The following is a 55,348-nucleotide window of genomic DNA, read 5'->3' on the forward strand; positions in this document are numbered from 1 at the left end:
CTACAAAGACCAATTCATTGTCTTTTTGTTTCTTAGAAGGCTGGTAGTAATTCTTGAACTGAGGCCTTTTCAACCCCGTCGATGCCGCGGGGTGTGCTTGCGCATAAAGTTTGAAGGCGTAGTCTGTGTTTTCGAAGTTCTTATCCGCCTGCATCTTGTCTTGGTAGTTCTTGTCCAACCAATCCCTGTAAGCTTGTCTTTTTTCATTCCAAGCCGCCACGTCTCGCTGATATTTCTCCAGCGCTAAGTCGTGTCTCTTTCTTTCGGCGGCTAAATCTCCGCTGCGATCACCTCTAACTAATCTATCCAAATATTGACCGCCATAATTAGCTCCAGTGAATGCTAAAGCTGCAATAACTCCACCTGCGACCACGCTAGCCATATATATTACACCGTAGGGAGGTACTTTTCCTTCCGTAGGTAATCCTTTACCATGATAGTCCCGCCTACGGCAGCGGTCATCTTAGCAAAATTAGCGAAGCTCTTGCTTGGGTCTTCAGTAAAGTCTTCTTTGAGCACTTTCTTACCTACCCAACCAATACCCGCAACGATGGAAGTAATAATAGCTGCTTCTTCAACAGTTTTCAATAACGCGGTTGACATTATATTACAAAGCGAGAAGGTTATTACTCCATTTCAGGGATCTTACTTTTTCTAACAGCCGGTTCCACAGGTGCGTGCACGGGCGCGTGATATGTTGGTGGTCCTACCTTTTTCGTTGCCCGCCATTGTAAGTAAAGGCTGCCTGCTGCTATAGCAACTCCTAACGCGCCAATGACGTACCCAGGATTAATAAAGGATTCCTCTTCTTTCTCTTCCACCTTTTCGTCTTTTTTTGCCTTGTTCTTCCTGTTCATCTCCGCGAGCTTCTTCCCCGCGGCAACTCTGCCTGGAGATTTAGCCTTGGTAATCTTGGTATCTTCTACGTGAGCCTTTTCTGGTTGTTCTTCGGTGCCACTCATCTTATATTAAGGGACTTGAAGGACTTGACAAGTAACTTGGTTACGACTTGAGAACGGCTTAATAATGACCTGACTAAGTACTTACGAATGACTTGACTAAGTACTTACGGTGACTTGACTAAGTACTTACGAATGACCTGACTATGTACTTAGGGATGACTTAACTAAGTACTTGAGGCGACTTGATCAGGTACCTCAGCAAGTGCCGCCTGGAAGACCTTTTCAACGTCCCTGTCCTTCTTGAAGTCCTTCCAAGACACCAGTACCTCCTTCAAGTCGACGTGCTGAGCTACGTGAAGTGCCGCAGAGGCGACTGCCATTAACTTACCACACTTCAAAGACAACCACCCACAGGTTATCTTAAGTTCTTGGGCGATGACATAGTCCTCGCTTATGTCCTTCCGTAGTTGCTCCACGTCGTCTATGGGCAGCGCAAGTCCGAGAAGCTTGGTGGCAAGTCGGATAGCGGAGTCTGCTACGGCGTCCGTGGTCTTACTTGCAAGTGCGGCCTCGTACCTCTTATGGAACTTTTTAACTTCCTCTTCTGGCAACTTGTTAACTTGCTCATGGGTAAGTTCCTTACCTATCATTTCTTTACACTTCCCCGAAGACACAAGGATGTTAAGTTGTTCCTTAAGGTTACTTTCGTCTAACTGTGTGGGGACTTCATCTAAGAGCTGCTCAATGTCCATATATCTTTATGGAATACGGAAACCTCAAAGAGAAGATCATCTTGGAATGTTGGTGCGTTTTTAAATGCCGCATGTATTCGTGTAACTGTTCCTTGGATATCTCACCGCCGTAGTCGCTTAAGATGGTTTCCAGGTCAGACTTGCTCGGAGTATAAAATACGACAAGCGATCCTATGTTTTCCCTAAAAGGCTTAGAGACGCTGGTAAGCTGCTGCGAGAGCAACCAAACGCTGATATTGTCGTGTCTGCCGCTAAAGGCGAGCTTCACCAACTCTGACGTGCGTCTTTTTACGTCGTCCCCGCAGGCGATGTCATCCAGTATGAGCAAGGTTTGCGTATTCTTGGGGAATTGTTTGTGCCAAAACTTAAGATGGCTGGATAACTCGTTAGGGTCCAAGATATCTACGAAGAAGTCGTCGTCTTTCACTCCTATGCCCGTCCAGGTGCGGTTATTCACGTAGGTGGGGCAAAGCAGCACTATGTAGTCGAAGCGGTATCTAAAGGGTCCTAATAGCTGCTCTACCACGAACTGGGTCTTTCCGCAGCCGGTGGGTCCTACTATCAGAGCGTTACAAGGCATGTGATCTGGGTTCATTTATATCCCTTCTTTCGAAGGGAACTTGTTCCCTGATATATATGGAGCCAGTGGAAGCAGTGCAAAGAATTGTCGCCGACGCAAAAGATAAAAGAGACACCATAGAAATGCAAAGGGAGGAGATAGACCGGTTAAAAGAGCGCGTGCAGGAGTTGTACGATGAAATGTGCGGTCTGAAGCGTGCAGAACGGTTTGGCGCGCTGATAGCGATGGCAACGTGGGCTAAGGAGTCCGTTAAGGACTTCATGCGATATCCCCCGTAGAATGTTGACAATAAGGTTAAATCTTTGTTAAGTATATGTGGAAACTATTTAAAAAGTGTCTCAGAATGTTGACAATAAGGTTAAATCTTTGTTAAGTATATGTGGAAACTATTTAAAAAGTGTCTCAGAATGTTGACAATAAGGTTAAATCTTTGTTAAGGATGTTAAATGGAGGCTAAGATACTGTTAAGTATATATGGACTGTTTGATGTGTAAAAAGGTGTTCAGCACCAAACAAAGACTGCAATACCATGTTCGGCATGGAGTTTGCATGAAGAAACCAATTAGTAAGGTTTGTAAGGATTGCGGTAAGGAATTCAGCACCGTTCAAAAGATGCAACAACATCAGGATAAACGCATTTGTGGGCTTTGTAAGGACTGTAATAAGGAATTCCACAACCCCTTCGAAATGCAGCAGCATCTGAAAAGGGGCGTCTGTAATCGAACCAGACAGTGTAGTTTCTGTAATAAGATACTTAGTAGTCGTCAACGTTTACAGACGCACCGGAGAACGCATGAAGTGAATTATAGGTTTCTCTCCCGCGCTTACGACTTGGAAGGCGTGGATTGCTACCAATGTGCGGATTTGATGTGTCGCTGCCCGCATAAAGAGGATTACTTAAGGAATCGCATAGATTACCATAAGAAGATAGTCCGTACTTTCCCCTCTTTTGAACGCGCCGAAGGCGTTCCGTGGACTAAAAGGGAGTATTGGAGGCAGGAGTGCGATCGTTGTGGTTGTGTTAGAGAAGAGGAACATATCTTCAACTGTCTTAACAAAGATTTAACCTAAACGTCAACATTCTGAGACACTCTTTGAAATAGTTTCCAGGCATCCTTAACAAAGATTTAACCTTATTGTCAACATTCTGAGACACTCTTTGAAATAGTTTCCGGGGTGTCTTAACAAAGATTTAACCTAAACGTCAACATTCTGAAACACTCTTTGAAATAGTTTCTGGGGGCCTTTAATAGTAAAGCAGGGTTTGTGCAAAGAGTCTCGAATCCTGATCTTATTTTTATTGTTGTTTGTTAGGGATCAACATTTAACAAAACAACAATAAAAATAAGAGCCCCTTTTAAAGGTATATGCTAGCCTACGCAGCTGCCTTTCTGGGAGGCATTCTAATTACCCTTTCAATATATGGACTGTATTACTTGCGAACTACCTGCCGACTGCATTACCCCTCGTAAGCCACCGATACCCAAACCGCGTAAAAAATACACCTGCCTTCATTGCGACAGGGTATTCTCCGAAGGATCCTTTGTGGGGCATTGGTGCTCCGCGGATCCTAAAGCGCAGCGGACTTTAGCAGACGCGCTTAACTACAAAGAGGAGATGGAGTGACTCTTCTTTCAATGTCAAACTTCCATCGGCCATTTACCTTGCCATAGCTGCGTAAGTGGGTGAATTCCTCGCCCTGAATTACGTACCGCACGCAATCCGGCGCCCAAAGGGAATATTCCTTGCCTTCCAAGTCTTTGAGGACTAACCGTAAACGGTCGATGTCTTCGAAGACGACGTAATTTTTTATTTCGTATGCTTTACCGCAAATCAGGTCACGCCAGTGTATTTGGTTGACGATCATTATATCTATGAAATATTCTTAAATGCGTTGCCCTTGCCTCCGTAGTCTTGAAGCGTTTGCAGCACCACCGACAGGGAATACGGATGCCTTCCGCGTAGTTGCTAAGGGCACGACAGATGACGTCATAATCGTTGCTAACGATGGTCAGGTAACCATTCGCGTCATACTGCGAAATTATCTTGCGTTGGTCTGCGGAGAGTATGCCATTTCTTTTCGGCGTCTTTAATTCGATGCAAAGCCCTTCATACCTTAAATGCGCGTTCAGTATTAAGAGGTCGGGTTGACCCCTTTGATAACCCTTCTGCCAGCATTTTATGCGTTTGCTGTCAGAATCCTGCAATTCCCCTAAGCCGGGCGCTATGAGCATCTGTGGGTAGAAGCGGCGTATGTAGTCCACGACTTTCTTATGCAGGTCAAACTCATTTTCCATTTTGAAGACTAACTTGTTAGGACTATCGAACCGCCTTTCTATTTCATACTTACCTGTCTTTCTCAATGCGGGAAGAACGTCCTCGAGGACCCAATCCTGGAATGTCTCTGCCGTTGGCATCTTAGAGCTAAATATTAGTTGATACAACCCAGATTCGGTTACGTACAGGGAATTAGGCTGTGAATACGAGGGGAGGCGATTCACCTCCACTCTAAGTTCGCTAAGCTTTACCTTATACTTTTCACGAACATGCACCTTAATTGCATCTTTTGGGCGTTCGTAACCCAACGCAGCCGCCACTTCCTTTGCTTTGAAGTATAGTTTATCGCCTTGCACTATGCATTGCAGTTTGGTTTCGTTGTTTTCGAATACGCGAAGCATTATATACCAACGATATTTTTTTATCAAAAGGATGAGCGAGTGGATCAATAGGCAACGCTCTTTAGCTGATTCATTTCTACGCTCAGTTGCGCGTCAGACACGACGAAGACGTAGCAGTTTATTTTATCACCGTCGCCCGCGGAGGCATTCTTGGTGCGTTTGATCTCCAATGTTATACCATCCTGCGTATTTACTAGACGTAAACCCTGGCCATGTAGGTCTTCGTCGTTAATGGTGCGCATATCAATCCACAGCGCATATTTATCCTTAAAGAATTCCTCGGGACTTACCTGGTCGCCAAACTTACGCTTTGCTTCCCTGTAGATGTCTTCGCGCTTTATTCCCTGCGAGTAGACCTTGTTTGGAACGCCGTTTATGTTCACGCCGACGTTAGTAATGTTGGGGTTATGAAAGGCTTCGGAGTCGCGCTTACCGGCTTCGTAGGGTTTGGCAAACACCAGCATCAACCCCGTGAGACTTCTTCGTGGGAGGTTAATGCTTTGGTTGATAACCTCATCCGTCTTATCCAAGAAGCTAAATGTCTTATACATCACTACGTGGTCGTAAAGGAATGCCTTGCCGGCACTGTATTCCATGCCGGCGCTACGGGCCAGCTCTTCGCTGTACACGGTCTCATACTGCGGCTCTAAGTTGGTGATAGAATAGGGATCCACGGCTCCACTGATTGCGCTGTCCATGCCTCCTATGACATTCGTAGTGTCCGCCAAGGTTACTTCAAACTGTAACTCGGATAACTGCCTGGGGTAGTACACGCCATGACTCGTAATCACTTCGAAATCCAAAGGGATAACGTACTTGCTACCATAGGCGGTCTTTACCCTCGTTGCGTCTGCTACTGCGGTTGCTCCGCTGGAGTCCGTAGGCGCGGGGTTAGTATCGCTGCGAAGCTTACGAAGGATAACGCTTCCAATTCCCTGCTCTATCTTTTGTGCACGGTCGAAGGCTGTTAGCCACAGATCCTTATACGTGGTGTACAAATCGTACCTATTCAAATCCAAGAGGGATTCCCCTGCGAACTTGATTCTCATCTTAGAGACGAGGTTCCTACCCACATTATTGACGGTATAGCGCTTGTCCTTGGTGCTTGGTTGTATTGCTAGGTCAAACCTTAAAGCCAAGGTACCAGGAACCAATACTAGGTTATCCGTTAGGCGGGGCACGCCTACGTACAGCGTCTCCCCCGGGTTTGCGCTAGAAGGTGTGAATGTGACCCGATGAAAGGTGCGTTCTGCTTTCAGTCCGCCAACCTGCTTAGGTAATACGTTGGGGTTTAACTTTGAGCTTATCATATATAATGGAAGTAGAAGGAACGGATCCAGACTTTGACCCCACCACTGAGGAAGGTCAGGCTCTCAGCATCATTAAGGCATGGCTCTCAGATGAAAAACTGATTAGCTATATCATAGCCAGTTTTCTACGAATCTTCCCCAAACTTGGCAAGTTAATGTCTTTTGTGAAAAGAAGGAACCTTAGAGCCTTGGTTACCATGGAAACTAAGTCACGTGACCACAAGGCCGCCATCTTGGATTTTTAAACAAGCCGTTTGTAAACGTACCGAAACATCTTTAAAAGTCATGAAAATGCAGATTACTATTCATATTTACAATGCCTATATGGATCTAATTGGATATCTTGGAAATTATTTTAAGTTTAATTTTTAGAATATTTTCTATTTTTTCCAAAAAATTAAAAATATTCTAAAAATTAAACTTAATATAATTTCCAAGATATCCAATTAGATCCATATAGGTATTGCAAATATCAAAAAGAATATGGATTTTCAGGAGCTTTGAAGTAGTTTCAATACGACCACAAACGATTTTTTAAAAAAAATCCAAGATGGCGGCCTTGTGGTCACGTGACCTGGTTTCCATGGTAACAGATATGCGGTAATTGCTTGCCTTGAAGAATTACTACTACGAGCCAAATTTGGGAAAGATTCATAGTAAACTGTCAAAGATATGAATAAATAACTGATTTTGCATCACTTCCTCAAAAGAACCATGCCTTAATGGTGCTGAGCTGACATTAACGACGGTGACGAAGAACCGCTGCTTCCCACCCAACAACCTGACGATTCCCTAAGGAATAGAATTGCAAAGGCCCTAAGACATCCCAAAGCACGCGAGTACACGTTTCCGCGTGAGCACATAGAGCTTCAAAACATGGGCGAGCCGGAAGCAGCCGCACGGGAAACCATAGAGTGGGCGACGCAAGAGCTAACGCAGCGCTATTCCCACTTTGACGTTGACGACGTAAGGCTCACAGAACGCGAAAACAAAGTCCTCATAAGCGTCCAAGACCTAAGATTTCCTGACAAAGACCGCTGGACGAAACCACAACCCCTCTTTGATGAGAATGGTGACGTTAGGGGTGACGTCTCAAGATTAAAAGGCTTCCAGCGTGCCACTAGAAGCATGTTAGAAGGCTTGGAAGCATTGAACGAAAGGATTGCGCTAGAAAAACGCGCTATCGAACTGCAAAAAACGTTAAAAGAAAGGGAGGAAGAATACGCAAAGCAAACTCAGCTAATTGTCGATGCTGAAAAAAAGTTCGGTAACGAAAGAATGGTAGAAATGAGGAACAAGTTGGATAAAGCTTTGCGCGAAAGGGATAAAGCACAAAGGGACCTGGAGGAGGCCAAAGGCTCAGGCGCCTCAGCGGAAGCGCTGCGGGAAACGTTGGAAGAAAGGGAGGAGGAATACATGAAGCAAAACCAACGGCTTGCCGACGCGCATAGGAGGGAGGTCGAATTTAAAAATCAAGAAATAGCTGAGTTGGTAGACCAAAGAACCCGAATTCGACGTGAAAGAAATCAGGCTCAAAGGGCTCTTAACCTCGCCCTGCAAGAGTTAGACTTAATTAGAGACGATACCGAAAACCTACAAACCACCATAGCTGGCTCTTTTGGTGGAAAGGCGGCGGTTAATGGCTGAAATCAATACTAAGGAGGAACAAATCCGGCAAAGAGATCAGGCCATCGAAGACCTGGAGGAGCAAATAGAGCGGCAGCAAGAAGTAGTTGCGGACCAAACTCGTACCGAAGAGGAAAGGGAGGCTGCCCAAAGGGAAACAGAAGATCTAGAGGTGCGCCTTGCGGAATTACGGGCGCAAAAGGAAAACCTGGAAAAGGAGCTGGGGCTTACCACCAAGGAAAAGGTAAAAAGAGCCCTTTTGAAGTATGGCGTTCCGCTGGCGTTTGCGGTTGCTATTAGCACCGTAGTAGGAGTTATCCTATCCGCGCTTAAGGCTACAGGCGCGGGCGTAAGCAAGTTAGGTAAGGGACTAACGGACTTGGGAAAAAAGATGGCAGCCGGTCTTCCTGGGCTGCTGGGTAGTGTTCTTGGCCTGGCACTTAGGGCCGGCGGCGAACTGTTAAAGTTCGTGGGGAATAACATTTGGATATTAGTCGTAGCTATTGGGGTGGTACTCTGAAGAAGATGAAGGGTTGATCTTATCCTTGTGTATTACTGGTGGCTTATCGTCGTCAGGCGCCCGAGGCGTCCTCGACTGGGGATAAGTAAAGATAGTATTCGCACCGCCTTGATAATTTGGTATCAAGGGTATGGCAGTCATGGTGCTAATGGTCTTATGATTCCAGGTAGCATCCACCACGCTGCCCTTTGACGTCGTGGCATTAAATACGACAAAGCCTTTATAGCTGGTGCCTGGGATGACGTCGCCGGGACGAAGTTGAAGCTTCGCATATTGACAATTGACTATCATATGAAAAGTCACCGGCGACTGGTTTTCCGCACTCGATGTCGAAGGCTCATACGTGAAGTGTGATGGGTGCCTGCTATTTACCTTTTTCCTATATGGTAAAAGTGGGGCGTTGGCCTCATCTACAATCCTAAACCCAAGATTACAGCTATTCCGTAGGTTAATGTTAAGGGTACACATAACCAATCCTAAACCCCCAACCTTTACCCAAATTCCGGTATCGTGCCACTCATCCCCCTGGTAGTAAATCTCCCCTAAGTAATAATGGAAGTCTTCTTCCTTTACGTGCGGGTTCATATATTTCAGCAAATAAATTTGCTTCTAGAGACTAAGCACCGTAAGAGTGCTAATGGTCTTGTGATTATAAGCCGTATCTCTCTGATTTTCTATACTATTTATGCAAACGCTCCCGGTGTCATCTACTCTCATTTGCAACTTTACCTTCCCATGGCAATCAGCAACCATATGAAGAGTCCAAGTCGTAAGATTCTCAGCGCTATTCGTTGGCGGCTCTAGGGAGAAATGCGCAGGCTCCCTGTTGTTTGTCTTATTTCTCATAGGCTGCAGTACGCCATTCTCATCCAGGAACCTAAAGCCCACGTTGGCGTGACTACTCGTACCAATGCAAATACTGCATATTATCAGCTTCTTTCCTGAGTAGTTCAAGTCTACAGACATGCCCGTGACATCAACCCAAGATGCCTGGCTGTATTTTTTCTCGCCTGTGTAAGTCGTATAGACACAATCTACTCCAGCTACGTAGGGGTTGTTCATCGCCATATATAATAGCTCAGACCAATGCTTGCAGCTGCTAAGCCGGCCTTTAGTAAGTTATGGTCATATTCCTCAGGTATCGCAGGCAGGACCTTCTTTGATGGTTTCTTAACTACGGGTAGCTTCGTTTCGTGTGACTTTTTTGGCTTCTCTACGAAGTGAGGAATGTTCCTAAGAGTGTCAGAGTTCACGTCATTCACCCCAAACTTCATATCCTTAGTAGCTCGTTGAAGTTTGTTGTTGTATCCTACTACAGAGCCAGTATTTATAGATAAATTACTAGGCATTAAACAACAACTCGGGGCTACTGCATAGTCCAACCTTGCCTTAGAATTTTGTATAGCTAGTTGGTAACGCTGTACGCCCTTGCTAATGTCGCCCTCCAAGATCGAACTTTCGAATAAGATCAAGGCTTCGGCTCGCGTCTCTTCTGCGGCGCCGGTATTTCCGATTATGCTGGATCGGGTATTTACTTGGGCTCCAAGGATAGAATACACGTAAGCTTCTATGCTGCGGTTCAAACGGGCAAGGCCGGCTTTGGTTAACCCTTTACCTTCTGGGGGTATGAAATTAAAGTATTGCTTCGTTTGCTCGTCGTTGGTAATCTTAATAATCAGCGGGTTAGCCCCTGCATACTTACCGCCCTCGTCTTTGAACAGAGGTCCGTCTCTGACTTCCTTAGTGGTCTTAGCGTTTGGTTCAAAGAAGGTGCTACTGTCGTGAGTTTCCTTATGATATCCCGTGTTCCATCGCAACTGCAGCGCATGAACTTCCCCGTTGCTTAGCTCGTGCCCACCAATCCCCCAATAAGCCCAAATGTGCCCCAAACCATTGTTAGCACCCGCGGTACACCTGAAATCCTTCCCTACAACACCGAACTCCTTACAAAGTCTATCATAAGCCGGCACGCTGTATTTATTATCCCTTGGATAGAACGCAGCATCTCCCGGTAATGCAGTAACGCCCATCTCATGCAGTATTCTTCTAACCGTGAAGTGAAAGTGAAACATAAATATTGAATTCTTCATCAAGTTTGCACTTACACCACAGCCACTAGTGGCACACCAAACCGCAAAGTTCAGCTGCTGCGGCCAATAACGCATGTTAGGACCACTTAACCATTCATGAGATTCCTTAGCGGTGGTATGAACAATGGGAACGTTTTTGAAGATATCTCGCACCTTTAACGGAAAGGAATGCTTGTTAGAGATCCGCATGTTCAGCGTTAGGTCCAAGCTTGGGTGTTTATCAAATGAAACTGCAGGTATCGGATAAGTACTGGTACCCAGCAATAATTCCTTTGACCAACCTTGCACGGGCTTATGTTCGATATAACCAGAATTCTGCAGTTGAGAGTCTATCTGATCGACCAGCGTAGGTTTCAAATCCTCATTGCTGTACATTCTGGAGCCGTTAAAGTAAATCCCATCGGGTCTTCTTTCGAACTTACTAGGGTCTGCATGTGGAAACATCTTCCTAAATGCTCTCCAATTCCAGTAATCCCGGTTGTCATGATGTGGCTGCTCCTCAATATCATTCCCAAAAGCGTCGTACATTAGTATATATAATGGATGTTATACCATCAGCACCTCAGTTGTACCCAGATGTTCCCAATTATCACGCTACCACTAAGGATACAGGTCCTAACGAATTAAACGCGGAGAATTTCAGGCTTAATAAAGCGAACTTAATCCTGGCTTACTTGGAAGGGCAGACAAAACACTACGAAAAAGTCCGAAAAAAGTACGTCAGAGCCCGGAGTACGCTACATAAGATTGCGATAACTTCAGGATCCATTTCTGTTGTGTTAACGGGCTCCGGCGTTGCTACTTCGCTTACTGGGCCGGGAATAATCGTTGGAGTTCCTTTGGCCGGCGTTGGGGCAACCTGTGGTATTATTTCTGCTGTTGCTACGGGTATTATGAAAAAGCTATCCACGAAAATATCCAAGCATGACACGACAATAGCTCTGTCTAGGGCTAAAGTAAATACTATTACCGACCTTGTCTCAAAGGCTTTGCGTGACAGAAAGATAGACGACGTAGAATTCTCGCTTATCTTAGCCGAAGAAGACAAATACGAGAAACTAAAGACGGACATAAGAAATAAAAAAACAGTCGTAAAAGATCTTTCCGAGGAATCTCGCAAAAAGATCTATCAAGATGCGAAAGAAGAGCTTCAAAGAAAGCTTGCTCAGTAAACATCTGCTTCGAAAAGAGCGTGACGGGATTCTATTTACATATCGAACGTCAGTCTACAAATTATGCAGATTAAATATAATATTTTTCACATACATAAGCGTCCAGATGTGTCTGGCGTTCGCTTGTGATCGTGGGACTTTGGAGCTGGGGAGGCCTAAAGTCCCGAGTTCAAGCCTCGCTGTAGACGCATTTGGACCGGTTGCTGTGAGTGAAAAAAAAGCCTCCCCCACTCACAGCAACCGTGGGGGGAGGGGTGGAAAAGATAGAAAGTGCGATTCAACCCCGCGATGGGGGGTTTCGTGAGGAAAAGTTGGAAAAGTCAGGGGGTGTCTCGGGACGCTGTCCGGAGTTCACCCTCTGGTGGGTCGTAAGAAAGATATATGTGTATGTACTAGAGGGCCTCTGGCGCGGGATGAAATAAGCCCCGTAAGCCCAAAATGCTAAAAACCCCACTGGGGATAGCTTGGTGTTCTGCGCGATGCATTCCCCAGTGGGGTTTCTGGCAAAATAAACGCCAGTTTTGCATTTTTATTTTCTCGGAATCCATCCTAACAGGGGGTGGTTGGGGTCTATTTTGTAAAATATTTCGTAGATTACGTCAGGATAATAAGGAATATCCTTATCCAGCCGACAAAACATCCACTCGGCTCTGCTCATATCAGAAACCTCGGGAATAGACTTACCGGTAATTTCAGACAAAAGATAGGGAATAGCTTTGTAATATTTCCCTAGTTTTAATTTTTTCAGCGTTTTCCGTAGACTTTGCGGGGTTGGCTCTTCTAAGTGGTCTATGATTTTCTTCTTTACTTTGTTGTCTAAATATACCGGTCGATAACCTTGGATATGACTCATCCAGTCCCTAAAGTATTTTATTCTCTTATAAGGTGTTTTCTTACGACCTCCATTAGCGTAATATTGATCTCTGGTAGCATTTGGTACGGCATTACGAATATTCTTACCACACTCGTAACACTGCGCTGACGTGTCGTCTTCTATTTGCATTTTCTTACCACAACACCAGAAACCCTTGGGCTTGGGTATGTTAACTTTGGATCTTAGGCAAATTATACAGAAGTCATTGGTGAACTTTTTACATTCATGCATATATAAGACAAATATTCCCAACATAGCAGCAACAAATAACGAGACACGGGTATTTCCCGCTGCCGGCGCCTTCCTTAAACCGCCTGTAAAACCCGTAAATCTTTGACATTGACCGCGAGTCCCCCTTACTGCTGCTGATGGTGAAATATTAATTTATTTGAATACTGCATCTTTGAGTTATAAAGGTAATATCCTCCAATATGTTAATGACTGTGAAGGATCATCAATGCTATCATTAAATAGACAAATTTTGAATGGTTCACACAGTATTTAAAAAGCATCATTATACCCAAGGCTTCCACAATATTTACCGTAGATTTCATGTCTCTTTATGGCTAGCGTTTAGTATTAAAAAATATATACAAATACACTCAAAAGCCTGTGGTGACGTCACAGTCAGTAACATATTGGAAGTGTAAACCTTCATAACTTAATTAAGGACGTTCATAGGCATTGTTTGCGCGCATCCTTTCTACGCATGAATTAAGTGAGCGAGCGCTCATCGTGATGGTGTCCAATGTTTTGTTAAGCAAAATTTAATAAAAACGGCTTTTAATCTCTTGAAGCTATAAAATGAAATGAGGCAGGAAAATGGGGGTGGCTTACTAAAGAGAATAGTAAGGAATTAGAACAAAATGGGGTGGGTAGTCACCCCCTTCACCAACTGTGGATCTCTGCATCCACTCCTGAATGATGGATATTCAGTTAAAAATTATAATGGAGTATCTATCTTAGGCGCCTGTATAACAAAAGTTGTAACTTGCAAAAAAAAAAAAAAAAAAAAAAAAAACCAACAAAAAAACAAAAAAAAAACAAACAAAAAAATTGGCTAGCTACTAAATAATGGGAAACAACTTGGGCTGGTTTTTATGGGATGACTGTGTATGCTCCTGGCAGATAAATCAAAAGGATACTCTGCCGGCTGGGAAATGAATGTGCTGCTGAAATCACCAAACTTTGACCATCTCTTAAACCAGAAAATATTGAAATTACTTTACATACACTTTCCATTTAAGCATTACAATGAAATAGGCAATCAAACAGCGGATCTGGCTACTTTGAAATAGGATTTAGTAAAAGCAGTTAATAGAGTTAAACTTTTTGCATTTAAGGAATAAGTCCAGCTAGTTTTTGAGTTAGGATACTGAGTCAGCATCCTGAGTTTAGGATCCAGAGATCGGATCCTGAGTTAGGATCCCAAGTTAGGATCCCAAGTTAGGACACCCATTTTGGATCCCCACGTATATTGATCTCGATTGGATGGTTTTCCAATTTCTGCAATTTTGAATCTTCACTTTTCTTAAATTCAAGATTTATTAATTAATCAAATGCATTGGGTTTCCTGTATGATGTAATAATTGCAGAAAATTCATATGAGGGAGTGTGTTTTGCCCGCTTGCAGTGCCTTGTTTTACCATGTGGTGTCCAGATTATTGGCTGAATAATATCAATTTACTGTCAACGATTACCAAGATGGTAGCAGTCTTAGCAGAAGCAGTCTTCAAATTACTTTACTTTAGTAGCCATAAAAATGGACAACCGTGTCTAAGACTAAACCAGAAAACAGCAAATAACGCTTTTCTATCGTAAAAAATTATGTTAATATTTTCCCAGTTGAACGAAGTTGAGGTTATTATTCCCGATATACGCTAAGCCTGAGGTGAATAACCGTTTTAGCATAAATTCACAGGTGTTTCTTTCAAAAAAAGAAAAAAAGATAAAAGACATTTTTTTTGGTAACAGCAACAAAGCAGCTGGCCACCATTTTGGATTATTGCTGGAGGTGATTATTGTGTGATAATCTGAGTTTCTCGACCAATCAGCCAATCAGGGCAAGAGATTTTCAATAATCACCTGTGTATTTATACTAATAAGTAATAACACGACTTCTCTTTTCAATTTGGGATTAATTTGCACTCGTGTGTTTTTCAAAGAGCTGAAATTGCACTTGACCTTAGGTCTCGTGCAATTTCAACTCTTCGAAAAACACACTCGTGTAAATTAATCCCAAATTTAACTTGAAACCATGTTATTACCTATACTAATAACATGGTTTTGAGTTAAATTTGGAGTTGAAATTGCCTGAGAGCGTAGATCGAGTGCAATTCCAGCTCTTTGAAAAAGACATGAGTTCAAATTATCCCAAATTGAATGAGTAATTGTATGATTACTTAGTAATAATATACATGAAAACCATTACAAAAGGAAGAGACAAAAAGTAAAATATAAAACACATACATAATATTTTATATTTTATGAAATTCTTTCATTGACAACTAACTATATTCAAAGCATTTTTGGTTTTAAATACTTGTATTAATTCAAAGAGTTTTTTTTACCCATTATAAAACAAAATATGGCAATTATAGGTCTATTGTAAAATGTGGAAAGTAAAGATGTGTTGTTGGCATTCCATCCCCCTCCAGCAACCATGATCCCTAGCATTTAACAATATTTTGGTTCGATGTGACGTCATCTATGTTGACCTTTGCGATATCAACAAATATTCTGTGTGGTAATGATCTTGTGATTTGCTGAGATTGGCTCAAACCCTGTGCAATGCTCACTTTGAACAAGATACCATAATAATTGTTTCCTTTCTGCCTTCTGGTTAAATAAGAGAGGAGATCTTACTCTTTTAACAGCAACAATGATTCAGCGTCTGTAATCAATTTGTCAACCATACAAGCTGAAGTTAAAACATCAGAGGTTTGAATTTCTAAGACCAACTCTAATTGGCTTAAAAGATTATTGCAAACAGTTCTAGAAATATACACCCTGAAAGTTGATTGGTTGGAGTTATTGAAAGGAATGTTTCAATGCAAGCACTGCATGACAATACTAATAATGGCTTAGGGGGAGACTAGGGCAATGTCATCCTACGCAAAGTCTAATGATGGGTTTGAGCCCAGTGTGCACTTGTCTAACGTGAGTGTAGAGTTTGTTTAATGTTTTGTTCTCTCCTGTACCACTGGGGTTTTTCTCTAGGTTCTCTGGATTTTCTCCTTCTGTGAAAATCAACATATGACTTGAGAGTCGTATGCAAAGAACATAAATTTTAATGTAGTGGTAGTATGCATATGACCTATTCCTTGAGAAAATCAGTATCGTTTTTGCACATATTGACTTTCTGAATTTGAAATTAATTTCAAATGCCAAACCCCAGATAACCACTGATAAAAGTCAAATTTCCACCCTATTACACATGCTTATTGTATTTTTCGGCTTATTCAATATGGCAGCCACATCGAATTCCCTACTGTTGTCGGGGCATTGAATAATGTCAATTCCCCTGGGTTTGCCCCCTTAATCCCAGAGGCTTTATATTGATAGGTGCATTATAAAAGGGAAGTACAGGTGATGTAGTGTTCAGCTCACTTGCCTCTCACTAATGCGACTCAGGTTCTTGGTGTTGTATCTGATTAGAGTCTTTTGTTGGTTCTCTGCTGAGCTTCAAGGTTTTTTTTCGCAGGTTCTCTGGTTTTCCTCCCTCCACGAAAATTAACTTTCAAATTCAAATTGTTTGCTATATATGTAATATGGTCCTAGACCTGTAAGTATTTCTGTCCACCTCACAGTGGTAAAGTTGAATAAATAAATAAAGAGTACAGATAAGGATGACGTTATCAAAGATAAAAGTGCATAAGAGTTTATATGGACAATAATCTCACATAGGATAATTATACCCCTGAAATTTGTCACATTGTCCTCAACTTTAATACATGTGGGCCTTTTTAGGCTAACTATGTCTTGAACAAACCTTGCTTAAAGGTCCTTGCTTATGGCCGGCTGTTACATGTAATCATATGGTTGCTCAATTCGACCAAAAGTTTATAATAATGAATATTGCCTCAGTTTTTGAAACTGATTACAGGTATCCTAAGCTCAATTTTAGTGTCGTTCGAATTACGGTAAATGTATGGAGTTCGTAAAAGATAAATTAATATAAGCTAAGAAATATATTTGTAAAGATTGTTTTAAAACTAACTTTTTTTGTATTGATCCTTTGTGGGTCTGGGATTTGGGGTGGCTTTTTTCACCTGATTGTGCAGCATCTTTTCACCTTCATTCGTCTAGCAAAAAAGATTAAATTGTGGCTTCATATTAGTCCCGGTCTCCCCCACATCTAGTCTTATCCACAGGCCATTGCTCACAAACTTGACGAAATCGTTGATAAAGTTTAGGAGTCAGATCTACTTCTGGAAGCCATGTTTACTATACTAGTAGTACAAATTTCGCCTAACCCAGGGAGGGCGTGTAAAATTATGGTAATTATAGACCTTGAAATCATTGGAGAAATTATGGGTAATTAAAGTAAAATTGGAATACCATTGAGCATTGAAACAAGAAAAATGAAAAAGAAAATGAAGAAAATAAAGAAAATAAATGCTTAACTAGAGCCTCCGCAGGCAAGACCCAGCTCACTCCCTCCCCTTCCCCCACTACGTTCAAATGTTTGCACATCGCGTTGGGGTTCCTGTGTACGCATGCGCAGTGTTCAGTGTTCGGTGTTCACGTCGTGTTGGAACGTGTTTGCATTCAAGAGTCAAGTGTGTCGAGACAACTTCAAGGTAAAACCTTGGTTATTTTAGATTATATCCAATGACATCAAAACTAAAAAGAAAAATTTTGAATTCTATAATTCAGTTTTAGCCTTGTTTTAGTTATATCTTACGAAAACGGTGACCTTTTTTCCTGCTCCTCCTGCATCGTGAGTCCGTGTATCGCTCGTCCATTTTGTTTTACAGTCAAACAAGCTCAAGCGTCGACCCCTAGATTTGATTAATGAAATCATTAGGCAATTATTCCTTTTACACGTACGAACCGGAATAATGCAATATTGCAATATTCAAATGAAAATTCAGTTCATTATTCGACTCGTGATGAAGAAGCTAAACCATCTAAATTACAGATACCTTCGAGCAGAAGTCACTCTCTTATTTCATAATCATACACACTAGGTTTTGTAATTTCCATGCCTCAATTACTTGGAGGATATCATCAATAAATTGTAGGGAACGCTCCCGCCTTGAGCGAAATGGAGATACAGTTCCATGTCGTCGATAATGTTGAAGTATTTTCTGGACTCCCCAACTAGAAATTTTCAGTTGTCGCGAAATTGCTTTATTGGACAATCCGCTATTGCTGAGATGAACAAATATTTCCTGTCGAATAATATCAGGTAAAGGCTTTCCCGGCACATAAACACGGCCAAAACTATTTCTGGCCGCCATGTTTTCTTGGCCTTCCTGTGTTAGCACTGATTAACCAATCAAAGTGTCGTATGTTGAATTTAAAGTTGATTGGAATTTTCATATCTTCGTTATCGACGTTGTCAATTTTCGAAATTCGAAAATTCAAATCATTAATGGACTCTAGGGGTCAACGCGTGAGCGTTTTTGCCTGTAATTTGGGCCTGGCAATGAAATATTCAATGTACGTTTGGCTTTATCAAATATTGATGACTTTGTTTTGAAACTAAAATTAAATTTTGCCTATCACAGCTACAATTTTATTTTTTGTTTATCATTTGATAAATAGAAAAGAATAACTACCACATGAACGCTATTCCACTATTTTACCAAATTCATTTGTAATGTGTGTACCTTATGGCCATTCGTCTTTTTAATATAATTGAATTATCTATTTATTGAATTTGGCCCCAATTTTCGATTTTTTTTATCAATTAAAGTTAAACTTTGAATTCCATATTTTCAATTTTAGAGTTTTCGTTTAAATAGTTGAAAAAATTGACAGATACAGAGAGCAAAATCCTACACCTTATGGCCATTTAAGGTTTTAGCAAATTAAATTATCTTTTTAGTTTTTTAGAACTTGACTCTCCAGTTCGTTTGTTTCGGCGTCAGCATTTGCGACAAAAAGTTTAACCTCCTTCAAGATGTCCGTAACTTGTCTTTCAAAGGCTTCATTCTTTTGATCTCCAGCTGGTCCTGGCAAATCCTTGTATTCCTCAACACTGGAATGCATTCCAGATTCGGAGGCTTCTTCCCTATTCCTTGCCTTAGATCTTGTTTCCATGAGCTAGCACTTAATACTGTACCTGACGCTTCCAGAATCTCAAACCTCGCTCTGCTACCAAAAATGTACCGTCGGCCCAAAACCAACAACGAAGTCCTCAAGTATTAACTGCTGCTCACTTTATTTTACATTTACATTTCTTATATAGAGCTGGTGATGTAATCCCAATTTTCACGTGCATATATATTTAATCCCTTATTCTTAAAGTCCTTGCTCAACAGCGTGCTTTTTATCCATTTTATCCCTTATTCTTTATGCTTAACCACGTAACAGATGATTAAGTTTTAGCTAATGTCATTCATTACCCGAACTTTGCTTAAAGTGCCTATAACCTTTATAGGATTATGATTAATTTTGATTTTCTGTGTGTTGGAGATGAATAGACAAAAAAAAATTTTTCGATTGACTAAATATACTCGGAGATATAACACCCCAAAGTACGCAGTTTTGTCACGCCTTATCTATTTGGATGAGATCGCGAGGTCTGGTACCTAGTTGGGGTGGAATGACGTCACAGCTAGAAAGACTTGGCTTCCAATAAGTAAAACAAAGTAGAGCTTGGCTGTTCCTTCCAGTGTTTTTACCTGTTTTGGTCGCTTTATTTGCATCTTTGTATCTTTGAAATTAACCAGTTATCAAAGAAAGGCTGTAAGATGGAATCCATTGATAATGCTGATGAATACTTTGATTCAAGCAACGAGAATGAGAGTATTTACGACCTCGAGGACGAAGAATTAGATGAAGCCGTTCATGGATATCCTGAACAGGAATATTCTAATGTAGAAGTTTATGACACTTGGGTTTTATCCTGTCAAATAGTTCCATGCTAGTTTCTTTCATTGTTTATAGCTGGCCCAAGTTTTATAGTTACTTAAAAATAGAACTTACTGAATCAACACCCATCCTCCAAACAAAAAACGAAAAAACAACCACAAAGTAGAAGTGTTTTGTAAATTTGGGTTATAAAGTTTGACTTTATTATCATTCTATGTTGTAGATATTATGAAAGATGCATGCAATAATAAAACCAGTCAATATTTTGCTCAATAATACCTTTTACTGACACAATTTCAGTACAACAAATAAAGTATATGTTATGTTTCTCCTATAAGTTTAAACTAGACGCCACCTGTGGCGTTAACTCGGGCTTCTTTAGATTAGCGTTGCTAAGTTTTTTCTACAGTTTGATATACTTCTTACTAGCATGCCCAAGTGTTTTGTTGAATCTTCTATTTGTTAATTGAGCTTGGTATGAATGCGCGCAAATAGTCTAAACTTCTCAATAAATATGAATTAAACTGTATGTTTAATAGTGAAGTGGTTGAACATTTTGGAGTGCAAACAGTAGAGTGCAAACAGTATATCTGTGAAACACAAAATAGTATTTAGTACAAAATAGTACTACTTGAACAATGGAAAACAAAGGATTTTGTACGAATTAGTACAATTTTGTTTTAGTAAAGTTTCACAGTTATACTGTTTGCACTCTATTGTTTAATTAGCACTATTTTGTACAAAATAGTAATTAGTGTTTCATGGATTAGAGTGCATTCAGTTAATCCGTGAAACACTAATTTCTAAATAGTACAAAATAGTGCTAGTTAAACAATAGAAAATAATAGAATTTACATAAAATTGTACTATTTAGTATTAGTAAAGTTTCACATACTAACTGAATGCACTCTAGAGTGCAAACAGTATATCCGTGAAAAATTAGTTTTACTAAATAGTACAATTTTATACAAATTTTAATGTTTTCTATTGTTTAATTAGCATTATTTTGTACTATTTAGTAAATTGTGTTTCACAGATATATTGCTTGCACTCTGTTTGCTCTCTAATGTCTTTTCCCAGGTCTTTCCTTACTTTCTGTAAGTAAGCATCTGTGCTGCACATTTTTTATTTGCATTTAACTTGATTTTCATTTTTGGATTATTATAAAATCTATATATGATATTAGAAATTTCTGCTAAGCAAAATAATAAGATATTAAATTCTAATCATACAGTTTCTTTCAATAAATGTTTTTATTATACAAACTCCAATGAAATATCAGGTGATCTCTCGCGCGAAAAATTGATATGTTCACACGTGAAAATAACATGTTATTTCACATGTGAAAATAACACGTTACCATGGATACTCCATGCAAACACACGCTTTGAATGTGCTCGCTTGTTGAAAATGCCTGAAGCAAACGAACCACACTGGAACTTTGATATCTTGAATGAAAACCCCGAAAATACTAAATCAAGATTAGCTACAGTATCTCGGGAAGATGTCGACAATCTCATAGCTAAAGAAGAGAACGAAAATACAAAGAAAAAAACCGCCTATGACCTGAACATCGTTTTGAAGTTTCTGCTAGAGGAGCGAAACGAAAGCCGAGATTTGGAGAAAATCCTGCCAGAGCAGCTGAATGTGTACCTTAGCGAATTTATTATTGCTGCAAGGACAAAGAAAGGCAACGACTACGAACCATGATCTCTCAGAGGAATATTATCAAGTATTGACAGATACCTGACTCAAAAAGAATACGGCAAAAGGCTATTTTTTGACCCGGAGTTTTCGAGGTTGAGGAACGCTCTGAAAGCCAAGCAAAAGAAGCTAAAAAAGCAAGGTCGAGGAAGCAAACCCAACGCAACAACTGCTTTAACAGACGAGGAGATTAATATTCTTTTTCAAAAGAATGTTTTGGGATCCAGTTCTCCACAAGCGTTGTTGAATTCAGTCTGGCTGAATAACATGATTCACTTCGGTCTCAGGGGTTGTACAGAACAGAGGAGCTTGTGTTGGGGCGACGTTGCTTTAGAGACTGATAGTCAGGGGAAAAAATATCTTGTCCTTTCAGAGAGACAAACAAAAACAAGACAAGATGATGATCCTAGGAATGTCAGGACAGTAAAACCAAGAATGTATGAAAACAAACAAGTCACAGCCGAGCGAGATCCAGTGAACATATACAAACTTTACCGAGACAAGCGGCCAGAAATAATGTTGAAACCTGATGCTCCATTTTATCTTTCTTGCAACTACTTCGAAACATCTATTCAAGGCAAAAATAGTGAAAGCAATTGGTTTAAAGCACAGCCTGTGGGAGTAAATAAATTGAACAGCATGTTGAAAGACATGTGCGACGCTGGTGGAATTCCCCGCAAAACAAACCATGTTGGACGAAAGACGCTAGTGCAAAATTACAGGATAGTAATGTCCCCCCAAACCAGATCATTCAAATAACTGGACACCGAAACTTGCAGTCAGTAAATAATTACAGCAGTCTCCGAGAGCGACAAATAGGAAAATATATCAAACATTCTGAGTTCAAGTACAACAAACAGCGAGTGTTCAGTCGCACAACGATCAGAGTTTCACACAGCCGAAGCACAACATTTCTATCAAGCAAGCTCATCAACCTCCTCAGTCCAAGAAAACCAACTTCAAACAATGTTTTATGGAAATACAATATCTGGAGGAATTTTCAACATAAATATGGCACCATATAGCAGCCCTCCAGTTGAACCGAGAAAGAAGTTTCGACGAGTACTTCGTATTGAGTCATCGGATAGCGGCAGCAGCCAGGAAAATTAACTTAGCTTAACTTATAAACTTTACATTCAAGTTTAACCTGGAACAGTTTGCAATATTTCGCGATTTATTATAATTTTATCTTTATTTATAGTCAGAATTATCATATTTCTTGTCTTATTGATATTGTCTTATTGACAATTTTATCCTCAATAGTTTAGGATAGACAGTAAGAAATTGACATTGAATTGCTTATGTTTTAACGCATCTATTTTAAAATATTCAGATTTGTTTGACATGCATTTAAGAATAAAATGTTTGCTTTTTCATTGGAGTTTATATAATAAACAGAACATTACATGGGCGCTTGTAGATACGGATTTTATCTTCTCGTGTTCAATCGATATCTCACTCGTTCGCTGCGCTCACTCGTGAGATATCAAATTGAACACTCAAAGATAAAATCCGTATCTACGCGCGCCCATGTAATATCCTCTATTTATTCAACAATTTAACATACCAAACCTACAAAGTTCTTTCAAAAGTAATTATAAACATTTTCTTTAAGACTGTTGTCCAGTGTTCTTTGGTATTTTACAGTCTAAATATCAAGGGATGATTACATTCTTACATTTCTTATTGATAATGATATAAAACCTTTCAAACAATTAATACAATTAGTAAATATCAAGGGATGATTACGTTCTTACATTTCTTAATGATAATGATATGAAACTCTTCAAACGTTAATTACAGCTAAATGAACATTTAAAACAGCTGTTGGTTTTGCTTGAATTGAAACGAATTGAATTTGTCTAAATTTTTTCAACGGTCGAACTATTAAAGAACTATTTTAAACGTTTAGCTAAACAATACCTCTATCAATCTTAGTTAATATTTAGCCTATTCAAATGTAAGGTGTTCAACTTTGTCATTTTTGATTTTGAGTTTCATATTGTGCGACAGTAAAATGATTTCACTAAGTTTGTCTTCCATGTTATTTATATCGAAAACTTCACCGCCATATTCCAGCTGGTGTTGTTTAAGAATAGCTTCTAGGGTATCTTGAAATAGTGAATAATAAACTGTATCACTATTGTTTGGCAATACTGCTGACACACGAGCAGTAATGGTTTTGGTACTATTCTTTATGAGGCAATAATTTTGACAATTTTTGCATCTCAAAACGACTGAATCTTGCCTAAATGGAAGTCGTTTGGCGCAGTTCAAACAATTATAATATGTGATAATATCTACACTACGGAAATTAGAGCATCTTACTTCAGTATTTCTAAGCTGGTCTCCTGCTTCTTGGACTACGTCGGGGGATAATTTAGGCAGGTTTTCAGTGACTTTTTGGAAATTTGATGAAGTGGTAGATGACAGGAACTTTTGGCCAAAATACTGCTTCACAACCATATTTTGGATCTTGTAGAATTCTCCGTCTTGAACAAGTTGAATATGTTCATTCCAAATGGTTATGGGGATGCTGCCAGTTTCATCAATGAGACAGCCTTCTAACTTTGTGAGATTTTTCTTATTTGGGATTGGCTGCGGTTTGTTATCCCCAAACATCACGAGCCCTGTCGCGCAAACTGTTTCGAAAACTTTGATGGCGTTAACATCTTTAGTTGTGACGACTGGTGGTGCTTGATCTGTATTAACTTGATCTTGAGAGAAATCTACCATCGTCTCGGGTGCCTCGTCAACATTGGTATGATAGTTTATCCATACGACGTTATCTTCTTTGGGATCGCGGTTGAATTTAGTAATCTTACGAGGTGTGCCGCTTTCCACCTTTTTCGCTATATCGGACTTGTGCTTTTTTGGCGAAAAGCACAGGGCTTTCGTCTTAGTTTGCTTTTCTTGTATCGTGAAGGAAAAGTACTCTGAACCTTTGGCTGAATATTTTGTTGGGCCGATATTTTTCACGTAGCCAAGAATGGTTGGTTGAACTGACGAGACAGAGGACGCGGACGGCGTAAATGAAGATTGGAATGAATAGGCACCTGAGTTAAAAGTAAAAACAATAACCTCAGTTTAAACTAGCAAAAGAAGTTTTAATAGGTAGTACTAGTACAGAGTTAACAGAAGGAAGCTAACCTTTATTTGGCGACATGGTTACAGAAGGTGAGGACTGCGGTGTGGACGATATGGAAGGCTGAAGTGCGTTCTCTGATGTTTTAGTAGAGTTTACTCCTGTGAAACAAATCAAATTGAATGAGTACAAAATAAATGCACACAAAGAACCAAACAATGAATGAAAAGTATAATAACACTAAAAATAGCGAAGAAGAAACCTAACCTTTCCCAGTAGGCGGCGTGGCTGGAGAAGTTGTTGATGACTGTGCAGACGAGACAGAAGGTTGAGAGGAGGTCTCGGTATTTTTAGCTGCATCTGAAAGAAACAGATTGAATGCATAACATGTACATCAACACAAACAATTAATGTATGAATTACAGGAAGATAACATGGAGGAGAGGAGAGTGCTTACCTTTTTTCGATAATTTTGGCGCCATCGCTGAAGACGCCGACTTGGAACGTCTCGAAGATATGAATAAAATCTGTGGTATTGTAGGCGTTAAACCTGATAAGGAATAAAACTTTTCAGCTATACGAATAAAAATAACAGATCTGCAATGGATATTGGCTTACCTTGGAAAAGAATACTTAGAGGATAACTTGACTACTCTAAAGACTTCAGGTGAATGAGGATGAAGTATGGAATGTAAACCAACTTTATGGACTTCGTGCACATGTACATGTCCATTCAGGATGGATCCGGATGAGATTCACACCGACCGAGAGTTTTCATTGGCTCACTTGATCGCATGATTTATAGCCGTTTGGTTCCGTGGATTCGCCGAGCCCCTCCGATTGCTTCCGGCGATTCCCGGCATCGCATGGTTAGCTGTTATCACTGTTAGCACTCGTTAGCACTTGAGTTCGGTATTTTTCAAGACTCTAAAGCTTAATATTTTGAAGAAGTTATTGAAATTTTAAGAGCGTCATGATCGGAATAGTACACAGCAAACACGAAACAGTGAATGGTATGACAATATTGTTTAATGTATACTTGGTCTATGAGACTTCCAGAACCAACAAATGTAGGAGTTTTTACAAGTTGTTTATAGTCAAACGAATTCATTAAATTTTTCATTGGCTCTATTTCATTGTCATTGAAGTAGTTTATGTTGAAGTGACCAAGGATGATATCAATGTCGTTATCATTCAGTATATTTTTAATAGCATCTATGTATTGTAATATATTAGAACTGCGCTTTCTGTAAAGTAAAAGAAAAGATTGGCTAATATCAGTAGCATGGTTAATAGCAAGAAATCTAATTGCATTAATTGATGTAAAATATTCATATTCTTTCACTTCAATGTAATTTTTAGTACATAGTGCTAAACTAGAGAATTTGTCTGACACATGATCTTGCCTTATCAGTGTAAATGGTTGTAGGCTATCTCTTATATGAATGTCGTTTGTATCACGAAAAAGTTGTGTCTCTGTAAATGCCAAAATATCACTTTTACAAATTGTAGAATCAAACTTTATATCAATACTATGTTTATTAAGAGATCTGACATTAAGGAGGCTCATAGTTAATAGCGTTGAAGTACTTGCTTGGTTTAATGTTTGATCAGCTAGGATGCTAATTTCTGCAGAAGTAGTCTGTAATCTCTCATATTCTTCATGTACTTTAAGATTTGTTCTAACATGTTTGTGTTCAATTTTTCCAAGTATGTAAATACCTTGTAATGTTTTAGCACGACTTATGGCAACATATATTTGACCATAGTTAAAGCTTTTTTGTTTGTTTAGTTCAAAGCTAATTACAATTCTATCTAATTTCAGTCCTTGTACTTTATGTACAGTGCAGGCCCATGCTAATGTGATTGGGAACTGTATTCTTTGTAATTCAGGTGATGATGGCTTATTGGGTCTCATTTTTATCTTTGCCAAGATAGGTTCAATAGGTACTGCTTTGTGTTGTTTCAGCATATGGGTTATTGCTGTTAGTAATCATTTTTTGTCCTGCCTTATCATCATCAAACTTGATGTATACTATTGATGGTCTTTGAGTGTTTGAATTGACATCTATCTTGACTACAGTACCAATCTGACCATTGATCAATCTGTCTGAGATGTCAATATTAGCTGTAATCATCACTCTTGCTGTTTCTTTTAAATGAAATTCATAATCAAGTCCTCCTGTTTCAGATCTTCCTCTTGCCAGTACTCTATCAATATCTTGTTTGTTGACATTGTTGGGATATTGATCTGTGGCTTTTAGTGTATACATGGGTTTAGGAATCTGCTCTAATTTGGCATTGTTGTGTTGGTCTACTGGGAAGTTTTCAGCCCATATGTGTAGAGCATCAGATGGATAATTTGTGTCTGATGGACTAATTGATCTTGACTGAATACACTGGATGTCTTCATCAGTTTGGGAAGCAGTTCTAAATCTATTCAAAAGTTCAGTAAATGGCTGGTTATTCTTTTGTCTCATTATTTCAGTTAGCTCAATCATTTGAAATACATGCCATGGGTGGCAAAGATTAAAAGCATCATTCTTGTAATTTTCAAAAACTGATTTTCTGCGAATTGGTGGTAGCTGATATAAATCACCAACAGCAATAATACTAATACCAGCAAAAAGTTGGGAGTTATTAGTATTAATCGTTGATGGATGTGGAGCAGAGAAGTGTTAGCAACCATTGATATCTCATCTATTATTATTAGTTTCAGCTCAGACAGAGATATTCTCATTTGTGTTCCTTTTCTGGTCTGACATTGCAGGCAGAACATCACCAGTATTTTTAGGTATTGCTAATGCTGTGTTGAGGGTCGTACCAGAAATGTTAATTGCTGCAACTCCAGTAGGTGCAGCTAGTAAGACTGTTGGTTTTTCAGGATTTGTTGGAGGATATCTGAAGGTTTTTACTACGGTGTGATAGATTGTGTTGATTAAGTGGCTCTTTCCTGCACCAGCACCTCCAGTAATAAACAGGTAAATTGGTTCAACAATTTCTGATTTAAGGCTGTTGAGGTTCTTCATTTTATTTCTACTCCATGAAAGCACCTTGTCATATGCTTTGCGTTGCATGTTATTTAATGATCTAACTGATTTACGTAATTCATCATCAGATATTTCTATTGGCTGATGATGCATTGTTATTGTTGATGTGCCGGGATTCTTAGCAAATTGATTATTATGTGCAGCCAGCTGTGAGGGTACTTGTTCATTGAATTCCTCATCTGGTGATATTAATTCATCTTGCACCCCTAATTCATGCATTTCATCATTTTCTTGATAATTAATAGGGTCACATGAATGTACAACTTTACCCTCATTGTTTCTTAGCCATTCTAGTGCCTCTGTTACTGCTTCTGAATCAGGTTCAAAGATTGATCTCTTATGCTCTACAATGTCTCGTACTTCTGGATCATAGAATTTTGATGCATAAGTATGATCACTTCCAAGGAGTTCTGATTCATTTCTCCATGGATAATAGAGCATTAGTAAATGATGGAAAAATAGTTCTGGTTCTTTTCTTTTGTTAGGCCTATGATATCTGATTACAGCCTTGACTTTTCTACATTTCATAGTTTCATTAGTATTCATCAATCTTATTTTGTTAGGCAGTGGTGAGTCACTAGAATTGCAATGTTGTATTTCAAGTAAGTCATCAGTAAGTACTTCTGGTTGTGCATCAATTGTTTGACTATTTCCTTTGTTATAGTCCTTGTAGTAATGAGCTGCAAATTGTGCAAGACAAAGCTTATCTACGGCAGGTATAGAGGCTGCTCGAATACTGTAGCGTTCAATTATGTTGGATTTGAATATATCTGTACTCTCATCTTCTAGATCTTCAAGTTCTTGTTTTGTCTTTGTGACTCGAACCCGCTTGTCTGCTAACTCAGTATTGACAAACACTGTTGCAGGGAAAATTTTCCTTAGCCAGAGTTCAGGCATACATCTGTATACACATTCTTGTGAGCTAACCTCTCTTGTTGATAGAAATGCAGCACCTATGTTTCTCAAGCCATCTCTAATGTTCATGTTAGCAGCTTTAGCTTCTTTGGCTGCATTCATTATTGCTTGGGAACACTCAGTTTCATCTTTTGTGAAATATGAGCATATATATGTTATACACTTGTAATGATCAAAAACAGGTTGTAAGTCCACATTGGCTTGAAATCCCATTATACCAGCAATGAAGTAGTTGTTAATAAAACAGCTGTCAATAGGTCTTTTTAAATGTAGTTCATAGTTAGAATCTGGTGAAATAGCTAGTACAGAGTAATATTGTTCTTTTGTGATGCCAACAGAGTTAAAATATGTTGTTCAGTAAGTGAAGAATCATACCTAGAATTATTTGGATTTAACACTTCATCTATTTGCTGTTTTACTAAAGAAAAAAATTCTTTTTGTTTTTCCAAGATGTTCATTTTAATGTCTTCATCAATATCATCAGAAAGAGGTTCTGCTAGAATTGTTGAATTTGTAAAAAATTGACCAAAGTTAAATCTACATTGAATGTTTTTATATTTTCTGCAGGTTTTAGAATGGCTGTGCTTCTGATACATTTTCACTAGTTCATGTAGTTGAGGATCTTCTTCTTTACTTGGCAAGTAAGCCTGTACATGTTTATCTATGTAGTCAATGTATTCTTGTTTGTTGTCATTGGTAAGCTTGGGGCAATCATCACACCATATGAGAGCATGTAAATGGGGACTCCCTCGCATCTGAAATTCAATACGAAGAGCATAGTACACTATTTTACCAATTGGTTTAGCATTTGTCAGTAACACTTGAGTAAAGAATGTTTCAACTCTATATTGAAAGTGTTTTGCAACTACAACAGGATTAAGGTTAAGCATTTGACATCTCTCATTATAAGAGAGTGCATCAACTTGTTCATCAGTAAGATTATTACCTTGTATTTTTGCTAATATTTGAAACAGTTCAGGCCATCTTAGATCAGCACAAGATAATGTCATAAACCATGTTGGAATACCAAGTTGCTTGACCATTGCAATTACTTCATACATAAATTTCTGCCAGTAAGGTGGTGTTCCTGGTATTTGCCTCAGAAATAAATATGCTTGATCTTGGCAAATAAAGTTTGCTAAGCTCTGGGGGTTAGTTCTTAGTTGAGAGGCTGTGAGTGGTTGTCCATGAACCTTTATTAAAGCAACATTAATGCTATCTGATACTTTTTTTTGCTCAATTATAAACTGTGCAAAAAACAGGTATTCTGGGTTTGTTGCAAACCTTCCACTATAATGCAAAAGTCTGGCATTAAAGTATTTCACTGGTGAAACTGGAACTTGTCGTTCTGCTGTGTACCCATATCTGCCCTTAGGAAACAATACTGGAAATGCTAGTTCTTCACATTGTTTATCAAGCATAAATGAGAGAGGATGCTTGTTTTCTCCAGGTGCTATGCTATAGACCTCATTTCCTGTTGACTGGTCAGTGTCATCTGTAGTAATAGGATAGTTTGGGATAAGTGATTGTAAGCATATTTCATGTACTGGAGCCCTGTATTCATTTAATGGGTCATCACTTTCTTCATTGTCACTATTCAGTGCATCATCTGTTGCATCATGTTCTACTGCAGGATCAGTATCTGTATCTGTTGTTGCATTTCTCAATATAGGTTGTTGTTCTTCACCATTATGATGTGTATCATATCCTTGTAAAGCAGTGAGACTGCTAGGTATATTGTTCATATCAACTATTATATTTTTGTACAATGGATTATGTATCTTGAGCCAAATAAGAACTTGTTGTATTAACTCTGGTCTCACTGCTTGAAAGTAAACATGTCCTCTAAACTATAACTTTCTCTTAAGTTTTAGCATTATTATACCAGATCTCTCAGGTGGACGAGGAAGTTGATTACATGTCTGATCACATTCCACAGGTACATTACATATAGCTCCTTTAATTTTTCTCTGTTGTCCTTTGGGCATGATGATAATCTTCTCAAATACTATTCGTTGAGCTATTACTATTTGTTCTAGTTTCTCTAGTGAAGCTAGTTGTGTGGGTATTTCATCCACATACATGTTGTTTACTATGGCCTGACAAGGTAATTTTCCTTTTATGATTTTTGAATGACAAGTCTTGCATATGTATTCTTTACCATCAAATGATTGTTGAATACTGAAACATGTTTGGCAAGGGTACAGATTGTAATTTACACACCTTGTTACTGATTTCTTGTAAAGTATTCTATTACAGACAGTACATATAAAATATGGGCCCTGTCTTATTTTTTTCTTAAACTGATTGATGCAGGAGTCAATGCTTGCTTGTTTATCTTTCATTCTTTCTTTTCTTTTCTTAAGAAGATCTTGCCTAACTTCTACTTCCATAGATTGATTTTTTTCTCTAAGGCTACCAAGTAGCTTTTCCTTTTTTGTAGTATCCATAGACTGGTATTTTTCTTTCCGTCTCTTAAGCAGTTCTTTCTTTTTTGTACTATCCATGAATTGGTAGTTTTCTTTGGATTTGTCAAGTAGATGTCTCTTTTGTAGCTTCCATAGATTGGTACTTTTCTTTGCTTTTGTTAAGTAGTTCTTTTTTTTTTGTAGCATCCATTGTTAAATATCTTTTTTTGACAGCAGGTTCCATGGTTTCATATGCATGTTTTTTTCTGTGTTTTCTCATAATACTTTTTCTTTCATATTCAGTCATTTCGCCAGAGCAGCGAATAAACAGCATGTCATACTCTATAGTCTCACACTTGTGTTGATTTTGGATAATTACATTAATAATTGCCTCCACAAGTTTATTTACACCACTGATATTTTTTGTTTTTTATTGCAGGTGAATTGCCTTCATGATATGTAAAAAGAGAAAACATTTGCTGTACTTTAGTATTGTTTTGATAAAAACAAGCTATGCAGTAACTTGAAATCCACATTAAAAATCCTGTTTTTTCATTTATTTTTTTCAATATTAATGTCTCTAGAGTTATCCTGCTTTCAGCTAAATTAGTTAATTTTCCATGACTCACTTCATTTTTGTCTACTTTTATCTTCTTACCAAAAATTGTAACACTGTCTGGTACTTTACCAGGAGTTAAACAATGCTCATTACTGAATGTAGTGTAAATCTGTGATCCATATTGTATGATTGCATCTAAAGTATTTGACATCCAGTAACTGGAAGGTGAAATGATTGAGTAACACATAGAATAAAGAGCTATTACAAAGCACTGGTTTAAAGTACACTTGTTTTGATCTGATGATGTACTTGCACATGACAGGTTTTCAACTTTGGTGCTTGTTACTACTTTGCATACTGTAATCTGTAAACCTTTTAGTTCATACTGATCATTTATACCATACAAGCTTTGAAAATATTGGACCAAGTTGTCTATAGACAATACATCTAACAGAACACATGTCCCTTGAGGATGACTCTTTCCATAAACATCTCTACCATGAGAGTCAAACACTTTAAAATGGCCACTATCAGCACAGTAAATAATACCAACTCCAATACAGTTAACTGTTAAAATAAAAGAATTATACTGTTCTGATATCAATGACTCAAAAGCTCTTTTCACGCCCACACAGTATTGATAATCCTCAATGCTAGGTTCACCATGTACAGTACCAGTGTATCTTTCGCTGTATTCTAGGTGGTAGTTTTTCTCTAATAGTGTAAGCATTGTTGGTAATTCTGTGAGCAGTAAGAATGATTGTCTTGCTAGATGTGACAAACTGCTATATAATTGATCCCCAATATGCAGGATTTGTATTAAGTCATCAGGGCTGTTTATTCCTTTCATATTGTGGTATATTAAAGCACATAAACTCATTGCCACACATTGTTGCCCTGCATTCTGTCCAAATACAACAACATCCCCTTGGCTGTATGGTGCTTGTATAGTATTGCTTGGATTAACATGAATACCTGGACCAGGATTTTTCTCAATATCATTACAAAGCTTGTATTTTGTACAACTACCCTTATGAGTAACACTTTTGTACTCGCCATATGGGAAATTAGACGAAAACAGCCTAAAGTATTTGATATATTTCTTTCTATCTTTATTTTTACTAGAATTGTAACCATGTCCTACAAAAGTTTTATTTATTTTTGTTCTATTAATTGGGCTTCTTCTCATTTTCTGTACCAACCTGATATTTGTTTTCTGCTTGCTTTTTCTTCGTGCTCCAGAAATTATAACATAGCTGTAAACCTTGGATGACTCTGGGATGTTTTTTTTCAAACGCCTCCAAGCATAACGCTTTATTTTTTTGCTTTTTCAAGATAGTCGTTTCAAAACATTCACACGTAGTCTGCTTGGTTCGCGATCGCGTCTAGATCTATGGCATTTACAAACAACACGAGCAGAATGACTATAATATACATATTTTGCAAAACGAGATCGAAATTCATGTACGTTTATTGACACAAAAATATCATTATATTGATGTACATTAGAAAATTCGAACACATTTTCTAAAATGTCACATTCTTCAAGCATATTTACCTTCATGGCTTCTGCAAAGCACGTGCGACACCATACACAGTAAAGACTAGAAATCATGATCGCTATAAAAGCACTAATGCTATAGCTTATATACACAAATATATAAAATATTTCCTTACAGGTATGAAACAAAATAATACAATTAAGCAGCGAAAGAATCAGAACAGTGAACAAAATTGTTAAGCTCGTGTATTTACTATTCAAATTAGTTTGTTGAGTTTCTTTGTCTTCATCCAATATGGCGATCTTCATATTGTTGTTCAAAGGTTCGAAGTTCTGCTCATGAAGATTATTGGTTTGTTCGACGTGTGAGACGTTCACATCACCATAATATTTTGTTGATAAGTCAGTAGTCATAAATTTGTCAGTGTTGTCGTAATTTTGACCCATGAATGGCTCATTTGCTATCTCGTGAGAACTAGTAAGAGCTTTGCTAGTTTGGCTAAATTTCAAGCTAAAGTCTTCGCGGACTGACCCATTTCGAAAGCGCTCGACGTCTTTTAGTGTGGGTCTACCACGACGGGTGTTTGCGTCTGTATGTGAAATGAGCGTAAAGGGCATAATTCTTTCCAAAACTTCCTTCACAAAACACAGCATTCAATATATAATTCCGTTCTTCGACAAGCGAATAGTCTGATGAACACGATACCTTTGCATTTCTCGAACCCAGTTTTCCAAGACTGGGCTAGGAACGCCCGGACCATGACCCCATTTTGGCGACCAAAAAAAGAAAAAAAACAGAGGGTAATTTATGACTCGGGCTTTTTTCTTCGAAAGCCCGAGTAATAAATAATACTTTTCCCTACAACTAGCCATCAAATGTTGTATTAGATTAAAATCCTTGTTGTTGTGCGACTGCCTCTCTCACTGGCAACTCAACTTCTTTCGGTGAAGACATGGAGGCAATGGCATATTTTAAAACCTTTTGAAAATAGATAATAAAAACAGTTTGAAAACCAAAATCAGAGAATTAGAACTATCAAACAAGTAAACATTCCTGGAGTTTTGACCAGCGACACATACCTTTCGACGATTACGATCTGACAGTTTGGTTTGATTTTCATGGTGGCTGACGGAAAAGGTATCCCTGATAATTTAATAAAGAAAAGCTATAAAGTGCTACCTTGTTTAGATCCCAGCATCTTACCAATTGTGCATCATGCAGAATTGCCGGTCATTTGAAAGCCCTGAATTAATTAGCAACGCCTCTGATCCGCTCAGTTGCACTCGAAGTTCAAATATCAAGACTGAATTTACAAAGAAAATGGCCAAAATCATGTAAGTACCACTGGCTTATTTGCCTCCAACTTTTACAATTTTTTACGTATTGGTAATCGATAGTTAATTTCAAGTAATTTTTGGAGACTTTTAATATGGGACGGCTAGTTATTCAACTTTTGAAAGACAATAACTTGAGAATTTTCCATAGAAGTGTGTCCCTTTCAAGGGGGTTATATCTCGTATACTTCTAAATTCAGTAATGAGTGAAACAAAAAATTGGTTTATGGCCAGGAAATCATGAAAAACTTGGACTACTCCACAGTAATTAGCAATTGCCTAATTCGTATTCATTGTCTTTGGATTCTGACTCAAAAATTGAAAAAACATTCAAATACTCCAAATAAAATGCTGTGCTCTTTATTCGATCTTTTGTACTCTAGATTTTAGAAATTTCTTTTTTTGCAAGTTCACTACTTACTCTATGTTTTAACTGCGATCAAACAACAAGGAACAGTTTTCAAAAACCCTGCTCTTTGAATTGGTGAACTACAACTATACAACTATACGAGATATTCATTTTTGAAGAGTTTTGAAATCAAGTGTGAGAACGTGAGCCGCGTCCTTGTGTTTCCAAACTCTGAATTTGTATTTAGAGTTAAAACAACTTTTATTGGCCAACTAAAACACAAGAGGTTCATGTACAGGAAAGGACAAATAGACTTGAAGTTTTTGACAGGACAGTTCCATCACCAGACAGCTTCACCTTAAAGATCCAGGAATATTTCCATACATTCTCTTATACAAATAACGAGCTTGGGGTACCTGTGTTGTCACTCACTAATGAATTTTGGGGCCAACAATGCGCAAGGTCAGCAGCATTCAGCTTGATCGCTTAGGCTTCACTGTCAATTTTCAAAGCAAGCAAAATATAGGCTAGCTTATACTACCGAAATCACTCAACTGTTAGCACCGCCAAAAGAACGATCGATCGCATTTTGAATTTCGGTTAACCCACGTGACCATTTGGATCGCTCCAAGTGGTCACTTGACAATAGAATCGGTTTTTGCAAGCTATACAGAAGTTATGAGCAGAAATGAATGTTTATGGTAGAACATTTAACCAAGGGAAGACATTTGGAAGCGATTTAAAGTCTTTGATCATTGACGAAATTCTAGGCCAAGGGGGAGACGTATCGACGGGGTATTTCGCTGGAAGTTTCCGAGCAATAGGCTCGAGATACAAGATTAGTGGAGTTGCAGTCTCAAAAATCTGGCAGACCTTTTGTCGTACAGGAGAACTCTTCCCTCTCCATCCAGTCAGAGGTCATCCCAAAAAGCTTGAGGAACCAGATCTAGATCTGATTCCATTAATGATAAAGTCTAGGCCGTCCATTACATACAAAGAAATAAAAGAAAACGTGGATGCTTACTCGACAGCAGGAGTCTCGATTTCAACTATAGGAAGAGCAGTTAGAGAACACCTACCCGAGGGCAAAATGTCTTGGAAAAAGGTGATTAGACCAGCCGCCGAAAAATTCTCACCTGATAATATTGCTCATTGCCAAAGTTACATAAATTTCATGAGTACAGAAGATCCGTATCGTGTGAAATTTTTTGACGAAGCAGGCTTCGAATTGCCAGATTGTGCGAACCCCAAGTATGGGCATTCTGTAATTGGTACACCTTGTGTTGAAGTGATGCGCAATTCCCAAACGCCAAATGTTACTTTAAACTTATTGTGTGGTCGGAAGGGAATAATGTACGCCAACACTCTTCGTGAAGCAAGCAATACTGTGGAGTTCTTGAATTTCTTCTACGAGGCAAGTCAATTCACACAGCCCGACGGTAATTCAATTCTGGAATACGGATACATCATTGTGGTTGACAATGTAGCATTCCATCGCTTCGACGGAGGAGAAATCTTAACTGAATGGTTGGACAGCTTTGGAATGACATTAATATACCTCCCAGTGTATTCATCGGAGCTCAATCCTGTCGAGCTTGTTTTTAACGAACTCAAAACTGTGCTACACAGGTACGAGTATCGCGATCTTCTGAAATTTAACATGGATGTAGCTATTTACCGTGCTCTTCAGGATGTGACTCCCAACGATTTACGTGGCTTTTATAACAAAGTTGAATACCTCAGAAGAATTTAATCAGCGGGATTGGACTCAGTACTTCTGAAGAGTTGGGCATTAATAGTTTAGCCCATGAAATCGATGCAAGCACTTACTCGTTTGTAAACAAAAAGTACTCTAACCAGGAGTACTCTGACTCTAGCATTGTTTTGCTTATATTTAAGTTTTACTAGTAAATACCAGTAGCTCTCATAAGCATAAAAACAAACAAATAAAAGCAAGACAAAAAACATTGCTTAATAGTAGCAAATATTCAATTGAAAAATGATTTCCAGTTAAAATAAAATACTTCTTTGTAATCAGATTGACAAGATGTCAAGGCAAGCGAGGGCACTTGTTGTTGCATGTACATTTCAGGACTTCAATCACTTCACCGATATTGCTAGTTTTGCCTTTATTATTTACTGATAACTTTTATTATACGATTTTTAAAACCCAGAAACTAACCTATTCCACATGTATTTTATTTTTTGCTTAAAATCCAACGCTAGGGTTTGATTACATGAACGCGCAAATCCTAGCTATTTTAAATAACTCGTGCATCAAACTTCAAGATTTTATTTCAATTCACTTTCAATACTGAAACTACATGTAAACTTTTAGTTATTCAATATCTTGTAACTCGCTACAGGGATTGATTTACAGTTCTAATTTGTAATAATATAATTGTAACATTTCACTAATAAAACTGGAACGCAAATGTACTACCCTTGTATGAAGTGAAAATCAGGTTTACTTGTTATTTCCTTCGTCTGCAGGGTAAAGGGTACAATGATTATTGGTCAGCAATGAAGCTGCTGCTGCTAAAAGACTCAAAGAATCTTCAGATGAATCTTTATTATCTGCATTGCTGGGCGTGCTAATCGTACTAGTAGCAGTGTGCGAATAATGAATTGGCGGTGTTGCGGCGCGCATAAAAGATGAATGATAAGAACTTTCTCTCTCGCTTTCAGGCATTGCTAAGTTTATTTGGTAGTCCTCCTCTTCTGGTGTTTGAGGTACAGGAATGGCATAATCCACAGGTGGGGCTGAAGGACATATAGGGCCAGTTCCCGGAAAAGTCACTCCTTTCTTGGCCCATAAATCTTTAACCATACTTGATCTGTTAGTAGAACTATTAGATACACATAACCCGAGCTTCTCTTGCTTATCATGCTGCTGAATTAGTTCTTGAAGATTCTCGTTTGGCCCTGGAACAACACCATTGCAAATCTTCTCGATCTTTTTGGAATCTGTGTTGATCGCCATCCAGTTCATTATTTCTCGGCCCTTGACATATGAAATGTACTTATCCTTGTTGCTGTTAATTAACTGTGTAAGTATCCGCTGGGAAAATGTACGCTTGCTGGACTGAAGGCCTTCCTGTAAGCTTTCTAGTTCACTTTTAGATCTTTTGAGTTTTGACTTGAGCAATTGAAGTTCCGTATTCAAGTCCCTAATTTTGTCGTTTTTTTTCTGGAAGGCGTTTCAAATCGCCACACAGATGCGACGAAGGACAAGCTTCGCTAACGCAATTTGCGCGTGTATGACCAGCTCAGAGGTGACATTTCGTACAAGCGAGTCTCATATTATCTAATGGCTTGAATGAGTAGGATTCTTCAAGTGCTGAAATTTCCTGATGTTTCGCTGCAATTCCATCTTCTTGTTTTTTGATGTTTTCTTTCTTGGAACGAATAAGATTTTCAACAGGAGATCTATAAAGCTCGCTTTGTAAATTACTGTTGGAAGTAGTGGTATTAGCAAGCTGTCGTTTCGCTAATTTCTTCGGCTCAGGCAGATTTTGGTTTTCTTCGTCTTTTCTCTTAAAGGGCGCGGGTGAATGCCAGACTTCTGCTTGTAGATTAATTCTCTTCCAGTTTGCCCCATGAACATCCTGGGCACACCTGAAGAGTTCGCTCATAAGGTTTTCTTCGAAGTTGACATAACAGCCCTCGTCATCGAGATATCTAATCCGAATCTGGTCGCAACTTATGTGATTGAATGATTAGGTAACTTCTTTAACTCTGGATAACAAGTCTAAGTAAGTTAAACCGGCAGGCGAGTAAAAAATGTCCCACATTTTTGAAAGTTATCCCCATAGTAAACTTTTATCTGATAGCACTCCATACTGAAATCTAGCGGGAAACTAATGTCACGTGACCACTTGGAGCGCTCCAAATGGTCACATGGGTTAACCGAAATTCAAAATGCGATCGATGGTTTTTTTTTGGCGGTGCTAACAGTTGAGTGATTTCGGTAGTAATTGTTTTTGTAGGTTTATTGTGCCAAATGCAAACTTATTTATTACTGGGAACATTCATCGAGGTCACGAACAGTTTAGTGATATTTTGAGAAGACAGTGGTCTTTTATGAGTGTTTCAGAGCAGTAGTATAGGGCATACCAGTCCTGATTCACCCGACCTAACCCCATGATTTCCTGAGTTAATCAAATTCGCGTAGTAATGAAATTCCAAAAACGCAGTAAAAGCTACGGCACCAAAAAATGGTCCTCGGGGATTACAGGGGTCTCAAAAAGCGGGCATTCATGGGGTCAAGAATGATCCTACGGCTATTCTCCATGTTGCCTTCCAAAAAATATTCCTTATATATAGACAATGGACTCGCAATACAATTTCGAAACTTACGCCATCGCTGGTAGTTCTGCGATAGATTTGCGGAGGTATTGGGATACGAACGCGAGACGCATACAGCGATTGATAGAGAGAGGTATAGAAGAGTTAGGAGCTGCAAAAGTATCCATCGTGGTGGAGGTTGACTTGATGAAAGATGAAACGGAAACAACAGTTTGGTTGCGCACCAAAACGCTAACAGTCTTAGAGTCGACGGATTTGGATCAAAGGGTGTCCTCGCAAATCGAACCAATCTCGGAATCGCTTGCCAAGTACACCAGAGAAGGATCTGGATGGACTGTAACAGCTATCAAAGGCGCTACGATTAGCATTGCCCGTTACGTGCCGATTCGTGGTGGTTCTTACGTGCCACTGCCAACTTTCATAGAGCGTAAGAAGGCAATTATCAGTGTGCGTAACAAAGATAACAGGTGTTTTCAATGGGCACTGCGATCAGCGTTGTATCCAGTGAATCAAAATCCATTCAGAACGTCTAAGTATCCGCTAAGGAGCGCTTCGAGGAAAAGCAGCTGCCTCCCCAAGAATGCTTCTACAGCACCCTAAATGAAGCGGGAATATCTGACGCTGAGTACGAGCACGCAAAGGAGGTTTGGAAGCGCCACGAATGTAAGAACATGGGAGATTACTACGACGTTTACCTGTTGTCAGACGTCGTACTACTAGCAGACGTCTTTCAAAGCTTTCGAAAGATGGCTATGTCTTACTACGGGTTGGATCCAGCGAACTTCTACACGGCTCCTGGGCTTTCCTGGAGTGCGCTGCGAAAGAAGACAGACGCACGGCTGGACCTCCTAACCGATTATGAAATGTACCGCTTTATGGAAGACGGTATCCGTGGTGGAGTCTGCGGACCCAGCAGGCGTTACGCCAGAGCGAACAATCCCCAGGTGGAGGGGTACGATCCTGAAAAGCCAAACACCTACATCTTTTACCTGGATGCTAACAACCTCTATGGGTGGGCAATGTCCCAGCACCTACCCGTGCGCGACTTTGAGTGGACAGAACCACGCGAGTCAGAGTACTACATGCGGATAAGACCTGACAGCCGCAAAGGCTTCATCCTGGAGGTGGATTTGGAGTACCCGCCAGAACTACATCACCTTCACAACGACTACCCACTTGCCCCGGAAGCAATCGAAATACCTTTCGAACAGCTATCACCACTACAAAAGCGTCTATGCCCCAACTACAAGCCGTACCGTAAATTAACGATGAACTTGATGAACAAGAAAAATTACGTTGTTCACTATCGCAACCTGCAATTCTATGTGCGCCACGGAATGCGTGTGACAAAGGTACACCGCGCTTTGAAGTTTCGTCAAGAGCCGTGGATGCAACCTTACATAGATTTCAACACGGAAAAGCGCACAGCAGCAAAGAACGATTTCGAGAAGAATTTATTCAAGCTGATGAATAATAGTGTTTTCGGAAAGACCATGGAGAACATTCGCAAGCGTGTTTCCATAAAGATTGCTAACACTCGCGAAGAAGCAGAGGCGTATGTGTCGCAACCAGGGTTTGTCCGCTATGTAGATATGTTGAACTTCTTTGTAATTCATATGAAGAAGGCAAACCTTTTCTTAAACAAGCCTGTATACACCGGATTTACCGTCCTGGAGCTGTCAAAACTGCTGATGTATGAGTTCTACTATGACAAGCTAAAGCCAAAGTACGGAGACCGCTGTCACCTGCTATACACGGACACCGACTCTCTGATAATGGAGATAGAGACACCCGACGTTTACGCGGACTGCTTGGAGGACATTGACGAATACGACACGTCTGGTTACCCGAGGGATCACCCACTTTACTCTGCGAAGAACAAGAAGGTTATCGGGAAGATGAAGGATGAAATGCTAGGCAAGCCAATCGTGGAGTACGTCGGGTTAAAACCGAAGATGTACAGCGTACTAAAGACAGACGGCGCAGATAAGAAAGCCAAAGGTGTAAAAAAGTACGTGGTGAAGAAAGACTTGACTCACCAATCGTACGTGGATGTGCTTCAAACTCAAAAGTCTCAGAAGCACCAAATGAACTCCCTGCGGTCCTTTAAACATCAAATACACAACGTTACGCAGGAGAAGGTGTCACTGTCAGCATTTGATGGTAAGAGATGGATGTGTGATGATGGCATCCATACGATTAGCCTGACCCTTCTTAGCCATCGCGCTTTGGATCTGGTAAGTTTCCAAAGACCAATTAGGATCCGTAGCTCTTTTGGATCCTCCTTCTAATTCATTCCGGCTCATAGAGATATCGAACCGTGACATGGCCTAATCTCTTTTCCTGGGGGAAGACCGCCCTTGAGCTTCTGACGTAGGACTTGTGTTCCACGTGTTTCTTTTTTATGGCATCCTTGGGTTTCATTCCTGTAGCCCTGGCCGCCTCGTTGTTCAAAGCCGCGACGACCTGGGGGAGCCTCTGGGTCCATTCCCTGTTGCGTTTGGAGGGATCTTCCAGCTCTTTCCAATACTGGTACCCAAAGAGACGCTCGGGCAGGGTCTTATTAAATCTTTCGACGATGCTCTGACCCCTGTGGTACTCGGCTTCGGCTCTCCTAATCTTAGTGTCGTGGTCTTTCAGGGTCTTGGTAACCACGCCCATGAACTCCGTCCCCGCATCCACTTGCAGCAGCTTAGGCCATTTCAAGACGCGCTTATAAATCCTACCTAGGACTTCTGCGACTTCCCCAGAATCCTTGCTGGTTATGGGTTCGGCGTCCTTATACCTGCTTGCGATATCAACTACGGTCAAAGCGTATCTATAGGTCTTTCTTCTCACCTTGTCGTGCGGCAAGAAAAGCAAATCCGCCTGATGAACTTCATTGGGGACACTTACGGTGAAGCTGGGCCTGGGAATGTACTTGGGCACGGGAAGATAAACCTGCCAGAGGGTTTGTATTTTTAACCAGTTCTTAGCCGTTTCTTCTGATACCCTGGCCGCGGTCGCGAGTTTCTTGATAGCTGACGCTCCTCTCCAATAGCCTTCAGGCCCATAGTAAATCCTTTTAAGTTTGTCCTCAGTTCGACCCATTATATAAATTTGATTCAAGCGAAGGATAGGACAAGATTGATCTTTCGCCCGTTGAAATCCACCGTCTTTCCGTCCACTTTGATGGTGATGTTTATGCTTTCTACCAAATGAGACAAGTCATAGCTCAAAGAAATGGGAGTGTATTCTACCAGGTCAAATGGATTACCTTTGGGCAGAAACTTGGACATGAGAGAAGACTTTTCTCCATTGTTGTAACTATGGACCAAGTCGCAATAGACTTCATAAGAGGATGTAACTTTCCATTTCACAGGTATGGCTGTGTCGGTAATCGTCTTGCCTGAGGCACATAATAATGACCCCAATGGGTCAAACTTTCCAAAAGTTACTGAATAGTTTGGCATATTATGTTTGAGGGTCATTTCGTGCGGCAACCCCGTGGTGAGAGTATAACCGCGCTTGGCAAGCTCCTTAGCAAGGGTGATTGGCGTGTAATGTCCATCGGGTAGCATTTCACCTTGATATTTGCCAGGCGCCTTAAGTATGGTGACCATGCCATTGACTAAATTATACCAAGAATTGTACAAAGAACAACTTATGAGCCTAACTTTATGGGCTTTGATGGGAGGATTCAAGTAAGTGGTAAAGTTATTGTTGTCGCTTTCCAAAAAGACGATCATTATATTAGATACGCCAAAGCCACGCCTCCTGCCAGCCCTTCAACTCCTACGAATACCAGCTCATTGTCTTTTTGTATTTTAGAAGGCTGGTAGTAATTCTTAAACTGGGGCTTTCTCATTCTAAAGTCGGGGTGCGCCCGCGCATAGAGTTTAAAGGCGTAGTCTGTGTTTTCAAAGTTCTTGTCTGCCTGCATTTTGTCTTGGTAGTTCTTATCCAACCAATCCCTGTAAGCTTGTCTTTTTTCATTCCAAGCCGCCACGTCCCTTTGATACTTTTCCAGCGCTAAGTCATGTCTCTTCCTTTCAGCGGCTAATTCTCTGCTGCGATCGCCTCTAACTAATCTATCCAAATACTGACCACCATAATTAGCTCCAGTGAATGCTAAAGCTGCAATAACTCCGCCTGCAAGCAAGGTAGCCATTTATATGTTAGGCAGGTACTTTTCCTTTCGTAGGTAATCCTTTACCATGATAGCCCCGCCCACGGCAGCGGTCATCTTAGCAAAGTTAGCGAAGCTCTTGCTTGGGTCTTCAGTAAAGTCTTCTTTGAGCACTTTCTTACCTACCCAACCAATACCCGCAACGATGGAAGTAATAATAGCTGCTTCTTCAACAGTTTTCAATAACGCGGTTGACATTATATTACAGAGCGAGAAGGTTATTACTCCATCACGGGTATTTTGCTTCTAGGCTCCTGCGTCACATGCACGGGTTCTACTTTTGGCTTCGTAGCCCGCCATTGTAAGTAGAGGCTGCCTGCTGCTATAGCAACTCCTAATGCGCCAGTGACGTACCCAGGATTAATAAAGGATTCGCCTTCGTCCTCCACCTTTTCTTCTTTCTTGGCTTTGTTCTTCCTGTTCATCTCTGCGAGCTTCTTTCCGGCAGCAACTCTGCCTGGAGATTTAGCCTTGGTGATCTTCTGCTCGGGTTCCTTCGCCTTCGATTCAGCTTCACTCATTTATACTAAGGACTTGAAGGACTTGACAAGTAACTTAAGGACGATTTGAGAATGACTTGAGTAAGTACTTGTGGCGACCTGAGGATGACTTAAGTAAGTACTTAAGGAGGACTTGAGGTGACTTGATCAGGTACCTCAGCAAGTGCTGCCATAAATATCCTTTCGACTTCACTGTCCTTCTTGAAGTCCTTCCAAGACGTCGTAAGTTCTTTCAAGTCGACGTGCTGAGCTATGTGAAGTGCCGCAGAGGCGACTGCCATTAACTTACCACACTTCAAAGACAACCAGCCGCAGGTTATCTTAAGTTCTTGGGCGATGACATAGTCCTCGATTATGTCCTTCCGCAGTTGGTCCACGTCGTCTATGGGTAGTGCAAGTCCAAGTAATTTAGTGGCAAGTCGGTTAGCGGAGTCTGCTACGGCATCCGTGGTCTTACTTGCAAGGGCGGCCTCGTACCTCTTATGGAACTTCTTAACTTCCTCTTCTGACAACTTATAAACCTGCTCATGGGTAAGTTCCTTGCCTATCATTTCTTTTCAACCAAACGCTAATGTTGTCATGCCTGCCGCTAAAGGCGAGCTTCACTAATTCGGAGGTGCGTCTTTTTACGTCGTCCCCACAGGCAATGTCATCCAGTATGAGCAAGGTTTGCGTATCTTTAGGGAATTGTTTGTGCCAGAACTTAAGATGTCCAGATAACTCGTTAGGGTCTAAGATATCCACAAAGAAGTCATCATCTTTTGCGCCTACGCCCGTCCAGGTGCGGTTATTCACGTACGTGGGGCATAATAGCACGACATAGTCAAACGGTATCTAAAGGGTCCTAATAGCTGCTCTACCACAAACTGGGTCTTTCCGCAGCCGGTGGGTCCTACTATCAGAGCGTTACAAGGCATGTGATTTGGTTCCATTATATTTTAGAAAATCACAGGGATTTTCACTAAGGTAATTTATTACCTGAAATATATGGAGCCCGTGGAAGCAGTCAAAGCAATGGTTAACGTCGTCAAAAGGAAGTCAGACCTGGAGAGGACGGTCGAAATGCAAAGGGAGGAGATAAACCAGCTGAATGAACGCGTAAAGGAGCTATATGAGGAAATGTGCGGCCTAAAGCGCGCAGAACGGTTTGGCGCTTTGATAACGATGGCAACGTGGGCCAAGGAATCCGTAAAGGATTTCATGCGCTACCCCATGTAAAAGGGTCAATAATGTTGCGCTGAGGTTAAGGAATTTGTTAAAAGGGAACGCAAACTATTTTGAAAAGCGCCTCAGAATGTTGCGTAGAGGCTAAGGAATTTGTTAAGAAGGGCTGCAAACTATTTCAAAGAAGTGCCTTAGGATGTTAAATAGAGGTTAAGATATTTGTTAATATATATGAACTGCTTGATGTGTAAGAAGGTGTTTAGCACCAAACAAAGACTCCAATACCACGTTTACCATGGAGTTTGCACGAAGAAGCCCATTGAGAAGACCTGCAAAAACTGTAACAAGGAGTTCAGCTCCCTTCAGAAGTTACAGCAACACGTAAGGAAAGAAGTTTGTTATAAGACAAAACGATGTGGTTTCTGTGACAAGGTCCTTAGCAGCCGCCAACGTCTTCAGACGCATAAGAAAGTGCATAAGGAAGCATATCAAGTCCTTTCAGAGAAGTACGATTTGGAAGGGGTGGATTGTTACCAATGCGGCGATCTTATGAGTCGTTGTGAGCACAAAGATGATTACCTAAGGAATAGAATAGACTACTTTATGAAGATGAAAAGAGTCTTACCAGGGTTCGATAAGTTGGAGGGAGTACCATGGACGAATAGGGAATATTGGAGGTGTGAATGTGAGAGGTGCGGATGCGTAAGGGAGGAAGAACACATTTTCAACTGCCTCTTAACAAGAAGTTAACCTCATTTCGACATTCTGAGGTCTATCTTGAAATAGTTTGCAGCCCTTCTTAACAAATTCCTTAACCTCTACGCAACATTCTGAGACCTATTTTGAAATAGTTTGCAGGATATATGCTAGCCTACGCAGTCGCATTCTTTGGAGGTTTCAATATATGGACTGTATTACCTGCGAGATATATGCCAAATATGTATTCAAGTAATTCTCATGGCAAGCTAATTTTTAGATATTTTGTAGCCAAAGTGTCGATCTAGCGTATCAAATTAGTTGACAGATCATATAACAAACAACAATAATTTATAATTAAGTGGTTGATTCTATTCTTGGACTGTAGATACTGCAGCGCTTGTACTTATTAGTGTGATACGAGAAATAAAGATTAGCTAAGACTACTGTAGCGGACTTTCTTTTGTCTTTTAAATATAGTTCATTTGCTTAACCCTTATGTTTCAAATAATATATATGTTTAGTTGTTTCATTACCTTGTTTCGGATCATGAAAAGTAACAAACTAAGTCTAACGACTTAAATATAAAGTTTAATCGTTTAGTCGATGTTACAAGTTGTCAACAAAACATAATGGCTTAAATGGCTAACCAAAAAAGGAATCCTTTATTCTCTTGCTTTCTTTCTTTCTAGTCCATCTTTCGTTTTTTTTTCTTTCATTCTTTTTCTTCTTTTTTTACTAACAGTTAATAGTCACCCTGACTTTTCAAATGAGTTGCTTTTTATTCTTTAAGGCAGGGTCAAACGCTGTACTTTACACGAGCCGAACTTAATACAAAGAAATCTAAATAATGGGTTTTGCTTATTTGTATTAGGTTCAGCTCGCGTGAAGTACGGAGTCTCACGTCGAGCTTAAATTGCTAGTATTTCATTAGCTCTTGATATAGCATAATTATCCTGTGTTGTAGTTTCAAATACTAAAATATTTTCGAGTTCATAAAAGGTCCACAGGTCCTTCAAAAAAACCTAGAAGAATCAAAGCAAAAATTTATAAAAGTTTTTGAAAATGCGCTGGAAGCCTCAAAAAGGATGATGGAACAATTTCGTACGAAGAGGAATGAAACTATAAAACCGAGAGAATGCTTCTAATTGAAGGGCGACGAGACGGAATGTCGTGCACAGCCATTTTAAGATTAAAAGTCAGCAAGTGGATTTCTCGACAACTTGTTGGTTTCATGACTTCTTTAACGTGGATAAACATATATCCAAGTGAATATATGTCACTTGCTATGCTTTGCGTACCCTGGCCTCGCGGAATCTCTGGAGCAAAATATGGGTACTTCTTTAGATGGGCTCTTTGTTCCGGCAGCGGAAGGATTTTCCGTGATTTTGGGCTGTCAATTGTTCGTGCTTTGCCGAAATCCACTAATACTGGATTGTAGCCTTCCCCTCGTTTCGCCAACACAACATTGTTCACTTTAATGTCGTTGTGAAGAAATCCCACTTCGTGCACTCGAGAAACGGCGACAGTAACTTTTTTCATGACACTTAACCATTCTTCATTTGCCATGGACAGCTTTTTAATCGCTTTTAAGAGCGTCAGACTTTTTTTCGCTTCACTGTGAAACTGGATAATAAGGCGATAGGGCTTAATTTGCGTCCCAATTCCTAACAAAAGCGGTAGTCCACGATGGTGTCCAAGACGAGACAACACAGACGCCTCGTGGAGAACCTCTTTCTTTACGTGGCTTTCATCCGTGTTTGGATGGCAGTGGTATTCTTTAACAGCTACCTTTATTCCTCTGTACCTGGCCAAATAGCAGCTCCCGAACATACCCGCACCCAAACACGTCGTACTTTTTATAATTTGGCAAGGCGAAATTTCTTTGACTGTGTTCTGTGTTCGTCATCCCCTTGCCCTTGCCCTTCGTCGTCTTTAGCGTTATCTAAGTCAATTCCCCGGCAAGCTTCATCCGTAATATTTACCACCATCTCTTGTTCTCTCCAGATCTGGGCGACGGGTCTCTCCGACATTATCTACACCATTCAATTTTTCGACGTTAGCAGAATCAGTCTCATCTGGTACCATTTGATCGGGAACTTGGTTTGTCTGTTTGAACTCTTGTCTCTTGTTTCCTGCTCCAGCAACCTGTAGTAGTGGCTTTACGTTTTTCTTTCGGACCCTCCATCTCTTCTTGGCCTCCTTTCTAATCTCTTTAATTTTCTCTTTGTCTTTTAAATTTTTCCTCTTGTTCCTAGCCATTTGTGCGCAAGCTAGAGATTTTAAAAAAGATATCGGAACACTCAACTAGCACTAGCACACGTGACGGCTTATTATCGAGCTTTAACACTATAATGGAAATGAAGCCGTTTGCGGGTTGGTCGATGTTTGACAAATGCCGTTGATAATTTCAAACAAAAGAAATCACCGGTCTCCTTAATTAGACGTATAATTGGACGCTGAGGAAGCTGCAGGAAATGATTGATAGTATATAATATACCTGTAACGCATTTGAAAAAAAGTACGCATGATAGACAGTGAAAATTGATAACTGCCATATTCATTCAAAATACAGGTTCATATTTTATTTAACGGGATTTCCAACTAGTAACAACTAAAAAATCCTAATACCTTTCAGATAACAACAGCCCATTCAGTGCTGACTACCCAAGGAAGGCAGTAGAAATGATATTATTTTGAAAAAATCCTAATACCTTCCAGATAACAACAGCCCATTCATTGCTGACCTCCCAAGGAAGGCAGTAGAAATGATATAATTTTGAAAAAGTCCTAATACCTTCCAGATAACAACAGCCCATTCAGAGTTGACTACCCAAGGAAGGCAGTAGAAATGATATTATTTTGAAAACATCCTAATACCTTCCAGATAACAACAGCCCATTCAGTGCTGACTACCCAAGGAAGGCAGTAGAAATGATATAATTTTGAAAAAATCCTAATACCTTCCAGATAACAACAGCCCATTCAGAGCTGACTACCTTTTATTCCCTAGGAATAGCTTTTTAGTTTTTATCTATGTAGTCCAACTTAGAATATTTAACATGAGTTGGATCCTGTGGGCTTTCATTTCAGCAAAGGACCAAGAGAACTTATTCATTATGATTGGCCCATGGTTGATGAAGTCTTTTGCAGACAAAATTACACAGCTTCCTGCCCCTTCACTACTTGTTGGTCCTGTCTGACTTGGCATCCCAAAACGTCTGAAATGGTCAGTACCCCCATTCCAGAAGGAACTGGAAAGTTCCTGATGATCAGGCAACATCACTTGCAAAATATCTAGGAGGTGCTTGATTCCTTTGATTACATACTGACCTGGTACCAGTCGAAGGCCATCATCAAAACGCAGGGTCTTGCCTTCAATATCAACATATACTAGCCCCCAGTGATTGGTCATTTGCACTGGTGTTAAGATCTGCTTTAGCTTTTGACCATGAAGGTTGGCATTGAGTGACTCAACTTTCTGATAAAGGAAATCATTATCACAATCAATCCACTGCCAAAATTCAGTTGGTAGATACAAAGTATCTTTCTTGTCTGCCTCATAAGTTCCCTAAGAAAGCATTGAATGCAATTTATTAATTGAATGCAATTTATTGATTTAGTTCAAACTTCACTTTATTGTATATAACTTTTTATGTGTATTGAATCTATTTTAGTTTTGCCTCTTTCCCCCTTCTTTGAAAGTATTATATAGTTTCAAGGTGCAGAAATATTCTCTTAACCCTTTTGGGTTGTTTTTCTTCTGCTCCTCCCAGTTAATTTTTTAAAAATAGTGATGTAAAGTATAAACTTCTTATTCTGGGAAATAAAAAAACCTTGAAACCTTGAAACCATGTCTATCACCATGTTGTCAATGTATCTTTCCATTGCTAGGTACGAAAAGGACTCTACATCTATAGCCTTGGATCTATGCTTAAGGACAATAGTAGTAGGTCTATTGTGCCATAATTGCACACCAATCCTTGCCTTGTCAGCATCTGCAATGTTATCTATCTCATCTAACCAGCCAACTTCTGCTTTAATTTCCTTTCGAATACTGGATATCAAAGAGTATCGTTGAAGAACTAGCAAACCCCTGCTACTGAGATCCAATTTTCACACCAGTAAGAATTTGAGATTTGCCTTTTTCCCCCTTCATTAGGTTTTCAGCTCTTGTCAGAACACTAGAACATGGCCTTTCCTTGAGCTTTCTGGGGTCTGTTTCTTTAAATGTTCCATAAATGGCTCTGACATGGGTTCTTTGAAAACCAACATCCGGTATTCCCATACATGCTATATCAGCTCTTGGAATGTTATGGTTTGTCATCGAAAGGGCTAGCTCATTTCTTGTTATGTCTGGCTTAATTTGATGGTAAGATAATTCTGAGATATTCCCTCTAAAGCAAGTTTCCTCTTGTTTGTCAGTACAGGATTAAAAATCATCTTCCACTTCACTGTCACTATCGATATCGATTACTTCTGTTGGATGATATTTGCTTGAATCACATTTAGTGGTAAAGTCATCATCATCATTATCACCATACATATCATCTCTGTCACCACCACAATCATCATCACTAACACCGCTACCATTACCATCTTCAGGATCCTCCTCCTCCTCCTCCTCCTCCTTTTCCATATTATCAACACTGGCACTATCATCATTCTTTGCAATTGTTGGCAAGAGATTTAGTATATTGATTGCAACTGGCTGAGGGAGTTTCACTTCTTGTTTTTTTCTTTCATACCCTGCTTCCCAAACATCATGATTGTAAGACATATGGACTCTTGGGTCTGTTAGCTCACTCACTCTTGTGCCTTTGCCTTTAACAAAAACATACTCCAGGTGATCCTCACCAAACATTTCCTTAAACAGCCCATTCATAAGACATATCCAGAACTTATCTTCTGTGGTCCAATGCTGGACTGGATATCTTGGTTTCCATCCACAACCTCGAAATTTGAAGTGACGGGAACCTGAAAGTTGCAAAACAATATACACTAATAAAGTGCTTATTGCTTTGGTAATTGACTAGGGATGTAAATAATTAGGTAAACATATTTAAACATAATAATTATTGATGTTCTTATATCAATTCCAATCTTTCAGCACCAGGGATGGAACCCAGAACATTGGACTCCTAGTCATTTGATAAAATGTTTTTGACAAAAATTTGCTTTGAAAATACATAATATTCATAGTCATAATATTCACATACAGTCATATTAAAACAGTAATTCCTCTCTCTTTCCTTATTAATAATACTTAAGCAAAAATTTCTTGATTCTGATTGGCTGAGAGCAGTTCTGTTTTTTTGAAAATCAAGTGCATAAAAATGGAAAGAAATCAAATGAAAATGTAAGCATTCTGATTGGCTTGGAAACAATAGAAATCATGTCAATAGCAAAAAGGCACTTTCTAAATACACGCTTAATAGTTTCTTACATTAAAAATTGCAAAACAAGTTAGATATCATGCAGAAATAACGCCAATTTTACGGCGCACTTTAGCATTTGCGAAAATTCCATGAGATCAATAGTATTTATGCAAGTAAACTGTTAGCTCTCTGATAGAAAATGCGTAGATCGTATCTAAATCTATCAAAATATCGCAAGAAAAAAGGAAAGCATCAATAACATTAATTTATCGCAATCTGTAGATATAAATGAATATAATGTCAACATGTTTAATTTTAATTCAGGAGGTTTAACCGCTGTTCAAAGCCATTTAGCTGCCATGGCAATTATCCCTTGGCTAACGCTAATCCACCTTCAAACAACCGGGCCCAGGATACATTAATTCAACACTCCGTGCACAGAATTTATAAGCAATACTTTTATTTATAATCTTTAACTTCGACGCTTAAAGCATATGCACTTCAAGAACGGTGCTTTCATCCATAGCAGCGACCGCTGCTCGCACTTTCTGTAACACATACTGGTGGCCACTCTTGACTTCTATTCTGTAGGAGCATGGAATTACAGCACCTCCCCCTAGGGGAATGCTGGTTGGGCCACGGGGGAAAGCTTTTACATGGCACGCCCATCTGCCTGCTGGAAAGTAGAGGTTGCATATTATCAGTAGTTTACACTATTGATCATACTCCTGTGTCCTTATCTGCGGAGGCAACAGGGAAATTATATATATTGGAATGGGAGATGACTGCGGTCCTAGTTGAGAGTTTGCCACAAAGTAAATACACCTAGCTAATAATCAGAAGCCATTCAAACCCAAAACTTCCTACTCACAGGACAAATTACATTTGGCTTGAGTTTAGAGAGATGATAGCTCAAAACAAAGAACAATCTACCAAAGTAACCAATTTTAATATGCAATCTCTAAAACAGGGATGTGAAACAAATATTTTGATAAAAGGATAAGAGCGATTTTTATTAATCCGCACAAGAAAGTAGATTCTAAGTGTGTTTGACGGGTTAACAAGAACCACCCTATAGCCTCCTCACGTCCATATTAGTGCAGCTTACCAGTTGATATCGTTGATGTCAGGGGATCCTAACAATTCCCAAAAGCACTTAGAAATTCCCCTAGGGACCCTCCCGATAGGGAGGCCAGCAATTGTCCTGACTGTCTCTCCGCGCTTCTCGTCAGTAACCATATTCCATTCTGAAGCCGGTATTTGGTCCAGTTTTGGCACCCAAACGAGGCATGCGTTGGGGTCATGTTTGTTTCCTAGCTCTCTCGTCACTGGTAATAACATCGCCGGGGAGGTCTGATTTGGAACTCATGATATCCTTTAATTACTGCGTTGTCTATCAAGATAATATGCATTCTAATAGGAAAAGCAAAGCAAAAAAATTTCAACCAGAACTAATAAAACGCAATATGACATATAACAGTTGACATATCCTTATGCACCCAAGCTTTAACGTGACGACTCAAAAAAAAGTGATCTACTAGCGCACTCATTAAGAGAATTTCTAAACAACTTAAAAAAACCGCAACATTTAAGTGATTTAAGATGTTCAATAGCAAAATTAAACAGCCGCGCGCGCAATATGCTCATCTTCAAATCACGAAATGCGTTGCGATTATTTCATGAAAATAATAAGGTATTATGTTTATGTCTCTTTTAGGCATTTGACAGGTTTATCTTGTGAGGTTCTTAATTTGTGCTTCATGGATTGGCAAACTTTAATTGCAACCTATGATGATATTTGCTTTCAAGAGAAACGTTCTCTAACGATGACTCGAAATCGTTTGAAAATTGTTTGAAAAAGTTTTTTCCTCAATTCTCATTGCTTCCTTGGTCTTTTGTTTTCTTTGTCCTTTCTCTTCTTTTCCTGAATTTCTCGTTTTGTTTTTTCTTTTCGAGCTTTATCTTCTTCCGCTCTCTTCCTTCTTTCTTCCTTCATTTCTTCCCGTTCTTGGAACTTTTTCTGCTTGTCTGCTAGCTCGCGCGCTTTCTTTAGTTTCTCATCCAAAAGGATCTGCCTTGACGCGGGCCCGCTGACGAAATTTGGAATAGTTCGCTTTATATTCTTTCTTTTTGGAGGGCCTTTTGCTTCTAAGGTAGGGTATGTCAGGATTTCTTTCAGCAACGTTCCTGATCTGGAATCGCTCAGTGGTTGAGAAGGCACAGAACATAAGGCCATCCTTTCCTTTGGCTTTTCTGTCGTCGAGGTGCTGGCCTTAGAGAGACTGATACTAGAGTTGTCAGGAAAAGCCTTACGATAAAGCTTTTGCCAGGCGTTAAAAGTCGGGCTGCTTTCGATATCATAATTCTCTTCAACCCGACAGGGGTACTTGTCTCGAGTGGGCGTTGCCAGCACTCCATCTAATTCCTTAAACGCTGCATGTGTTGCACTTTCATTAGCGGCTGGCGCTGAATTAGCTTCTCCGAGAGTGTTCGTCGCAGCGAGTACACTCTTTGATACCTGGCCTCTATCCAAAGGGTATATACCCGATTTTCGAAAAGCACCGCTCAGAATAGTTGGAATCATAACCTCTTCCCAAGTAGGTTTAAACACAGCACAAAAGTTTTTCTTATTGATGTCGGCATTCGGATTTGCTTGGTTAAAACGCCTGAGTGAGTTATACCAGCTTTTCTTCATTGGGCCGAAGAGACTTACGTCAGCTGGTTGCAACATATGTGTCGTGTTCTTTAAAAGAGCATAAATATGAACACCATTTTGTTCTGCTAACTGAAACGTTTCCAGATCTAAATGTGAATCGTGGCTATCGATAAGCAACACAACGGGTCTTGCTGGTGGCAGATTGGGTATAAAGTGATTTGCAAGCCACATATAAAAGGTTGAAGTGTCCATGTAACGGGATGGTGTGACAGAAAAAACACTTCCTTGGACCCCTCCCTCAAGAGGATTCTAAGTCACAGGTATCCTCTTCCCTGGGAAGATAAAATACGGTGTCATCCACTGGCCACGCGTTAAAGCAAGGCAGCATGGTTATGCGCTCACGGTTTCCTGTGGTTACTTGATACGGTGCCTCTTTCTGATTTGATGGTCCAAGCACGTTTCCAGTACGCCCTTGCAAATCAAAACCAGTCTCATCACAATTCCATAGATGCGCTGGGGAATCTGTAAGCCCTTTCTCTGTCAAAAACATTTCGAACTCATCAAACCAGCCATTAACATCCTCCTTTGTGATTCTCGCTCGTTTTTTCTCAAGAGGGCGTGCCTTGCGGAGCTTCACTTTGGGGTTACGGCTAAGAAAGCTTCTGTACCACCTACGCCCGGGCATATTATCTTTGAATGGAGTAGCTCTACCGTCCTTATCCAAAAATTGCTTGACTGATAGAAGGAACCCTTGCTTAGACATTCCAAAGCCACGGTTTGACAGTTCAATCAACCATTCCGCCAAAAGGTTCTCTTCAGTTTTTGCCAACGCTGAAGGGGGACCCCTGCGCCTTTCAAGTTTTACTTTTCCATTTATACGATCGGCTAGTGTTTGCCTGTTAACACCCCATATTTTGGCTGCTTTCCTTATGCTCAATTTATTTTCTTCCACATCATTCATAGCGTCGAGGAATAATTCCAAGCGGCTCTCTTTTACACTTTCGCTCTCCATACAAAATTTTCTATAACATCCGCTTATTGATATTACAATCTAAAACACAAACAAATACATCGCAGTTTTTTTTAAAAAACGTTCTAATTAATTTAATACTCCTAAATGACCATTTCTAATTTTAAAATTGTATAAAATTTAAGAAATTAAGCATGTTACGAGGCCGCTTTATTTATCTATTTAAACAGCACGAACACATTAATGCATGATGAACACGAACGCGCGCGAAATCTACAAATGTCTCGCTTGGTAACAACAACTTCTGTAGATAAATTAAACTAAATCCATTTAAAACAAACTTGATATCCTGCAAATATATCGCATACATTATTCACATAGCTATTATCAACTTATTACAAATATATTTCGCTGTTCATTTACAAAACGATGAGAATGACTTATCAAGCACTAGCTTATTTGGGTATCTATCGTGTTTTAATTTATTCATCTCCTGCTCTTCGGTCGTAGAATTGAAGAAATAAAACAGCCAAAGCAACATCTAGCCCTTCTACTGCTTTATCAATATCAGTACATAGTTTTAAGAACCTCTTAGGCAAAGGAATACAGATCTTTATTCAATTTATAAGACAAAGAAGAAGTTGAACGATAAACTGGCAGAAAAAAGGGCCCCCAAAGCCTAAACTTTGTCCTTGCTTCTAGAGCCTATTATTCAAACGAAAACTTATTTAATGGACCATTGTACAAATTTCTCCTCAATTTTGGTTTGTCTCTTAGTAGTCTCCTCCAATTTTTTCTCAATCAATAACTTGAGAACTAATTAAGTAAAAAATAAATGATTTCCACGCATTAAGTTAAAATAAAATGTCAAATTAATAACTATTTTTTGCTACTTCAAATTCTAACCTTTGGTTTCAGTGAGCTCTACATGTTCAGTTCTTGTGCCATAATCCCTCATGTATTGTTCTTTTTTCAGGATTCCTTCAAGAAACTATAAGAAAATAGGATATACAATAGAGAAACATCATTACATGCATGCATGCTGACAGCTAGT

General features: G+C 39.7%; 2 protein-coding genes, 1 long non-coding RNA gene and 1 pseudogene across 4 annotated transcripts; 2 read left to right on the forward strand and 2 right to left on the reverse strand.

Annotated features, from left to right (window-relative positions):
* Positions 1-17,241: 17,241 nt before the first annotated feature.
* Positions 17,242-31,540, forward strand: LOC148909348 (uncharacterized). Of its 2 annotated transcripts, none has more exons than XR_016120566.1 (4): positions 17,242-17,306; positions 28,870-28,943; positions 30,171-30,241; positions 31,150-31,540. It is a non-coding gene; the product is annotated as an uncharacterized LOC148909348 (long non-coding RNA). The 2 variants fall into 2 exon arrangements; XR_016120567.1 differs by having other exon boundaries at positions 28,870-28,939.
* LOC148909349 (uncharacterized) lies at positions 25,272-28,580 on the reverse strand (annotated as a pseudogene).
* Positions 31,541-35,142: 3,602 nt separating the features above from the next.
* On the forward strand, positions 35,143-36,207 carry LOC148909350 (uncharacterized). The gene has a single exon (XM_089034099.1). It carries the CDS (start codon positions 35,143-35,145, stop codon positions 36,205-36,207), a length of 1,065 nt encoding a protein of 354 aa, XP_088890225.1.
* A 16,337-nt stretch (positions 36,208-52,544) lies between these two features.
* On the reverse strand, positions 52,545-54,336 carry LOC148909351 (uncharacterized). The gene is given in 2 exon segments (XM_089034100.1): positions 52,545-53,691; positions 53,693-54,336. Coding segments are annotated over 2 exon segments (1,791 nt in total).
* Between the last annotated feature and the right edge of the window lie 1,012 nt (positions 54,337-55,348).

Source organism: Actinia tenebrosa, unplaced genomic scaffold (genome assembly GCF_029948245.1).
Source record: "Actinia tenebrosa isolate PJP-AT-01 unplaced genomic scaffold, QUT_ActTen_1.0 PGA_scaffold2__45_contigs__length_23673736, whole genome shotgun sequence".
Taxonomy (NCBI): domain Eukaryota; kingdom Metazoa; phylum Cnidaria; class Anthozoa; order Actiniaria; family Actiniidae; genus Actinia; species Actinia tenebrosa.

Excerpts from the sequence above, each read along its gene's own strand:
- LOC148909350 (XM_089034099.1), top strand. The coding sequence starts at position 35,143 with ATGAATGTTTATGGTAGAACATTTAACCAAGGGAAGACATTTGGAAGC.